At 38.7% G+C, this 72,089-nt stretch overlaps 1 protein-coding gene across 1 annotated transcript; it reads right to left on the bottom strand.

Moving 5' to 3' along the window:
* Positions 1 to 13,313: 13,313 nt before the first annotated feature.
* Positions 13,314 to 69,721, bottom strand: LOC136866619 (gastrula zinc finger protein XlCGF46.1). Its single transcript, XM_067143737.2, has 5 exons — positions 69,599 to 69,721; positions 58,704 to 58,833; positions 26,962 to 27,042; positions 25,680 to 25,750; positions 13,314 to 15,316 (listed from the first exon to the last, which is right to left on the bottom strand). The coding sequence occupies exons 2-5, from the start codon at positions 58,767 to 58,769 to the stop codon at positions 14,401 to 14,403; spliced, it is 1,134 nt and encodes a 377-aa protein (XP_066999838.2). The 5' UTR covers positions 58,770 to 58,833; positions 69,599 to 69,721; the 3' UTR covers positions 13,314 to 14,400.
* Positions 69,722 to 72,089: the final 2,368 nt, after the last annotated feature.

Genomic DNA, 72,089 nt, shown 5'->3' with positions numbered 1-72,089 from the left:
AATGGTAGAACATACCCTCAGTGTAAAAGGATGTTTCCGTTCGACCACCCCCAGGTAGCGCTATCGGCAGCATAAATCGTAGTTACCCGGCGCGTAATTATCGGCCACTTCGAGGGCCCGATAAGACTTTACCTGGAAATCCTGCCGGCAAGTTTTGAGAGCTGAACATTATTAGCTGTATTTCCGGTGACATACAAATTAAATTAGCTTAGTATACTGTAACAATGGCCGACACTGTATTGCAGGATCTTTAACATTAATGCTTCCCTTGAATTGCAACGGACACACCAGCCTCTCGCATCGGTAGCTTAGGGAACACATTTTATACGTGAAGTTTTGGTAAAGAAACTTTAAAAGGATATAAAATAAAAATATATTTGGAAATCATTTCAAATGGGCTTTAATTTTCTACTTTATCAGTTTTCAGACACGGGATATAAGTTAATGTATGTGTGCAGTTCTCTGCACATGGTTATGAGGGTGTTTAGGGGTTGTAGTAAGGATGTAAAGGAGAGGGCATATAAGTATCTGGTAAGACCCCAACTAGAGTATGGTTCCAGTGTATGGGACCCTCACCAAGATTACCTGATTCGAAAACTGGAAAAAATCCAAAGAAAAGCAGCTCGATTTGTTCTGGGTGATTTCCGACAAAAGAGTAGCGTTACAAAAATGTTGCAATGTTTGGGTTGGGAAGAATTGAGAGAAAGAAGAAGAGCTGCTCGACTAAGTGGTATGTTCCGAGCTGGCAGCGGAGAGATAGCGTGGAATGACATTAGTAGACGAATAAGTTTGAATGGCGTTTATAAAAGTAGGAAAGATCACAATATGAAGATAAGGTTGGAATTCAAGAGGACAAACTGGGGCAAATATTCATTTAGAGGAAGGAGAGTTAGGGATTGGAACAACTTACCAAGGGAGACGTCCAATAAATATCCAATTTCTTTGAAATCATTTAGGAAAAGGCTAGGAAAGCAACAGATAGGGAATCTGCCACCTGGGTGACTGCCCTAAATGCAGATCAGTATTGATTGATTGAAGTACATCAAGCTTTCTCGTAGCGTAATAGGAGGTATGTAGGATCGAGTCTTTATTACGAAGATTCTTTTTTATTTCCATTATTAGCGTTGTGTTAATCTGTATGCCACTTTTCATACGTTCTTTTGTTAATAATATATTTCATCATCATCATCATCATCATCTGTTTACCCTCCAGGTTCGGTTTTTCCCTCGGACTTAGCAAGGAATTCCACCTCTACCGCCTCAAGGGCAGTGTCCTTCAGACTCTTGGTCGGGGGATACAACTGGGGAGTATGACCAGTACCTCGCCCAGGCGGCCTACGAGAATACTTTTCAAAAACGCTGCCTTAGATGACAGGTTATAACTAGCGTAAGAAAATGTAATCTTGAGATTTTAATCCCAATTAGGTCTTGATATTAAAGATCATAGATTAAAACCACGAAAGCTTGACATAAATCGATGTCCATAACTCTTTAGACTCCCTTTATTAGGCTTTTTGGTGATAATCAGCAGACGCAAGCACAGGGAAATAAGACAATCGAAATGAGTTTCATGCATCTGACGATAGATAGCGCCACACTCGAAAGCGAGAAGTCGCTGAAAATCAATCTAGCCAACTTTGTATATCGGTGTCGAGCTCCGGGTAGCTACCTAGCGCGTGGTTGGATGCAAGCCAAAGTACCTGCCGATTTACATCTCCAGGTAGTTTACCTCGTGGGCAGTTGCCAGCCACTTTAGCAGCAGATGGTAGACCTGGCCCTAAGACAAAATTCCCAACTCTTAAACAAGATCAACAGCACTTTTCCTATCTACTGTATCATACATTTACGTAATGCAACATGACCTGTCTTGGGCGAGAAAGGAAAGGATAATTAGGGACAAGGTCACTAGCTAATATGGAAGAAGAGCATGTCTTATTTTCACACTCGTCTGGCGATTAGAGAAGACCCGCTTCAGCTATTTTCGTCAGCCTCTTCGGTGATCTTCAAGTTAAACAAGAAAAGTAAAACACGTACCGTTTAGGCTTATTATGCAACACTCTTCTTCACAGTCCATTGTTATCGATCTGTCGTGGACTGCTTTCCATACACATTCACGGTGCTAAATCTCAAGCCCGTCCAAAGTGATGTGGGACAGCCTTTCAATTCTACTGCTACTTGTGCTTCCTGTTGTTGATAATATGTATAGTCCTGGTTATTTTAAATAGGTCCTTTCTACGCATGTCAGTATTTAATTTTCTGCCTGATGTCTAAAGAGCAGCCATTGTTTTGAACTTTTCTCATTCTATTATTAAATTAATAGAAGAACGCTAGAAATTCTGACAAATATTGCATTGGTTAATTTAATTGACATTATTTCATAAACAAAAATGTTAAAAATCCGTATTCGTCCGTTGTATATTGTTATCTCATTGATGGTTTTATTTTGAAAGGGTAAAATTAAGTAAACTATTACCTCATGTATTTTTATGAAAGTACCATACATGTATATTACAAAATTTATTGTCTCAGATATCGAGTATAATTTCAAGATACATGGTAGATCATTAACAATTAATCACGTACAATTCCACGACCTCCTGGCTTTCACGATTCATTTATTTCACTAGCTTGTCTTGAATTGTACGAGGGCGAATCGAAAAGTAAGTTACACTTCCAAGTTATGGCCATTTATGAAACTACCTGCGCATAGGCAACACGGCTATGAGAACATACAATGTACGTTCACTTTTCCACACAGACTGTAAACATTTCTCGGAATGATCAACCAACATTTTCATATCGAATGCGTAGAAATCACTTCCTGCTGATTCACCTTTTCTTCGTTTGGGTATCGTCGTTCACCGCGATCCCCTCTCAGCTTTCCAAACACATGATAATCGCATGGCGCTAAGTTTGGACTGCATAAAGGACTTTGCCGTACTGTACCGTTCCCGTTTAAAATGCAGTCTTCCGGCGCCGTCGGAGAGCTGCGTGTTCGGTTCGTAAAAAGATGATCGGGGCTAAAATAAAACAAATATGTCAGGATAAATTATACCATGGGTATGTGAACGGGAAACAGTAATATAATTACTAAATAAAATTCAAATAGGGGAAAAGATAGATTTATTATCTAAGAAACATTATTGAAATCCGCAAAATAAACAAATTAATATGTTAAATAAAAAATGGTTCAAAAAAGTGCCGAAAATTCCAATATGTGCCGTGCACATAGTTATAAAAACATTAATGCATGTTACAAAGGACGGGCAATATTCCGTGTTAATATATAAATATTTACAAAATACACCCGAGGGAAGAAGTACACACTTCGCGTCGAGTCAACGCAGTTAAATTTATCTTATCGATTCCTGACGGATATCACTCAAATAACGTTTATAGCACATACCACGACAGAATAAAATTATGCTAAATCCGATCCATAAAAAATATGTACAACACTTATCAATAAATCAATGTTCCAGGGTCCCTAACTTATATCTACACTAAGTTTACTAACGGACCGTTCTGTTACAATTTGGATAGCTCGAAAGCCTACTTCCCAGTAAAGTGAGCTACGGACTCATATTTAAGAACAAGTCTTTATCAACGATGACAATGACATAAAAATACATATACAAATACATATACCACAAATCAAAATAAACAAAACACTTCAAAGAAACCTGTAAAATCCATGCAAATAAAATAAAACATCTGTGTCTCCGTTATCTGAAATACAAATAATAAGATGCTAAACTCCTTCATATAAACAAACTAGAAACTCCTGGCTCAGCTACCCATGTGTTGATCGTTCACCTAACACGCCATATCATAAATCAACTGATACTTCTAATACTCCATCTATGAGACGTCCTGTCGCGCAAGAGAAGACACTAACTAATTGGATTTGTAAATCCTGCCGGAGAGATTGTAATATATCGGGGAACACATATTAACGCTGGAAATCACTTCCCAGTTCATTAAACTAACAATAGGCCTCGAACTCAACTTTTCTCAATACACATTCATATGGCCTTAAATACACATCTCTATTTAACACGGCTACTACATATGACACAGCACATCTGGCGTAACACCTCGGAGTCCAAGAGTTCGACTCTCATAGTATTAATGAACACTCAAGGCAAATCAAGCCTCTCTCTCTCTCTCAGCACGCAGTTAACACAATTATATTTTCCCCTTTATTCATTACCAGGCACCTTTGTCCTGTATTAACACACATTGTATAATCTCAATATCAGGCTAGTCTTGCCTTTTTCTCATAATTTCACAACACAATACCAATTAGTTAGTTCTCCTTGCCGATCTGAAAGACACTAGTTCAACGGTGTACTTTCACGCTGGTTACATCTGCCGTGCACCCCTGTAAACATGCTACATGCTTTAGAAAAACGTTTCCCTGCTGAAATGTATTCCCAAACAAGCTTTAGGTTGTGCAGCCTTCTTAATGAACGAATCTACATCTTGTTACAAAAACTGGAATACACAATCACCTGATGATATACACATATCCTCATCTACACCTGGCATTTCCCTTTCCTATCTAATAAAATGGAAATAATAAACAAACATCAGGGTTCAAACATGCATCTTCCCTGAAACATATTTCTCTATAAAAAGAAAACATAGCTCAGCCACAAAAGGACTGACATTTACATTTACACTAAAATAGGACCGAATTAGCCTAATTCTTCTATCTAAACATGCCTATAACTTTTAAGATAAACTTAACTGGTGTCGGCTCAGCATTCTTCACGGTCCCAGGCCGCTACGTCTGCGTAAATTACGCCATTATTGCAACAAACTGCAGGGCGTTACAAAATACACTGCCGGTCTTTTCTTCTTTCATCGTCTTTGAGATATGGTGCTCCGCACACACTATTCAGTTGTACCGAAACGATAAACGACGATCCGCACACGTTCTTCGCGATACAGGACGCGTACCGATCACAGTATCTCCAATTCGGATGCAAATTACATACACGGGTTAGGAGATATCGATAATAAATATCGTCTTACTTACTGACAATCCCGAGCCCAAACCTCACTCTTGCATACTGCAACATCATACGTAATCTTATAAATAGCACAGGTAATTGCTTTGTTAACTGTACAATACATTAAATCACTTGCATTTAGGTAATGCCTATTCTCAGCTTTCACACTAAGTATGTCTCCTTGGTTGATAATATCGTCACTACCATATAACACTGGCTTAATATAAGACACACCTAGCCGCGCGGTTTGCAACGTTAAAGCAGAATAAGCGTCCAGTCTCCTGAAGCTACTGCGTTCACCAAGCTTCCGGTTCAGTAATACCATCGGGGATTTCACTGACGTGATGACGCCATGGCTCAACCGTTTGCTCGGTAAAAACGCTGACTCAATAGAAATATATTTATTACTTAATTAGTTCAGAATTAAGTACTGTAACTGTCTACATGTAGTTTTTAATATATAACTTCTATTTCTTATAAAAACGTGGAGTATGGCTTTATAACAGATAATCAAGAATAGTACAGCACTGTAAATCTCGAAGTTGGTAGGTCTGACTTAATTTTTCTGTATAGTCCTATCATTCCGCAATTTCGCTTCCAGGGCTGTGATTAGTCTCTTTTGATTCAGCCGCTCTCAAACACTCTCGTAAATTCCCCGATCAACTCATAAAATACCCGAGCTGATCGCTGTTACTATGGAAGATAACAAGTTTTTTCTGATGCCACGCACTGCCGAGATCTTTCATTACGCAACTTCCTTATTGCACCATGGACTCCTTTCATGTATTAAATGCAAAATATTACACCATATTACCTACATTATTTCTTTGGGGCATATATGATATGGCACAATACCTTCCACTTGAATCGCTGCAGTGGTTGGGATGTTTGGCGATCCGTGTGAGGCGTTGCGTTATCGTGCAACAAAATAACTTCTGCGCTCTATTTACCCCACATTTCCTTAATTGCCGTAGGGAACCGGTACAACGCGTGGGAGTATGGAGCCGAGTCGATGGTCGTGCCTTTCGCATGCAACACACACTCCATGTCAGAAAATACTGTCACCATTATCTTTCCTGCTGAATGTTGGACCTTGGCCTTGCAACTATTCCATCGATATTCTCTTTGATTCGGTGGATTCACCCCCTGTGATAATTCGCCGCAGAAGCTCATAGCCCTCCACACAACACCGGTGCAAAAATGCCAGTGACAATTGGAAACGCTGTCCCTTGTGAACATCTGTGAACAGACGTGGGATCCATTTTTGACACAGTTTACGAAATCAGTCGTGCTGGTAAACAAAGGAGAAAACACTGTCATACGAAATGTTCAGCCTGCTGGCTATTTCCTGCAGTATTATGCGCCGATTCTCTCTAATGATCCCATCCACACGGTAAAAATTTCCAACGTTTCTGTACGTTGCGTGCCTGCCTTCGCTATATTTGTCCGTGAGATCCGAGCGTCCGGCGTCAAATTGCTTACAACGCTTTACAATACCTGGGCCAGAAATTGCACGCTCACCATATGCAGCAGTGGTCACGAAGAATGTCCGTGAAATTGAGCCGTTTAGCCAACAGAAATCTGATCGTTGCACGCACCTCCAATCTGGAATGAACATACAGGTGACGCGCCAATTAGCCTAGCGCGCTCTGCACATACAACACGAGGGGATTCCACACTAACCTATGGGACGTGTCAGCAGTGACTGTAGCCTGCACCGTATTGGCCAAAGTTACGGCACACCGCGTGCGAGCTAGTGAACTTACGTTTGGATTTGCCTTCGTATTTATCTCCATTGCTTCTGAGTTGGTCGATTGCCAGGCAGTTCCAGCATTCAGCTAATAATACCGAAGGTATCTTGACCTTGATTTATGGAAGGGTACTGTACCCTTTGGTCTTTCTATTGTCTGCATAAGCTGGCGGCAACTGAAGTTCTGGTTTCTGCCCCATAGCGATGAATATTTACCGCTCACGTCTCTTAACTGTCTTCTCAGCGTACATAAGAGAACCTAATCTATGGGCTATGCTACTCGAAATAATACCAATCATAGTGGTTTAAATAAGTAATATATTAACAAAGACGAAATATAATGTAACTGAATCGGACCAAAATATCAAAAAACGGAATAATCGAATCAAAGAATTGAAATTACAATGAAGATAACTTAGGTACAAAATGTTACAACACTACAAATTAGTGTAATAAAGAAATCAAAGTATAATTTTATATGACATGTAGTAGTGCCTCCCGACCGGCTAGTACGCTGTTATAAATTCAAGTTAATAATATTTACACATTCACATTTAAATAAACAAGCAAACGCGTTTTCACAATGAAATGTCTTGCTGTTCACAGAATTCATGCAGTTTGAAACACACCCTCTTTTCTCTCTCTCTCTCTCTCATAGTCCAACCCTTCGTAAGGGTGTAGTGGCATCACGCAACAATCGTTTTTGTGATCTTGCTCCAGGAGTCTCTGCTTTGGGCATGGTTAGTTGCTTGCTGTAAGCCCATTCTGGTCAAGTTCTTGATCTGGTCCATCCATAGTAACGGTGCACGTCCTCCAGGGCTTCGGCCTTCGACTTTTCTCTCTATGATAATTATTTCCATTGCCTCCTGTCTTCTGGCAATGTGACCAAAATATCTGAGTTGTTTTTGATTGATAAGGGTGGACAGTCTTGTTCTGATGTCGAGATGTTGCAGGACCGATTCATTAGTACGGTGTGCTGTCCATGGTTTTCGCAGTAATATTCTATAGCACTACATTCCTAGAACATCAATCCTGCGACGATCCGCCGTCTTCATCGTCCAAGTTTCAGCTGCATAGGTTGCGATAGGGAAGATCAGAGTTCGCACGAGGGTGAGTTTTGTCTTGGAAGTGATGGAGGTTTCCTTCCAGATGCGAGTAAGTTTTGCTGTTGAATTTCTCGCAAACGCAATGCGCTTGCGGATCTCAGGGACAAAGTCTCCAGTATTTTCGACAATAGATCCTAGATACTCGAAGCTACTGACAACCTCATAATCCGTAGTTCTTGTTATGGCAGGTCTGTTGTTATTACAACGGTCTACAATCATCACTTTGGTCGCCTTATTGTTGATTTCAAGACCTTATTCTCTGCTTCGCTCGTCTAACCTCCGCGTGATGGCTTCTAGTTCATGATCATCTAGAGCAATAATCACAGTGTCATCTGCATATCTGAGATTGTTAATTTTCCTGCCACCAACTGTGGTGCCGTCACTCTAGTCCTCGAGAATCTCGCTCATAATATACTCACTGTATACATTACACAAGAGGGGGGAAAGAATGCAACCTTGTCGCACTCCAGCACAAGTAGAAAAGAATGAGAAGTCACAATTAACTCTCACTGTCGTAGTGTTCGAAGAGTACAACTGTACCCCTTATAACCTATATCACGCAACTTATTGTATTAGCTTATTTAGACAATCGTGCTGTCTGTTAAGAAGTAAATCTTGCTTTATCAAAAAAAAAAAATTATTACTCATGGTAGAGGTGCGTGCTGGAACAGGGCCAAAATTACTATTTGCAAACCAAAAATGCCTGAACACTATGGTTATTTTGTCTATTCTGACATCACGATTAGAGTAAAACTCACGTGGACAGCGAGACTATCAAGCCTCCTTTATTCATGCAGCCATTTATTCAAATATATAAATAACTTATATTGCATCAATTACTCTCAAAAACGAAAACTTTAACAGCTACTACCAACGGAATCAAAACTAGATTTGATACCCTCGCACACAAAGAACAGCTCACATTTGGAATTGCCTTCTAGACAGCAAATAATTACGTACAGTACTTATTGTCTACATAAGAACTTGTCACACCAAAACTGCAAAATGACTGTATGAAACATGCAGTGGCAGCTCTGCATTCTAACAACCAGGAGGAAAAAAGCGAGTGTTCTTTTTATTCACTCCAACGAAACCTCTCGTTCCTTCCTTCAACATCAGACTACACTTTCAGTAGCTGTCAGCTTGCTTGTTAAATACGACACTGAAGATTAGCACCAACTCCTAAATGAGAAACATTATGAAGCCTACGTTCTGCCGGATAATCAAATATGCTCGCACAATTTTGCAGGAGTAAACTTTATATTTCTGATTAGTCTCCAGCTGTGAGGATTTCACCGTGAGTTTGCAAGTGTGTTTTTTCGGCTCCGGGGTCAACTACCATTTAACCGGGTAGAATATTTAATAATACTGTTATTGACTTCACGTAGCCGGCCTAGAGGACATGATCGTTAAGGCGTTAGAGCCTAAATGGTCTGACACCGTGGTTAGCTGATCCGAGTCTCGTTGGTCAAAAAATTTCACCACCAGAGTTTTGACGTGCAGGGCGGGGAAGGTTGAGGTATAGAATTTCTGATCACTACAGTGCGTGCTAAAAGCCTTGGTTAAATTCGAAAAGTGTCCACAGAGCTCAGATGGAGTGAGGGCATATGACGTTGTAGATGGTGATTCGTCCATCGGATGAAGACGTCAATCCATTAGCAGACCCTGTAGTGTTATTCGACAAAAGTAATCTACGTGCCAGCACGGGATTTCACACTCTCTCTTCCTACTATCATTTAGCTCGTCATACATTTCACCTCTTTCAATCCTCTGATGAAGCTGTTATCGGGAATGGCATCCAGTCGCAAAAACACGCCTCGACATATTCACCTCGCCTATAACCGACTCCGTACTAGAACGGGACAAGGGTTGGACAAACAAAGCAAAGTTAGACTTTACGTCCCACTAACTACGTTAATGGTTTCCGGAGATGCCAATGTGCCACAAAGTAGCCCCACAGAAGTTATTTTACGTACCAGTGCCTACCGACACCAGGCTGACGTGTATAAGTGATAGATTTGTAATCATCAACCTAATGCTATGCCATTCAAAGTAGTATAGCTTAATGCATAGAAGGTATATATCATGTCACTTATGCCAACAAATTTGCCAAAATTCCTATTTAAGTAAAACACAGCTGATTGTGTATATCATATCCAATGTTCAACACCAGATTAAGAGCACCAGAATGAACAATGCAGGCTCATCTGCATCGGTGAGGAATGAGCCTAAACACTGTATCCTCTAATTTGAATATTATTCGTGTGGCTACACATAAGTTTGTAATGACTAGGCAGTGAAAATTAATACCTTCACTGCAAAATATCAGAGATGCAATAACCCGTATTCTGTTGACCGCATGCCTTACCATTCCAGATTAACTGTGGCTTGGGAATTCCGTGGTAGGTTTAGTGAACTTTGGACTGCCCTACAGAAGAATTGCTAGTACAAGAAATGGCTCGATAAAGTACACTTACATTTCATTCTTACAGATCTTGTTCATATGATCCTCGAATTCATATCGGTGTCACTGCAATCTTCTCCAAAATAGTGTGGAATTGCGATGTATAACTACGGACGTAGGTACATTATTGGAGAAAAACTGCTGTGTTATCTGCAAGACTAGATTCATACCACGATTAACTTTAGGAAAAAGAAAGATCCAACACTCTTACATGGTTGTTATAATCTGGAAAAGAGTTATAACTCATAATACAAGCCTTACAAATTAAGAAAAGCGACGAATGTCAGAACAATGAAAACTGTTTGTCTCTTCCTTGACCACATTGCACAACACTTCAAAAATTAGGCACCTGCAGGGTAGGGATATATTTTCAATACTTTCCCAATTAATTTGATTGGAAAATCAGAAGTTTCCAGTCAATTTATACCTTGTAGGAGAATTTCTCTAATCCATCTTTGTCATACAAATTATCGGCATCAGCGATTATACCATTGTAAAGGCAGCCGAATCTTCGGAATTTAATGAACAAATGCCTTGCATGATTTCACTGTAAAGTTCTGTGTAATTCAAGTCAGCATTAGCTCATATGCCTCATCTAGTATGTGCAGGCTGAGCTGGGTGAGGAACATGCCGTGTGATTTTCTTACAAATAAATAATTGTATTTGTTTTTCCATGCCATCTCTAATTTTCTCCATCATATTTACACAAGAACAAGTATTACTGATACGCCTAGAATTGATCTCTGGGATTATAGGATTTCAGTAGCAGCTGAATCTTCAGCATTTAAAGAATGAATAACTTGTGAGATTACGCTGTATTATTCTGTTTATTACAAGTCAGCTTTAAGCCAAGTGTCTCATCTTGAGGTGGTAACTTTCATCATTGTATCAGCGCCCAACGCCACACGGATAATTCAATGCGGATGTCCTTAATATAGTAATAAACTGGAATATCAAAAGTGTATGCAAGAAAAAGAAGCAACTGTCGTCATTCATCAGAGGAGAATAACGACGGATCTATAGATGTTTAACACCAGGAGGGATCAGAAACTTTCAGTTCGACGGCTGTAGTCCTGAATTCTGATTTAAATCGGGCAAAATCGCCGTGAGCACTGAGGTACTCGTCCCATCGACGCACCACTTTCAAGATCCCCATGTGGTAAACACCGTGTTCTGCTGCGTGAAGGTCATAACCACCTCCTGCACAAACACGTCCAATGGAAAGCACTCAAATTCAGGGCCTTCTTGAGAGTACCGAAGACGCGATAGTCGATTGATTAATAGTAATACCAGTGATATTATTGGCTTTACGTCCCAATATCTAATACTATGTTTTCTGAGTTATAAAGGTGCCAAAATTTAATCCCGCAGGACTTATTTTAGGTACGACTAAATCTGCCGACACAAGGCTTACAAATCTGAATACCTTCAAAAACACTTGACTGAGTCAGGACCGAACCAGACACGTTGGGGTAAGGAAGCCTGCACATCAACCGTTTGAGCCATTCAGCCTGGATCTTGTGTATAAAAAGAACATGTAAGAAAAACATGGCACTGCATGCATCAGAAAAGTGTGGCCTTTCACGTGAGTTAGAGGACTAGTAACACCAACGATTGCACTACTGAGAAAATTCAATATTGTACACATCACAATGGATTGGCCTTAGTGCACAATGAGTTAACAACCGTCAAAGAAGCTGAGACTACGGACCTTAACATATTTGAACGTTGAATACAAGGGGTAACCATTTTAATAAAATTCATTTTAAGATTAGGAATTCCTGAAAGTAACGTTGAAACATACACTGAAGAAAATGGAAATTGCAACACCAGGAAGGAGTGGTTCTACATTGCTGTAATTGAACATGCAGGACGAGTGTTCGGTTGTGATTCGATGATTACACTTTCAGGTCCCTCTGAGAGCATGTTTGGACAATCAACACAGGATGTGCCCACCACGAGCTCCAATACATTGATGAATTCGTCGAGGCATGGAGTTAATAAGGCCCTGGATCGCTTCCTAAGGAATTGTGGCCCATGCTTGCTGCATTGCACGGGTCAGTTGTTCCAGAGTTGTGGGTGGCTGAGGACGGTTGGCCAGTTGTCGACCTATCATGACCCACACATGCTCAATAGGATTGAGGTCCGGGGATCTGGTGGGCCATTCTAAGGTTGTGATGTCGTGGAGAGCTTCTCTGGAGATGCGTGCAGTGTGAACCCGGGTATTGTTCTGCTGAAACAACCTATTAGCAATGTTTGACATCATAGGGACAACCACTGGATTGAGTACCCTATCAACGTACTGCCAAGCAGTCATAGTGCCCTCACCAAGCACTAATTGCAATTTCACATTAAACCCAATAGCTCCCCAAAATATAATGCTTGGTGTTGGCCCTGTGTGCCTCTCTAAAAAAAGATCTGGGCGGCCCCTTTCCCGGCACGTCGGCACACACTATTCCGACGATCACTGCGGGCAAGACAGAAGCGCGATTCATCACTAAAGACGACCCTATGCCATACGTCAACCCACGTCGATCTTTCTCGACACCAGGCCAGCCCTACACGTCGCTGTTGTAGGGTCAATGGAACACATTCTGCAGAGACACGGGCTCGTAAGTCAGCTGCATACAGGCGATTACCAACTGTTTGTTGTGTAACATGGGGTGCCACAGCTGCTCGAATTTGCGCTACTGTTGCATGCGGTTCCATCCGGGCCATCTGAATGATGCGGCGATCCTTTCTCAAAGTTGTCTGTCGTGCTGGGCCTGTTCCAAGTCTGCGTGTGTGGGTACCTTCATTTGACCACTGCTGCCATACACATCATACCCCAGATGCCTGTCGGCCAACACGTGCAGACAGTCCTTAGCGGTAATCCAGCCTCACACAACCCAATAATCCGAGCCCTCTCAAACGGCGACAGTTGTTGATAGCGTGCTCTTCTCTGACGCCGAGGCATGTTTGACGGGGAACACTTCCTGCGCAGACTAAAAGTCAACTACACTATACCAGAGTCCGCATGCTGGAGTTGCTTCGTCCGCGACCAATCACGTGGGGAGACTTGTAGCAACAATACAGTGGGTCTCGAACTTTGATCGTTTATATACCTACATAGCATCGTTCCATATCTTGAAAATCAACACAAACGACCAATGTCTTCATGGTGTTGCTATTTCCATTTTCTTAAGTGTACCACGGGCGTTATCGGTAATGTCTAAACATGTGTTCCTTGGGAGCGTACTTCCAAAAGGAAGTAGCGACCAATAAATGATACATTATATCCGACTAGCTATTCACTAGTCAAATACCAGGTCTGCTGGAAGATGACACTTGCGAGATACAGATTGAACTCATGTAATATTATGGTGCGTTGTTTCTGCAGTGTTACGGACTACGGTCTTCCTAAGACTTTTAAGAAAACATACTACCCCACTCCTTATACATAAGTAGTTATATACGAGATTGAGGGAGCAGATACTAAATAAAATTATCCTTTACAAAAAACCTTCTACCATATTTGGTACAACAGTGTGAGAGACGGGTGTATGAGCTTTTTTTAATATTTTGTTTACAAAAATGTGCGGGAATCATTACAAAATATGGAACGAGAGTGTGAGAAAGTTTTACCAAATCCGCCGGTAGAATGTCCCCATTCTACAGTACGGGCCAGCATTTGTAATTTTAACAGTTGCTTCAGCAAATTGATCTTCATAGGTATACCAACAGTTTAGGCGTAGCATGGAATGACAGAAAAGATATACCTAAGACCAGCGTTTTTACTAAAGCTCATATCTTATTCGTACCAACAGTGAGTGCATTCTGGTATATATGAGCAGGTGCGTTCAAAAATTACTTATCTGCTGAAAAGTTACAACCACATTCTTGTACAATTGTGTGCCCTCCAGTATGTTTAAACAGTTTGTTATTAATCGAGAACGAATCACGAAATATTGTAACACAATAAAGTCAGCTCACTCCAAGTCTTCCAAGATAACACTTATTCGAAAATACATTCCACATTCATCATACCAGTTGGGACGCAATCAAGTACCTGTACACAGACGTTTAATAAGCCTGTTCTTCAATATGAGTGAGCAAATGCCTATTCAGCGCATTCGAATGACGAAACCTTTTACCGCATTCCTTACAACGATGTGGTCGTACTCCGCTATGAGTTAGCATGTGTGTCTGAAGAGTTGACTTTTGGCCAAAGGTTTTACCACAATTCTCACACTTGTATGGACGTTCCCCACTATGAGTTAGCATGTGAGTCTTAAGATTGATCTTTTGTCGACACCTTTTACCACAATCCTCACAACTGTATGGACGTTCTTCACTATGTGTTAGAATGTGAGTTTTGAGGGTAGTTTTGTCCAGGAATTTCTTACCGCATTGCCTGCACGCATACGGACGCACCTGTGTATGGCTTTTCAGGTGAGTGAGCATATGCCTCTTCATATTAGTACAATACCTAAAGCTTCTACCGCACACCTCACAGGTATATGGACGCTCTTCGGTATGTGTGAGAGAATGACTTCTCAAGTGACCCTTTTCACGAAACACCTTTCCACAATCGCTACAACAATGTGGACGCTCTCCACTATGGATTAGCATGTGATTCTTCAGTTTGCCCTTTTCAAAGAAACCTTTACCACATTCCTTACAACAGTGTGGACGCTCATCAGTATGGCGAAGGACGTGCCCCTTCAGATGCGCCTTAATACGAAATCTTTTACCACATGCGCTGCACATAAATGCGGGCTCTGCAGCAGGTGGGAGCAGGTTTTTTCGAAGATCACTTTTCTGCAAATAATTCTTTCCATATTCATTACATCCGTGTACGAACTCAGGAATAGGATGGACTGGCTTTTCCCCAGATCGGGAGAGGAGCAGCATGTCGGATATATTATGAGGTGGCATATCACCCATCAGATTACTTCCTTTTTCAAATATCATGCAGCTACCTGAATCCACTAAAATGCTAGAACAAAGAAAACTAAAAAGTCAAACATATTGTGAGAAGACAACAAGATCACGTACAGTATCCAAAAGCAAACTCAATGTAGACACCAAAATTATACTCTTCAAATTACAAGGCAACTCAGTCACAAAGGAAGACAAATGCACATATACATGAGATGGTCTTCAAAGCATACTTTCAGTAATTGTACAAAGCTGTGATATTTACCCACAGTAAGAAATGCTACCAAAGGCAAAGCCCTACGGGAAAACTGATACTTCATATGGTTACGAGTTGGCAGGGTGGTAGGAAAACAAATATTTGACTGGTAGCTACTATGATATATTATCTACTTGCTTAATCTATACAATAACACAGGCTTACGGAGTAGACACAACCATAGAACAGGACGCCTTTTCTTAAATGAATGCAAAAGTGGGCAGTCTACAACAAAGTAATGCAAAAAATAATTTTAACTTAAATTTGAGAGGTTGATAAGGTTTTGCTATCAAACCATATCACTACTGGAGCAAGTTTATAACAGTGATGAAAACTCCAGAATTGTCGATAAACAACAGAATGTTGATTGAGTAACCCAACTTCAAAACGCAAACAATCTTGATGATAGTCAGAGTTTCCGAACACCAGGTATCACTAAAAAATTGAATGCTAGGAACATCTCAACCCAAAAGATGAAACATAGGACAACACATTGTCAGTGATTTTTAATTAGATGACAGCATAGTCGAGAAAAGCAGATGTTTAAATTAACGGATAGGCCATAGCCCTGGTACAATTATAATGTTATTTGCTTTATGTCCCACTAACTACTTTTACGGTTTTCAGAGATTTATATTCAAAATTGTTAGATATGAGGATCTACATATTCAATACAGGAAATGGTGATAATAATAATGCAATCACATATTCCTTTTATTTGGGACCGGTTTCAGCAATGGGGTATGCCATCATTAGCCTAGGAAGTAAGACAAAGACACTGGACATAGAATACATTACATTTCTTAAAATTATTAACAATCCTTTTTCCAAATGTACATGCTTGAACTAAATTACTTCACATTACAAGGGTTTTAATCATTAAAATTAAATACAGAAAGGTGTACACCGAAATATTTGCACAATAAAAATTACAAAAGTAGTATATATGAACTTGAGTTTTGTACTTCAGTAATAACATTAGCAGTCATTATAGTAGGCTGATGGACTAGTTACAACAACTAGTTGTTTACTTAAAGTTCCTTGTAGATGTTCAATAATTATTCAACTTGGAATTAGCAATGTGTGAAGTTTAAATAAATGTCTCTAAGGGCCTGTACTACGACTGTCAGATAAACAGCCAGATACGTAGGCTGCAGTTTTGCAAACTAGAATTTAAATATTTTCTTGCGTACTACCAATGGATTTTAACGACGGTATTGTAATGCGGAACACGTAGTAACATTTTTACTGGGTTGATAATAAGGTTACTGAAAATATAGTGAAATTTAGCGTGGTGGTATACGTGTTCCCTGGTGTTTTCGTTTGTTTAGCTCTATTCCTTTTGAAATTGTATCACTAGAATCCAATATCAGACTCTTATTAAGCTATAATGTGGAATTTCAGGTCAAAAACAGAATTAGGACTGAAATAAACACATACGAAGAAATATTAAAATTAATTAACTGTATAACAAAACTGAAACTGTTATAGAAAATAAAAAGACTGAAAATGTAACCTGGACGCAAAAGTTAAGATTCAGGTTATGTATATTGTTGTCTAGTACTATTTACGAGATTGCGAGTTATGACTAAAGTAAGGTTTATATTCGTAATGCCACTGATGAAGCGTTGGATCATTAATTTTATTATTAATTCAATTTATTGTTTGCTCATTGAATAAGTAGTTAGTTTCTTTCTTTTCAATACAATGTAAGAATAGTAACTGGCAAGCATTTATCTCACTTTAGCGTAAATACTTTTGTAGCAAGTTGTTATGCAATAAAAGAAATATAACCTCCTTAACATCCTCATTTGACGGACGAATCGCCATGAACAACGTTGTATACCTTTACTCCATATGTGCGTCGCGGATAGATTTAGAATAGAACCCACGATTTTGACACGCATTTTAATGATTAGGAAATGTGTACTATCACCTCTAGTACCCTACCGACTACCATTTACAAGTAAAAAAATGGTAGACTATTGGGACTTGAACCCACGAAAAAATGCCCAACAGCAAACTTTCATGCCCTAACGACCATGGCTACCCATGAAGCTTGCGGTTGACTGCTTGTGTACTACTCATATACTCAGTAGCAACAACGTGCTAGCTTGGGAAATTTTTAAGAATTCTGTGATAGCTGGACAGGAAGCATGTCATACTTTATAAATATATACATAAATTACATTGTAACAACTTAATTTCGAACAGCATTATGCAGATGTAGATTCATCTTCATGAGTAGCGATCTTCACAGTAGCGTCCCCGATAAGAGCTAAGTCCAGATAAGAGCGTTAACAGCCACTCCAACTTCGGCATAGCTATACTCGAGAATATTTTCCCAGATTGCACATAAACGAAAGTCATAGTACGCGGTTTCAACCGAACTTCCAGATAAATGTCCAAACTGCCAAATAAATTTATACCGTACTTTTATCTGGCTGTCGTAGTACAGACCCTTATAAGGCTAAAATATAGTAAGGCTTCTGTGTCACAGGTTATTACATACACAAGGGTTCAGTAAACAAAAACAATAAGTCCCTTGTATAGCTCGATCTGCATGTCCGCTGGTGTTAACTACTTTCCAGTTTCTTGTGGTATATGTAAAATTTGCTTTATCTATTTGAACATCTTGATGTCAATTTTTAAGCATTTACAAACAATATAGATGTGCTGATGAGCTAATTGCTACAGCCTGTTATTCAACTGACAGAAATTCCCCATAAATATATCTACCAATTAAAATTTCTGAGGCATTCAACTTGGACATTACATTGTGTGGATTTTGTATAAAAATTTCTATATATATGATATATGCTAAAATCTGGTGATATGACACAGTATCACAGGTTATTATATCCCTAGAAGTTCATTAACTAAAATGGATAAGTTCATTGTATGGCTTGGTTTTTTCGTGACCCTAAATTGTGACTTAAAAATTGTAAGTTATTATAGAAGAGCAGACAAGGTTTTGAGAGAGTAGTATTATCAGGTGGACCTTGTAAAAACTCTGGAAGTATCGCGAACCAAAGACGGAAGCTAAAAGAAGGAACTGATTCGCGTATTAGAACGACGAATGAGACAAATTCCTTGAAATAATTATATGTAAACAGAAACTCACCTTGAGGGCCAAGTTAAACATTGAAAAGTAAAAGAGGAACTGATAAGCTAAGTGCCAGACAGCAGGCCTTCAGAGAGAAGAGGGGCAGGCAGAGCGTATTAGGTCAGGGAAGGGGAGGCGGCGGTAGAGGAGAGGCATAGATCGGGAGGGTGGGGACTACGGTGGGGGTAATAAGCAAGCGTGTTATGGATTATTTTGTTTATTGATTGATTTTTTGGTAATTTCAGGTTATTAATTATTTAGATTAGTGAGTCAAACAGAATTGTGGGCTTTTCAGATATGTCATTAAGACTAAGGTTTGGAGTATAGTACTGATCGAGAAGGATGAAACATTGTTCAGTTAGATCAAGTATTAGGCCCTTATTGTTTATTTCAATAATATCTATATCGTTATTGATACCTTGGAATTGATACTGATAGACATTTACGTGTTGCCCTACTGCAGAAAATCTTGTATATTTTATTACATTTACATGTTCGATGTATCTGATCTTAAAGGATCTACCTGTCTCTCCAATATAAGTGCTGGCACAGATGTTACGGTGGAATTTATATACACCTGACTTGTCAAAAGGGTTAGAAACATTAAATGAGTTAGAATTATGCAGTATGTCGAGATTTCTGGTATTGGTTCAGAAAGAAATGTTAGCGTTATGTTTCTTAAAAATGTTTGTGACCCTGTAAATGTTGGGATTAAAGGTGAAGAATGAGAAGGTTTTGGATTTATCTATTTCTTTCTTTAAAGTCGTTTGCAGCTGGTGCCTGAATTTATTTATTATACATTCTATGAAGTTATGGTTGTAGCAATTGTGGAGTGCAATATTGTATATAGTATTCAATCTTTGTTTAAGTCTGATTTGGAGATAGATATATTAAAAGCGCGGTGTTCTAGACTATTTTAGGTAGCACGCTTGTGATTGGTTAGGGTGTACGCAATCCTGTCTGATAGTTGTAGGCTTTCTCTAACTTTTGTATTTGAAAGAAAACAGGAATCTAATGATAGTTAGGTCTAAAAAGTTGTGGCATTATTAACGTCTGATGCTATTGTAAATTTAATATCTGTGTCAATGGTACTAAGATGTGCTAAAGTAGTCAATGCGTCAGTGGTGTGTTGATCCATGACAACGAATGTATCATCCACATATCTAGACCAAAAATGTATACTATAGTATTAACCATCTTGTTGTATTTTTGTATTTTCTAAGAAATCCAAATATATTTCAGCTAGGATTTCAGATGCTGGTGAGCCCATGTCTAGTCCGTCTTGTCTGCAGATTAACTTGTCGAATGTGAATTAATTATTACTAATTAAGAGCTTCAGGACGGATACGAAATAATCTATTTCTGATTGACTACGTTGGCTGTGCGTACGTGAGTTTTTAGGATGACAGGTAGAACTTTCTCTGGTTTAATACTTGTGTACATATTAGTAATGTGAAAAAAAAAATTCTGAATGGTATGGTAGAAGTTTAAACTTTTTTAATTTTGTTTAACTGAGCCTGAATAGAGCCTGCCAAGTTGGGGTTAGAAGGCTAGTATCTCAACTGTCTGAGTCACTCAGGAGACCCCAGGAAATTAAATTAAAGGGATTTACTTCAAGGCTTTGTGCCACCCACTGAAGTAGATGATTTGAACCAACTGAATCCCCAAAAAAAGTTGTGTCGTAGTACTCCTGCGCGACAGAGAAATGCGACGGTCACACAATCATGACGGAGCAAGATACCGCTTTGTATGTGCAGAGGAATATCACTGAGAACCTCTGGCATTGTTTCGATTATGAACTTCAAGTACTGCTGGCCTGTCAAATCCAGTGGGACTAAGAATGGCCAAAGATTCTGTCCCTGCTTTCTACCTATACATTCAATGAGAACCTATGCTGAACGTGGCTGTTAGGTAAATTTAATCCCTATAGTAGACTTTGTCTTGTAGTTTGGCAGCTGTATTAAAATGGGTACATTATTACAAATACAAGATGTCAGATAGCTTAGTTCACATTTATTTTATGGTCCTCGCAGCCCGGATAACTTGCCTCAAACTCCTACAACCCACCATCCTTTGTAAGGTAATTAACACAACCATTGGATTACAGTCACTTAAGTATAAAACATTATGATTCTGACCAAATTCAAATGAATATTAGATGCTTGACCAAGTTAACCTAGCACAACCCTTCGCCCAAAGTCACAACTTCTCACGGAACTCACAGCTAGGTTATGGTACAACTAGCGCTACCTTTTGCCCAAAATCATAACTCCTTGCAAGGTCCACAACCATCCACAGCAACAACTACCCTGGCTAGTACCATCTATTGACAAATTCACAAACTTTTTAAAATCTTGCAATTACTTCCCACTTACTCCTCCATTCATCCAGAAAGTTTCGTGTTTCCTCAGAATAATTATTATTGACTACACTGTAATAACTTGTCCAAATCTTACTCATTTCATCGCATCACGATATTCAATAAATATGGAAGAGTCCAACAAATGAACATTAACCAAAAGCAGAGCAACCTTGAAGGCTCGTGTAACTCGCATTCAACACTTCGTTGAGTCAGAAATAAATTCTACCAATGTCAACCTCATTCAGGTTAAATTAAACAGATTGCTCTCCACTAATGAAGAATTCAAGAAAATTCAAAGCCAATTAGAGTCGTATGATGAAGAAAATGAGGAATGTAACACCATCCACTGAGAAGAATTCAAAGCCACAATCGACTTGCTTGAGGCTAAATTAAGGAAGGCCACCAATCTACAAAACATGTCAGGAAATGTTGAAGTGTTCACTCAGTCATCATATGACATGCCTAGAAATATCAAATTCCCAAACATAAATCTCCCTACCTTTAGTGGGACTCTAATTACGTTGCTGCATTTCACAGACATGTTTCAAGGCCTGGTGGTCAACAATAATGACCTATTAAACAGAGATAAATTCCACTACTTGCTCTCTTCTCTGAAAGGCGAAGTCGAGGACAGCGTAAGAAATATCAGCATCTCTGATGCCAAGATTCAAGTAGCCTACAATATTCTGGTCAATCGTTATCATTCACCCAAACTAATTGCAGCTGAACACATTAGGCAAATTATGGAAACTTCACATATAATCTGTTTTTTGACATGCTCTATTGGTGGAAAAATATCTAATTCCCTCCTTGGGAACTTAGAATTTCCATTCGGAATTGCTAGGCGGGCAATAATTCCATTGTGGAGTTTTATCTCCCGCATGCAGTTATCAGACTAAGCCTCTTATATAGGGCTTCTGATAAGTTCACCTGCATACACCCCAGCGTCAGTGGGTAGGGTCTGACACATCCCACTCTGATGAGTCTAGTCTCAGACCTAAGATGAAAGGCTGGTTAATAGAGCAAATGCCTGAAAAGCCTTATATCTGATCTGTTTTTTGACATTCTCTATTGGTGGAAAAATATCTAATTCCCTCCTTGGGAACTTAGAATTTCCATTCAGCTTCAGTCCTCTGCCATGATTTTTGTGTGGATGATTGCATCTCAGGAACAGAGACTTTGGTTGAAGCTTTAAGGCTGAGAATCGAACTTCAAGACCTTCTTCAGTTTGGAGGATTTCCGTTGAGAAAGTGGTGCACAAATAGCCCAGAACTCCTTGAATCAATCCCAGAGAACTTACGAGAATATAAGCACTCATTGACTGACAGTGAGAGCAGCATAGTAAAAGCGTTGGGTTTAACTAGGCACCCTTAAACGGACCAATTTCAAATCAACTGTAGCCTGACGCCACATCAATCGAGCTCAAGGAAATCCAAGTTCTCAAAACGTATGGTGCTGTCCATAATATCATCAATATTCGACCCACTAGGGCTGACAACTCCCGTAGTTCTTCAAAGTCTTCATGCAACGCCTGAGGCAAGGAGGTTCAGGATGGGATGATCAACTACTCAGGAATCTGCTTGATACCTGGATTGACCTATATCAACAAATATCACTACGTAATAACTTCAAAATTCCAAGACTGGTCCTCAGTGAAGGGATAGAAAAGAATATCAAGATACATGGCTTCTGCGATGCTTCATACACTGCTTACGGGGCTGCCGTGTACATAAGATCTGTCAACCACAAAGCCGAGGTTCTCACGAGACTTCTTTGTGCAAAATCAAGGGTTGCACCTCTAAAACAGATTTCAATCTCCCGTCTCAAATTATGTGGTGCCTTAATTTTGGCTTGCCTCATCAAGAAATCGCTTGAAACTCTACGCCCTACCCCCAATTGTGTACAACTTTGGACTGATTCAGCAATCGTATTAGCTTGGTTACACGCATGTCCTACAAAATGGAAAACATTTGTGGCAAACAGGGTGACAGAAATTCAAGAGACTGTACCAGCCTCCCATTGGTGTCATGTTGGATCACTGGACAATCCTGCAGATCTTGCATCACGAGGAGTACAGCCACTGCTTCTTCAAGACAGTGCACTATGGTGGGAAGGCCCCAGCTGACTGCGTCTAGACCCTACATCACGGCCATCACAATCAGGATGCGACACCTCGAAGATCCCTGACCAAAGAATTATAACATCACTTATTGTGATAAAACATGATGATATAATCCTGAATAGATTCTCATCCTTAAACAGATTACTCAGAGAAGTTGGTCAGTGTCTCAGATTCTTTTCCAATTGCAAGAAAACTTGCAGTGAGCACGAAACATCACCACTGAAACCACAAGAGGTAAATAATGCCTTCAGGGTCTGTATCAAAATAGTACAATCAGTCTCTTATCAAACAGATATACTCTGCCTCAAACACGGTAAAGCTGTTGATGCAAATAGTACACTGAAGAGTCCGAGCCCAGTTTTGGACCAAAATAGTTTTCTTCGAGTCGGAGGAAGAGTACAAAATTCATTAATTCCATACGAAGCCAAGCATCAACTTATATTTCCTCCTGAACATCACTTCACCAAACATGTCTGCCTGAGTGAACATATAAGATTACTACACGCAGGACCTCAATTACTCATTTCATCACTGCGACAGAGACATTGGATATTGGATACGTTCATACATGCATTCATTTGAGCTACACATGCTTCAGACTGAGAAAATCAGCAGGTCAACAGAAAATGGCAAACCTTCCATGATTTAGGGTTACTCCTACTAGAGCCTTTATGAACGTTGGAGTAGACTACACTGGCCCATTCCTAATACGCATAGGCACACGACGAAGTAAGACAACAGGAAAGGCTTATGCTGGAATATTCACATGTCTTTTGATCAGAGCTGTGCACATCGAAATCATCTCTGATCTTACAACAAGTGCATTCATGGCAGCACTATGTCGTTTCTCCTCACATCGAGGTTGTCCTGCCAATATCTACAGCAACAATGACACCAATTTCATTTGTGCATCAAGCGAATTTAAGGAACTTCAGAAGTTCTTACAAGATCCAATGCATGAGAGGGAAATTGTGAAGATCACAGAAGGACTGGGCATTACCTGGCACTTCATCCCTCCATTTGCACCACATTTTGTGGGTGCTTGGAAATCCATGGTAAAAGCATTTAAAATTCATCTTCGAAGAACAATGGGAACAACACCACTCACGTTTGAAGAATTAACTACCCTATCTTCACAGATCAAAGCTTGACCGAACAGTCGCCCTCTATCCAGATTTAGCGATGTTCCAACAGAATCATCCTATCTCACTTCATCACACTTCCTTATCGGTGAGCAACTCACGGCACTTTCCGACTGCGATCTCAAACCGTGTCCCATCAATAGTCTCTCTAAATGGAGACACATACAAAGAATGACTCAAGACTTCTGGAATACACGGTACAAGGATTACCTCAACACACTTCAGCAATGTTACAAATGGACACAAGAGCATCCTAACCTACATGCTGGTGATCTTGTGTTCATCAAGGATGACAACCTGCCTCCTCTTTAATGGAGAAGAGGATTGGTGGAAAAGGTCCATCTTGGAGATGACAGTCTTACCAGAGTAGCTACTGTCAATACCACTTCTGGTGCCATGATGCGTCCTATCAACAAGTTGTGTGTATTACCAGAAACGAACTGGGAACGATCATCAAACTAAAATTCGCTTGAACATTATCAACATATTGTTATAAAAATTGTGTTTGCCCTATTTTTGATTAGTGCATTTTTGTGTGCATCTGTTTCATGTTATTATTTTTGCGCAAAAGGCCAATGCCTTTTGGTGGGGCGGTATATTAGGTAAATATAATCCCTATAGTAGACTTTGTCTTGTAGGTTGGCAGCTGTATAAAATGGGTACATTATTAAAAATACAAAATGTCAGAAAGCTTAGTTCACATTTATTTTAGTGACTGGATAACATTAAGAGGATTTTCATCACTCCATATATCAGCTTTAAGAAAATCATGAATTTGAGAATGTATGAAACATGATTCATAAGCATGAATAATTCTTGGGAGAAAATCCAGTTGTCTTTCCAAGAACTATTGACAAAATCAATTGATAGCACTGACAGAAGACATCTGCGAAGTGTCACTAATAAAAGAAGTGGTTCGATACAAGAAAGCAAAGATGTACAGAGATATGAAACGAGACAAAATCACGTGTCTAAATCACAGCAGGTCGATTCACTGGACTGGCCATGTTGCAAGAATGGCCAAAAGCAAGTCATGCTCAACCAGGTATTTCCCACCAAAAACACATATTACAATATGGAGAACAGAACAGTGTTGGTAATTTTAATAATCTTTTCACAGACTCACCTACCAAGTGGTGACATCTAGGCGACCTACTAATCAATACATACTATGGGTAGAGTTACTTTAATTCTTTGGTATTTTCTATCATGCCACGATCGAACCATCAAGTTAGGACCGTGACTGAAGTACCGGTGACAGAATTCAAGAATGATGTGGATGGACCTGTGCTGCCTTTTAACCCTCAATATTCGGTTCTCAAGGTTTCACTCACCCGCTTGTCCGACGATGGAGCTACTGAACACGTAAGTACAAAATTCTATACTGTCGAGGGTTAGGAGTGTAACATCGAATTAAGCTAAAGAGTACTTACTTATCTTCTTCTTTGAGACATGCAATTGTGGGTTCATCTATGCTTATTTCATCCTCAATATCAGTAGAAGGCTGTAAGGAACAAATATACAAAGCAAAGTAAGAAATGTAAACACGTAACTAAAATAAAAGGTTGTAAAAAAACATGACCTAGCTGACAATATAAATTTCACAGTTGCACAATAAAAGTATCAATATATTCTCCCAATGTAAAAATTAAATGAACAACATGTGGCATGTCATAAGTATATAAAGAACAAGAGCAAGAAAGGGAACTCATAACAGGATAAAGAGGGCACCTCTGGAAGAGGAAGTAATAGAAGATGACAAAGTAGTTGGACAAGCATAATCCCCAAATCACTTTCTCTCCCTTCCCAGAACATCCTGTCATCACGTCCATCCAATTAAGTCTTCTTAAATGACTTGTCACTTGTTTGTGCCATGTGCTCCCACAGATTGTCAAAGAGACATACAATAGATCCCAACCTCTTGCCTACCATGTCCAAGTTCGGTTAACAATCGTCAGTTGTTGGACTAAATACTGTTAGGTCCTATCTATTTCATTTTCCAGAGAAAAATATTTCATTATCGAGAGTAAAGAGAATCTGAACTTTCAAGATGTGAATACAACAGTACGTGTTATGAATCTTGTGTTTTTTGCATAAGTTTCATTACATTGCACCAAAAAAGATAGGTCTTAGGGAGATGGTGGGATAGGAAAGGACTAGAAGTGGAATGAAACAGGCGTGGGCTTAATTAAGATACAGCCCCGGAATTTCACTGTTTTAAAAACGGAAAACCGCAGAAAGCCATCTTCATGGCTGCCGACCACTGATATTGTGGTTGCAGCATAATAAAAAACAGAGAATTACTCCACACAAAGGACAGTCGACCTGAGCTCATTAAGACAAATAAAATGAGGCTGGAATATATGGGTCACATTATGAGAACCCGTGAAACAAACAGTCTAACAGAAGTAATATTTTGAGGAAAATGTTCAGCCAAAAGAGGACCTGGCAGATGATGTACATCTTGGATTGATATTTCAAAAAAACAGGATTGCGCTCTTCGACACATGACAACAGGAATATAGCCATGCTTGTCGCTTAAATCCAGTTAGGATAAGGAAGCAGTAGCAGTGATTAAACCAGCTGCCAGATACCATGAGGTGCAGGGGTGTAAAACAAAATTATTGCTATACATAACCTAGCATTAAGTTTTGAACTACATGAAGAAAACCAAAGGAGTTCATCAAAATATTAGATTACTTAAAATTTGTTCACCTGTGTTTGTCCTGGCTCTGCCAACTCTGATTTGGTTTCTTGTTTCAAAAACTTCTCATCTGATGTATGTTCATAAATGTCCTGTGGAAAAGTTAATATATTAGACAAATTCATCAGACACACCTGGCAATTTATTATCATACTAGCAAATGTACCCGTGCTTCGTTATGGTATTCTACAATGTATACGGATTTCTCCATAAATTACTGTAAATGCAGTAAGTAAGACTATATTAAATTGCACATACAAACGGACTTCACCATCAGACGACTCGTTCAATGTTCTACATGGTTGGTCCCATGACGTCTTCTCATATCTCCTATATGTATTATATGTATGGTTTGATAGAGTTAGAGTCGTTGATTGGGCTGAAATTTTGTACAGTTTTCACATACTACTTTATATTTTTGATACTCATGTGACAGATAGAATCATAAAATTTGGCTATCACATGGCCACTGGTCATTTTAATGTGTGAGCCGAATGTCATGATTCTATCTTTCCTATAAGTGTGCCAAATGATAACATATACGTGTAAAAGTACAAAATTAACATGAAATCGAGAAATACAGCTCTATTTAACGTATAAGGGGTAACAATACGACAAAAAGTCATAGGAGCAAAGTTGTAGATCTCTCCGAAATGAGAGGCGATTGTGCTTTCTGATTTGTGATATGACTTACCGATTAGCCACCAATTATCCCAAAATGAAGGTCTGCACCGTGTTAAAATTGCATCCATATTTCAATATTGTCCGGGACCAAAAGTTATACATTTGCATAGCTTGGAATATTTCCTCAAAAAAGAGTGTGAAGCTTTCGTGATTAGCACTTGCATACATATGGAGTAATTAAGGAAGCAAAATAATGCATCTAAGAAAGCTGACATTAATAGAAAATGGATTATAACTGAGGATAGCCGGATGACGACAAATATGTCAATACAAAGTGAATGTATTGGAAAATCAAATGCCCCTCAATAAATTATGCTGGTGTGAGTAATGGATATAAGAAAGTGGTAACAGAGGAGAAATTTCGGCGCAGGAATTCTTAGGTAAACAGATAAGAAGGTGAGTAATGGTTTTATTACTTGAGCTATTCGAGGACATTTATAACCTCCAACGATATTCCGCCAACATCCCGCAGAATGGCCGATTGATGCCTCTCTTGCCTTATACCCAAGAAACAACCACGAATTTAAAGACATGATTAGGAAAATGGCAATACGTTACTTCCCTGCTGGCATGCAGTCAGAGACGTTGTCGTGGAAACCTGTAGGTTCATTTTCGGTCTGTCGGTCACTCAATGCAGAGCATGATACCTGCAGAAAATAGTAAATTTCTCTGTCATTTGAAGAGTAAGGTAAATTATGAACATAAAGAAAGTTGTTTATAATGAAGATGCTTTCCACATAAGATCCACGGAGATTACAGAAAATCAATAGTATAAGTGTCCAGCCTACTCAAAGATTTTAATATGATATGCATATCGAAACCTTCCTCGGGATGAATATAACGTAAATATGAAGTTTGGCTGAGATCTATCCAGCCATTTCACCGTGATGGTGGAACAAACAGACACGAAAAATAAAAACCACCGATTCGGTCTTGAGTTGACCTAAACCGGATAAATATCTGAAAAATTGGAAAAACAAATGAAATAACAGACAGCGGACCCCCTACAACTTTATTTATATAGATTTTTTTTGCTAGTTGCTTTACGTCGCACCGATGCAGATAAGTCTTATGGCGATGATGGGATAGGAGAGGCCTAGGAGTTGAAAGGAAGTGGCCGTAGCCTTCATTAAGGCACAGCCCCAGCATTTGCCTGGTGTTTATATAGATTTATGAGTGGGCTTAACATTTCATTATTTCCTAGTAAATGAGTCAGCTTCAAACGTTCGTTATTGTTTTTCAGAAAAAATCCATCTTGAGGATCATTAAAATCTTTATAACAAAGAGTCCTTCAAGAGTAAAAAGTGTCCCATTTGAAAGCTTGGGGATATTTTTTATGTGAGGAGCAAATAAAACATAAAAACTTCTAAAATAACACCGAATGATCAGGAAAATGTAGGCATATTGAAAAATATTCTGCTCAACATAAAGAATCAAATTCTTAAATATTCAGAACTTAAAATTTGTCACTGTTATCTTTCACATCCTTTAGTGGAAAATACAGCCAGCACAAAATATGTATCTTCCATATCTCCTGCTGTCTGTGAAGTGCATTGCTTGAAGTCAGGGAGGATTCTCAACAGCTCTACCATCAGCTGTCACAGAGAGCTAGGTGTCACTGAGGAGGCGAACTAAGGAAATTAAAGAGTGAGGTAGTTTTCCATTGCCTTCCTCTCCTAGCCAGGCAGTACTGATACTTACCAGTCTCTTAAGTTCAATGAAATATACATACAGACAAACCATATGAATGTCAATTCCACACCCTTTCTTACTGGATCTGGCTTCATTAGGAAAACTAGCACTGCTCATATCTGTCACTACTATATTCTCAGTGTCAAGGATAAGACTGAGACACAAAATACAAGTGACCAACTTGTTCTGGGCCAATCCAGAAGACATCAGGTATTGGGCACACAGTATCTCATCAGGGATGGATTAGGGCAGGCCACCTCATATGAAATTTGGGTAGGATGTTATCAAGGACATAATCTCTAAACATAATGGACAATACAACAATTATTCCTATGGGTTATCTGAACCACGCCGAGCTACAATAACATAGAGGGGCTGTATGCCTGACATCAGCGCTCCTTATGGAGGCATGAGACTATAATCATGATCAGGTGACAGGGAGATTGTGCTTGGTGACTGGACATCATATGTTGCCTTCAAGAATGCCAGTGCTATGTTCAGCATATAGCTGCACTAATCAGTTTAACTAACACAAGGGTACATTTTTTAAAGTAAGTCTCACTGGATTATAAAGGAGGTTCTTTTGTTAAATTTCTGTTTGTAAATAAATCCACTTAATGTTCACAGAGATGAAGTACTGGGAGTCATGGTAATTATTTATTTCATTTAGTTTCTGATTTCCTAAAAAAAAAACAAGGAATTATCTCAACAATGGGTTGTGAGAATGAAAAGAGACAAATGGAATCTCAAACAGACTCTCCCTTTTAACAACATGCACAAGTTAACTGGCAAAAGGAACACAGTCTCATGTTACTTCACGATCTAAGGTAGTCTTTAACAATGTTTTTGAAACAGGAATAATGGAGTTGGATAAAGCCTGAATTTGCCCGAGGTCGTACAGCATGACAGTGTCATGAAGGTCTTCAAGAGGCTTGTGGGGAATCTGCATTGTCTTACATGACATAAGCATGGTGGTAAAAGCCTTCAACGTGTAATGCCAAAATGTGGCATGCGTCAGCTAGTGCCAGTGCCAGTGAAGAAGAAGCTATACGATTTGTCAGCTAGCCTGAGACTGTGCTTCACATTAGAAGGGACACCTGGGCATGTGTAGAAGTGAACCACGATGGGTTCAGCATGATATGACAGAAATGCAAAAACGGTTAAAATAAAACACAGTTTGTAACTACTTGGAGAGCTATAAGAGTGAAGGGGAGACTTCTGTATGTCATACCATTATACTGGATGAGACATGGGGTAAATTGTATGACCCACAACTGACACGCCAATCAAATGAATGGTATCATTATGGGCAACCACAAAGGTTGAATTTTTGCCAGAACTCCAGCCATGTAAAAGTTATGGTTATTCTCGGGTACAACTATGGTGGTGTTATCCTAACACATTATGTTCCTCCAAGCAGACCATCAATGTGCAGTATTACCGTTCATTTTAGGAACACAACCTGCAACCTGTTTTGAGAAAGAAGTGGTGATACTTTCTGCTGGATCCATGCATCATTTTGTATGAAAAAGCTCACAGTAAGAACAGTGTAAACTGTGGCTGATTTGTTCAGAGAATGTGGCTGGGAATAGCTGTACCATCCTCCATAATACAAGGATTTAAGCCCTTGTGACACTCACATGATTCCTAAGATGAAATAACCACATCAGGGCCTTCGCTTCAGGACTGTCCCAGAGATTCGTCAGCAGTAGACCACTATGAACACAAAAGGTGCTGCTATTGGTACCCTATGACCCCGATATCATTGGCAATGTGTAGTACACAATGCTGGTGACAGGCATGAGGGACAGTAAATCTTGGTATAACGTGTGTCTTTTTTGTATGAGTCATGATTAAATAGTTGCAATTCATAAAGTTCCAAAGTTGCTTTACAGTTGCTTTACCGACAAAGGTAGATATTATGCTGATGATGGGATAAAAGAGGGCTAGGATTGGGAAGCAGCCTTGGCCATAATCAAGGTACAGGTCCAGCATTTGCCAAGTGTAAAACCTTCTTCAGGGCAGTTGACATTTGGGTAAAATCCCATTCATTTTCTGGATGGAGCATAATAAAATTAGGAAAGTACTCAACACAAAGAACTGTCGAATTGAGTTCATCAAGGCAATTCAAATGAGGTGGCTGGAATATGTGGGTCACATTTCCTAGCATTCAATTTGAAGATGTCTATTGTTTAAGGGGGCCTAACAGCTAGACCAACGGTCCCTAATGGTACAAGGTGAACAAAATAAAAATTGTAACTTCAAAATATATCCACTAACTAGAATATAAAACAAATAATGATGAAAAATGATAGTGAAACAATAACAAGCCATGGATCCAATACACAATGCCTTAATTACTGGGATGATACTTTTCTAAAGGAATCCAAATACATATCACTGGCCCCTTATAATGTTACTAATCACTGGTAAAGCAAAATCATGCTGATCATCCTATACCGTGCTAATCATATGTAAATTAGACTCATGGTTTTTCTCGCATGACGTTACCAATCACAGGTAATGAAAACCCATGGTATGTCACATGCAGTGGCACAACTTATGGGCAACACAAACCCATGGTGTTTCACACATAAGCATGCAAACCCATGGCATTCCTCACATAGTGCGATTAAATACAGGCGCCGGCCAAACTTGTGATGTTTTTCACATTGTGGTAATAATCACAAGCAATATAGACCGTGGGGTATCACCCATTACGGTAATGTCCACATGCAACAAAAATTCAAGGTGTTCCTCACATAATGCTATTGCTCTCAGATAATGCAGACCCATTTTTTTTCTCACACAATGGTACTAATCACAGACAACGTAGACCCATGGTGTTTGTCACAAAGTGGTACTACTTACAGGTAACACTGTGGAAACCACCGGTTGAATGTACATGATTACACTTATCACAAACAATGCCCAGAATTGTAGTGTTCCTCAAATAAATTTACTGTTTCTATGTACTGCAGACCCATGGTTTTCCTATCCAAGTGGTACCAGTCACAAAGAATGCTGACCCATGGTTTTTCGCAGGTAATGGTACTAATCAAAAGTAGTCTAATGGTTCTAATTTCATCATCCCTTCATTGCCCCCTTTTAATCACCTCTTATGGGGGACACGGAAAGAGTCTCCCCGAAGAGTGTATGATTTACATTCGGGCGTTCCCTGGGCAACAGTGAGGTGTTAACACCGGCTGATCTTTCCAATCCAGAAGTAACATCAACTGTTATATAATGACATTCATAAGTCGGGAAAGGTTCTTTTCAGAACCGAAAATGACCATCATATCTATAAACATATAAGGTATGTCAACTTGTAAATAACAGCTCTTACAAGAACTTTGCCAAACAACAAACTGTGATGTAATATGTGTACAAGAAACTCACAGGGATGTACACCAACCACGTCCTAGAATACCAGGTATGAAATTGGCAGCAGAGAGACCGCATGGACGATATGGTAGTGCAGTCTTCGTCAAGCCAGATCTCCAGATACTCTCCACATCAATTACAGAAGAAAATTATATAGAATTGATCGCAGTGCAATTGAGCAATTCGGTTATAGTTTCCATCTATAAACCTCCTAATGTAACATTCTCATTCATGCTACCTAACAATCTTGATGATTGGAAGGTATCTTTCTTCATTGGTGACTTCAACAGCCACAGCAGTATTTGGGGTTACGAACAAGACGAGAATGGTGAGAATGTTTTAGAATGGGCTGAGGAACACCATCTGTCTCTTATCCATGATAGCAAGCTCCCTTCTTCTTTTAACAGTGGTAGATGGAAGCGGGGTTATAATCCAGACTTAATATTTGTGAGCAAAAAAATAGCACATCAGTGTGTTAAATCTGTATGTGCTCCTATTCCAAATACACAGCATCGCCCAATAATGTGTCAACTGGTAGTTGCCATTAGACCTCAAGAGGTCTACTTTAACAGGAGATATAATTTTAAGAAAGCTAACTGGGAAAGATTCACCAACTTACTGGATGAGAAGATCAAACCACTCAATCCAATTCCAGAAGCATATGAACAGTTTAATAATATCATCAGGGAGTGTTCTAGAGCTACAATCCCTAGAGGATGTAGAACAAACTACATACAAGGTCTAACTCAACAAACCTCTGCCCTCTTAACAGAGTATCATAAACTCTTCGAAGAAAACCCTTTCAGCAATGACACCATCACAATGGGACAACAAGTAATCTCCTCTATTTCTGAAGTAAAACGGGCACAGTGGTTAAGGTTGATAGAAGAGATTGACATGGGTAGAAGTAGTCAAAAAGCTTGGCGATTACTTAGATGACTCAGTAGTGATCCTAATAAAACTTCAACACATTCCAGTGTCACAGCAAACCAAATAGCACATCAGCTTCTATGAAATGGACAACCATCAAATCCATGTCGGCTTCAGAATAAAGGAATTGAGAGGGATTATGAGCAGGAGACAGATACACTCACTAAACCTTTTACTTTATCTGAGCTGAACAGAGCAATAAATCAGTGTAAGAATGGTAAGGCTGCCGGCCTAGATGAAATATGTGTTGAGCAAATTAAGCAATTTGGACCTGTTGCTAAACAATGGTTACTAGAACTGTACAACAATTGTATAAACACCTGCAAATTACCACGTGTGTGGAGGAAAGCCAGAGTAATCGCAATTCTCAAACCAGGAAAAGACCCAAATGATCCGAAAAATTACAGACCTATCTCACTCTTGTGTCATCTGTACAAGAGTTTAGAATGGATGATTCTGGAAAGACTTACTGTGATCATTGAACCACGTCTTATTCCAGAGCAAGCAGGATTCCGCAAAGGAAAAAGTTGTACTTCACAGGTCCTCCATCTGACACAGTATATCGAAGATGGATATGAAAATCACAAAATCACAGAGGTGGATTTTATCGACTTATCTGTTGCATATGATACAGTTAATCATTGTATACTGTTGCAAAAATTATACAACATGACAAAAGATTACATGATGACACAAGTAATTTGCAATCTTCTCCAAAATCGTAGGCTCTTCGTTGAATTTCAGGATCAGAAAAGTCGATGAAGGAAACAAAAGAATGGTTTGCCACAAGGCAGTGTTCTCGCCCCTATGCTCTTTAATATCTATACGAATGACCAACCTCTTCCAGTTGGCACCAGAAGTTTCATATATGCGGATGATCGAGCTATTGCTACTCAAGCAAACTGCTTTGAGGTTGTAGAAGAAAAGTTATCAGAGGCTCTTTCTGAACTATCCTACTACTACAGAGGAAACCAATTGAAGCCTAACCCATCTAAAACTCAGGTATGTGCATTCCATTTAAAGAACAGACAGGCGTCAAGGAAATTGCAGGTATTATGGGAAGATACTCAACTAGATCACTGCCCAACACCTAAATATCTAGGTGTAACATTGGATCGTGCTCTCACCTACAAACAACACTGCATGAACATCAAGCAGAAAGCGTCGGCTAGAAATAACATCCTTCGCAAGTTGTCTGGAACCAATTGGGTTACACGTCCAAAGACGTTGAGAACTACAGCCCTGGCTCTGTGTTACTCCGCTGCAGTGTACGCTTGCCCTGTTTGGTACAGATCAAGTCATGCTAAACAAGTTGACATTTCTCTAAATGAAACGTGTTGACTCATTACTGGCTGCTTGAGACCAACTCCACGAGATAGAATCTACTGTTTGGCTGGAATCACCCCACCAGATATAAGAAGAGAAGTTTCATCCATGAATGAGAGAACTAAAGCACTTGTCTCATGTGCACACCCATTGAATGGATATGAACCTCCCCACCAAAGACTGAGGTCTAGGAAGAGTTTCCTGAATACAACTAAAGATTTAAACAAATCTGCTCAATCCACAAGGTTGAGATTATGGAGAACTAGAAATCCTCAACTTGCTGGTTGGATGCTACCAATTGAACATCTCCCCCAAGACACGAGGAACATTGGTCTACGTGGAAATCATTGAATAGGCTTCACACTGGGGTTGGTAGATCAAGAATCAATATGGTAAAGTGGGGCTTTCCTGGCACATCCAGACAATGTGAATGTGGTGAAGACCAAACCACAGCCCATTTCATGAACTGTAGTAAATGTCCTTTAAGTTGCACAATAGAGGACTTGATGGCTGCGACACCTAATGCCCGTGATTTGGCAAAATACTGGGCAGACACTATTTGATATGTATGCCATTAAGTACCATTATACTATGTAAAATGTATGCTTCTGATACGAATAAATAAATAAATAAATCACCTCTTATGACAGGCGGGTAATGTGGGTGTAGTCTTCGCTTGTGTCCCCAACCACACAGGGTAGAAGAGAGAGAAGAATGAGAAAAGAAGGGATCCAGCACTAAGAAAAATGAAGTACCGGACAAAGAAGGACAAGGGTCATAAAGGGTGTGAACATAAAAGACTTCTTAGGCATCGAATTCTCTAATACCGTTCCACTAGAAAACAACAAGAGATGACCAAGGGAGGTTGGACTTGATAGGTGAGAGGCTGACCCAAGTAAGTTGAAGCAATGCAAGGACTCAGCTAATGGCCCCATGGATGCCAAACCACGCTCTCGAAATGAAAGCTCCTGGGACCCCTTTTAGTCACCTCTTACCACAGTCAGGGGATACCATGTGTGAATTCTTCATCTGTGTCCCACACCCTCACAGAATAGCATAAAATGTTGAATACATGAAGATATATAAATATCATTTCAAAAGATTGGCAATCTCACTATAAATACCATATTTCAACATTAAAATGAGGAGTCGTTTATTGAAATCTATTCAGCAGATTACTCATAATTCACATAATCAGAAAAGAAGGTCAACAGAATACAGTCAAAACTGGTCAAGGCATTCCTCTCTAGTGTGTTTCCCTGGTTATTATACAATTATTCCTAAGTCCCGGGACGTGTTGTATTAAATACATGCTAAAGAAACCTGGATAGCACATTTATGTCCCTCTTTAGTTCGTTCATAACTCTGACAATAAACAATTTAAATTAGCATTCCGGGCCACGTTGTGCACATGACAGGCCAGTACAACTGGCCTGGGCAAGGATTTGGTAGAATATTTAATTTCATGGCCGCGGAGCATGGTTCCTTGTTGGACTACTTCCGTGTTGGACTACAGCTGCAGGGGGCGTCAGTCATAAGCCAGTCTTATTCTTTTAGCATCTGACATGTTGGTGCTTAATTTATTTTCGTAAGGCTTCTTTCAGATGTCGCAGGTTCGACCTGCGTCCGCACTTACCTGCTGGCCCACCAAGGCCTAAACTAAGAATTGATAGTTCAAATAGAATCTTTCATATGATGCGGAGGTGGAGAGTAACACTGCGTGGGAGAAATGTTTGAGCGGGCAGTCCGTGGTGAGTCACAGTCTCAAGCCCACAGTCACTTATTAATGGACATTAGTTTTTATGCATGTTGTTATACACAACAGATCAACCGCGCTCGTGACATCAGTACAAAAGTCAAATAAATATTAAAGTTTATTTATTCCACCTGTTCAATACATTAAAAAAAAGATTATGAATTAAATAAAATTACAGAGACATGTTTCGCCCTTTAATTATGGGCATCTTCAGCCTTAATCTCAAACTGAAAGTTGATTAATCAGGTACATGATTGTAATTAAATTACATATGAATGTGAAGGAAAAGTTGGAAATGTGCGAAATGGTTGACAATAGTTATGAAATTCTTAATATCAGGCCTTAATAAAGTCTAAAATACAGATATTCATCAAATTATACACATTCTTGAATGTAGTTAAGAAATTCTTGAAATGGGGCCTTAATGAAGCAATGGAAGGGAAGTAAGAGAAGTTTGGATTGAAGTCTCTTTATTAGCGTCAACCAATTTCAATGTTAATAAATAGGCTTCAATCCAAACTTCCCTTACGACTCTACATAAGAGACTACAGCCGTTCCTTCCTGCTAACATTTAACACAGCAACTTACCTTCACGTCAACCAATTTCAACGTTAATAAAGAGACTTCAATCCAAACTTCCCTTACGACTCTAAACAAGAGACTACAGCCATTCCTTCCTGCTAACGTTTAACACAGCAACTTACCTTCACGTCAACCAATTTCAACTTTAATAAAGAGACTTCAATCCAAACTTCCCTTACGACTCTACACAAGAGACTACAGCCGTTCCTTCCTGCTAACATTTAACACAGCAACTTACCTTCACGTCAACCAATTTCAACATTAATAAAGAGACTTCAATCCAAACTTCCCTTACGACTCTACACAAGAGACTACAGCCGTTCCTTCCTGCTAACATTTAACACAGCAACTTACCTTCACGTCAACCAATTTCAACGTTAATAAAGAGACTTCAATCCAAACTTCCCTTACGACTCTACACAAGAGATTACAGCCGTTCCTTCCTGCTAACATTTAACAGAGCAACTTACCTTCAAGCACCCTTCTCCTCTCGTGCTCCTAGAAAACTACAGTTTTATCACTTCACATTTATGATAAACCCCACTTGATGTGATTATTATAGTGACATGCAATCTGTTTAAGATCCAAAAAAAATTTCCTCTAGTGTATAAACTCACAACTATTTGTATTTTAAACTTCATTAAGGCCTCATTTCAAGAATTTCTTAACTACGTTCAAGAAAGTGTATAATTTTATGAATATTTGTATTTTAGAGTTTATTAAGGCCTGATATTAAGAATTTCATTACTATTGTCAACCATTTTGCACATTTCCAACTTTTCCTTCACATTCATATATAATTTAATTACAATCAGGTACCTGATTAATCAACTTTCAGTTTGAGATTAAAGCTGAAGATGCCCATAATTAAAGGGCGAAACATGTCCCGATAATTTTATTTAATTCATTATCTTTCTTTTTTTATGTATTGAACAGGTGGAATAAATAAACTTTAATATTTATTTGACTTCATTGTACATTTCAATACAGACTCAAATATGAGAATTATAACATGTAATCAGTACAGAACCGGATAGTGTACCTATAAGAAAGTAAAAATGGATTTAGCTGACAAAGAAGAGTAGGCCCGTTCTCACCCAATTGACATACAGTGCTTATTTCTCATTTTCAATTTAAAAGTCATTTGTATGCCTTTTTTCTTTTCTTGTGGGATGTACAGCGGTCGTTATGGAACCCGAATTGGGCATCGAGAACTTAATAACATTAAATGACGGAAATACACTACCAGTGGTCTCGTGTTTGGAAAGTGTTATATCATTTAGACCCGTTATTGAGAGTATCCTCAAAATTGTACCCATCTTCTTCTCTAACGAAATGTGAAGGACATGGCATGGTGAACTCTTTTTGTATTTTCATAAGTGTAAACAAAGACTATTATGGTCCATTTTTATTACCACTCTGAAAAGAGTGAAGAAATAATGATCTGCTGGAAGGAGTGGGTAGTTTTGCACCATATGACCTATTTTGTGTGTAAAAGTCAGCGGAATCGGATGCACCCGCTCATATATATGGGTGTGTTTTACTCCTGCACCGTCTGAAAGTGGCCTGAGTGACTTATGTACATAAATTGGGCCTACTGTACTTACATATACAGCTGACAGGTTGGTACTTACTTTTATGTTCGTAAATGAATTGTGTAACAATGTACATAAATTAGACCTACTGTACTTAGCATACCGTAGTGGTTTGCAAGACATTAAGTTACGGAGAAGAAGAAAGCTAGACAGTTTACAGATGATGATAAATTAAAGTTTACTGAGAAAGTGGATGCTAAACCACACATAAGGCATGTGCAAATTGCCCAGGTAAGGGACTTTCCAGTGACAACTTTAAACATAGGTAATTGTAAGCGCTGTGTAAAGTTCGCGTTTCTAAGAACATTTTTCCTTGAAGTTTTCTTATGTTGGTGATCTTAAAATGTATTATTTATTTATTTACTTCATTAATTATAATTGTAAACACATTTCTTTGCTTTTATTGTAAATATTTTTATGTTCAAACCTACCCTTAAATTTAACAGCAAAACTGCTTTTCATTTTTTTAGCACGTTCCCTCTTTATGATGTTCTTTTCTTTCTGTCCCCGCAAAAACATCCCAACCAGTTTTGGATGTATTATATTACCTGAAATGTGTTCAGCTGTGTTTGTCCTGGCTCTGACAACTCTGGTTTAGTTTCTTCTTTCAAATGCATCTAGTCTGATGTAAGTGGAAGAGTTATTATATTAGGCACATTCTCAATACACATCGGGAAACTTAATTACATATGAGTGCTTAACAATTCATAATTTCCTGGTAATTGAGTCATTTTCAGTTTCAATTCTCCTTTATCGTTTTTTAGAAAGTTTCCATGTTGAGGATCCTTAAAAGCATGACAGCAAAAAGACCTCCAGGAATGGAAAAACGTCCTGTTTGAAAGCTCATGGATATTTTTTTAGTGTGGAGCAATTACATAATATGAAACTTCTTAAATAATACCGCAATATCTGGAAAATGTACAGACATACTGAAAAATATTCTGCTCATCATAATGAAATCAATTCCAAAATATACAAAATAAAATTTATTACTGTCACTTTTCACCTTTTGTACCAACAAATACAGCACAGCACAAACTATGTACCATCCATATCTCCTGTTGTCTGTGAAGAGCTCATCCTGAAGGAAGCGAGGATCCTCAACAGCTCTACCATCAGCTGCCATAGAGAGATGGGTGTCACTGAGGAGGCAAACTAAGGAAATGAAGAGTGTGGTAGTTTTCCATTGCTTTCCTTTCTTAGCCAGACAGTGCTGTTCACTGAAATGTACACATGGACCAAGCATATGAACATCAATTTCACTCCCTTTCCTATGAAAAGGAAGTCATCAAGAACATATGCCCTAAACCACATCAATGTAACTAGACTATGGATATACTTTGTTTTAAGCAAATATGACTGAATTATTATTTGGATTGCTTTTGTAATTCCTATTTCTAATGAAACACATTTTAATGTTTATGTCTAGCTATTTGCCTTACGTCGCACCAACACAGATAGGTCTTATGGCAATGATGGGACAGGAAAGGCCTAAGAATGGGAAGGAAGCCCTGTGTTCAGATAAGGCTCCACTAACCAGTTCAACAAGACCAAAGATACATTTTGTTTTAAGTAAACATTACTGAATTATTACTGAGATTGCTTTTGTCATTCCTGATTCTAATGAAACACATTTTAAGGCTTATTTCAGGTCAGGTCAGGAACATCCTGCTACCTGCAGCTGTCTGGCCGAGGGTTGTGCGACCATTACCAAACCTGACAAAGTAAGGGAGAACCAACGGCTATGGGCAGAGAAGTTCACACTTAAGGAGCTTGTCGAAGCCACTGTGTAGGAAATGACACATAAATTCAACTGGAAGCTGCTGCCTTGCAGATGTTGCAGGGGACTGCTGAAGGCTAAGGGACATAACCCTGACAGAAAATCTCTAACATTAGGTCTAGCAAGTAAATTGGAGAGTAACTGCAATCACTTTCCACACTTATACGACCCTCAGATGGAAACAAAGAACTCAGAGTACGATGGCTTACAGCCTGATGATAGGCCAGGCTTTGCGACTGTACAACAACCCTGAAGAAGACAACACACTGGAATAGGAATGTGACTGGGATATGTGAAGAGCTAGTGGAGATCATGGAGATTATCAATCCTAGGACAGAGTGAAAATAAATGGAAAGGTAAAGGCAAGAAAGAGTTGAGAAATGGAACGGTAACAACAGAAAGATGAGAAATGGAGTAAGCTTGATATTGTCAAAAGAGTTAGATGATATTACAGAGATCTCGTACATCAACGAGAGGATTATAAAGGTAACAGCTCACCTTGGGAAAGAGAAGGTGATACTCGTGAAAATATATGTCCCTCAGACGGGTTGCAGTCAGGATGAAAAGAACAAATTTCTTGAAGACCTAGAAGAGACCATCAATGAAGAGAGAGCAATCATCGTCGGGACCTAAACGCACATCTCGGGACAGACAGGAATGACTATGAGAAAGTGATGGGAGCACATGGCTATGGGATAAGTAATTCAAAAGGAGAACATTGTATAGACTTCTACACAAGAAACTGTTTGGTAGTAAAAGATTAGTTGATTCAACAAAAGAGTGAGTCACAAGTAGACATGCGACTGATGTCAAAATAACTGCAAATAAGAACCTCAATACTGAGGAGCTTGCTTTCATCTCCTAGCCAGACAGTGCTGATTCATTCCAGTCTCGCATGTTCACTGATATGTACATGCAGACCAACCAAATGAACGTCAACTTCACACACTTTCCGACAGGATGTGGCTGAATTAGGAATGGTGTTACTAGCACTGCTCGTATCTCAGTCACTTTCATATTGTCAAAGTCAAGGATAAGAATGAGACACAAACTACAGGTGACAATATTGTTCTGCCCCGATCCAGGAGACATCAGGCATTAAGCACACAGTATCTGACCAGAGATGGATTACGGCAGGCCACCTCATGTGAAATTTGGAAACTAAGTCATCAAGGACATAAGCACGAAACCACATGAACCATACAAACAATTATTCCTACAAGTTATCTGAACCACACTGAGCTACAGCAACATAGTGGAGCTGTATGCCTGACATCAGCACTCCCAATGGAGGCATGGTACATAATTATGATCATATGAAAGGGAGATTGCGCATGGTGACTGGACACCGTATGTTTTAACAAAGTGAAAAGTTTGTCACCTCTAAGAATGTCAGATCTATGTTCAGCATAAGGCTTTACTATTCAGTGTAACTAAACCAAACCAAACTAAACCCCATGGCGGAACAGCCCCGAAGGGTCAACGCCTACCAAGCGACAGTAGCTCAGCCCGAAGGCCAGCATATTACTAGGTGTCGGGTGGTCAGCATGACGGATCCTCTCGGCCGTTATTAATGGTTTCCTAGACCAGGAATCAGTGTAACTAGACCATAGATATACTTTGTTTTAAGTAAATATGACTGAATTATTATTTGGATTGCTTTTGTAATTCCTATTTCTAATGAAACACATTTTAATGTTTATGTCTAGCTATTTGCCTTATGTCGCACCAACACTTAAATGAGCCTCGGATGCAAACTAAGGAATCAGAGTAGACAACAGCATTTGCAAGCCTCTGCCAGGTATGACAGCTTACAGCCTGATGACAGGTCAGGCCTTGTGATTGTGCAACAACCCCGGAGAAGACAACACACTCTAATAGGAACAATCAACGTACTGAGTTTGACTGGAAAATGTGAAGAGTTAGTGGACATCATGGAGAGTAGGATATCATCAATCCTAGGACTGAGTTAAACTAAATGGAACGGTAAAGGCAAGAAAGAGTTAAGAAAATGCTATACCCTCTACTGAAATGGTAAAAGAGTTAGATGATATTAGAGAGATCCAGTAGATCAATGATAGGATTATAAAGGCTTGTGGAAGAGAAGCTGTTACTAGTACCAACCTATGTCCCTCCGATGGGTTGCAGTCAAGATGAAAAGAATCAATGTCTCAAAGACCTACAAGAGATCATCAGTGAAGAGAGAGCAATCATCATCAGGACCTCAACGCACAGCTCGGAAGAGACAGGAATGACTTTGTGAAGGTGATGAGACCACATGGTTATGGGAGAAGGAATTAAAAAAGGTAACATCATCTAGACTTCTGCATAAGGAACTGTTTGGCAGTAAAAAAAATTTGGTTTAACAAAAGAATCAGTCACAAGATTACCCGCTACAGCTGGGATGGAAAGAGCAAGACGGTCATTGACTATATCATTACAGATAAAGAAAGAAGTAGACATGTGACCGGTGTCAAAACGACTGCAAGGGACCACCAGTTATTAGTAGCAGATTTGAATGACATTAAGGTACCAAAGATAACAAATAGGAACTTACCTAAGATTAAGGTCTGAGACATACACAGATTGGAAAGAGGACCAAAATTCAGGACCGTATAAGACTACAGAATAAGTGGAGAGTGGTGAGGTAGAGTGGACAAGTTTTAAAAACACCTCGATAAAAGAAGCAATAGAGGTTTGTGGGAAGACAAGGGCGAGAATAAAGGAAAAAGGCATACCCTGGTGGAATGGAAGAGTAAGGTCCTCAATAAAGGAACATAGCACAAAAAGAACAAGATAGAAAGAAATCCAAGCCAGAACAGGTAAGGGAGAAGGGGAAGGCTGGAGATCTTGAACAAGTTTAACAGGACAAGAGATGGAGAGTTAAAAGAGTAGTAGAAGAGGAGATGAAAAAGTGCTGGGGGAAATCTACTCAAAAAACTCAAGGGAGACAGCAGAGGCAATACAAAATTAATGTTTAGAGTGATTAAAAAATCGGTTGAAATCATCCCAACAATTGAGGATCCTAATGGAAACCTGGCCAGGAAAGAAGAGGACATCAGAGAGGATCTGATGAATCATTTTGATCACCTATTGAACAGGACAGAAGCAGATCAGTGAACAAAAGTACCAGCTGTTGAGACCTGCACAGAAGAATCTCCCATTATATGGGAGAAAAACAGAAGGAGCACAGGAATCAATGAAGTCAGCACGGATATGATTAAAGCAGCAGGAGTCCAGAGTTTACAGTGGCTACACAGAGTCCTCTACCTACTGGCTGGAGCATGAGTGGTATCATACCCCTCTTTAAGAAAGAAAATCACCTCAAATACTCCAACTATTGGGAAATCGTTAGCGTGCTGTTCTGTGGTCACAGGGGTGCCACGTAAGATTCCTGGCAGGGTTGAATTTTAACCATAATTGGTTAATTTTGCTGGCACGGGGGCTGGGTGTATGTGACATCTTCATCGTCATATCATCCTCATTGTGACGCACAGGTCGCCTGTGGGAATCAAAACAAAAGATCTCCATTTGGCAAGCCAAAATTGTCCTTGGACACTCACGGCACTAAAAGCCATACGCCAATTTTGTTTACCTTTCACATGGGCTGAAGATTTTTGAGAAAATCTTAGAGAGCAGATTACGAGTCATCTTAGAGCCATATTTAGAAGAGGAACAGTATGGATTCAGGCCTAACAGGTCCACAACAGACCTAGTCTTCAGTGTCCATATGTTAAAGGACAAATATTGGGACAAAGGCAAAGATCTGTGTATGGACATCCTTGATATTGAGGTCGCATATGATGGCTTTGCAAGAGAGAAGATATGGGAATGCCTGAGAAAATGGAATGTGCCAGAGGTACTGGTAAGGAAAGTCCAGAAGCTGTATGAGAACTGTACCAGGTGTGAGCAACTGTGCGACGTACATTCATCCTTGTTCCAGACCAAAAGTGGAGTCCAGAAAGGCAGTGGACTATCCCCATTATTGTTCATCACCTTCATGGATGACATAATGAAGAACAACAAGAAAACCCCTAGTGAAATAAATGCGATGGCTTTCGGTGATGATGTTATGATCTGGGGAGAATACTGAGGAACAAGTACAGTTGAGAATCATTGAATGGAAGGTTAAGTTCCAGGAGTTCAATCCCAAGACAAGCAAACCCAATACAGTAAGTGATGGCAATAAACCGAGGGACAACCAGCGAACATCATGCTAGGAAACTATCCACTAGGAAGTGTGAAAAGAGCTACATACACTGGCAGTGTAATATCTCGAGATGTACTAGCAACAAAGAAGGTGGCAAATAGTATACAGAAGAGCTCTCACTTTTACCAGTGACTTTGAACAATCTTCTGGGATCATAAAGTTACAACAAAATTAAAGCTAGTGATGTTCAATCAGTTCTTCATATCAATCTTAACCTACGGTATTGAAACCTGCACCCTCACTAAGAAAGACTTGTCAAGGTTGCTGGCATCTGAGATGAAGTTCCTTAGGTCCACAATTTAAAAAAAAAATATCTAGACAAGTTAAGGAATAGTTTGGTAAAGAAGGAAGCTGGGATTGTTACATGACTGTTAGATCGGGTCAGCATGACCAGATTGAAGTGGTTTGGGCACCTAATGAGGATGGAGCCAACAACGACAGACGATTTTTACTTGGAGAGAGATGTGGCAGGAAAACGGATGGTGTGAAGACCAAGAACCCACTATATGAACATTACAGATCGGGGAAGGACACTGAAGGATGTTATTAACAACAGAATGTATCTCAATCAGACAGGATAAGAAAGGCTCGCCAACAATACCCAGGAAACTGGAACTATAAAATGATGATTATGATGATGATGAAGGTTTATACAGAGGAAGTACTGGGAATCGCAGTAATTATATATTTGATTATGTCTCTGATTTGCTTTGGAGACTAACAAATTAACTCCACAATATGTTGTGAGGGTGAAAAGAGACAAATAGTATCCCACCCAATATTTATGCTCTGTTCTCTTCCAAAGTAAGTGCACGTATCAAGTGACCAGGAGGAATTACTGCCAAATGCTGTTCCACCATATTTTATTTTCCCTCACATTTGCAAACAAAAATCTAAGTTCCCACTGCCAAGAAAACACACTGAAGAAAAACCACCATGATGAGTAACATACTGTTAAACAATTAAAGCATATAAATTAGGGACTATAAATAATTTCAAATTATTTATCCCTAATCACTCGCTACTCCTGTTTATTGTGCAATACAGAACTGTAGTGGTCTGGGCAACATTCTTTTCAATTTATATTACATTTTATCTTTTAAATTACCAAACCAATGGCCAAAACTAAAGCCTATGTTGCAGCACTAAGATATAAAACCAGCATTTGTTGCAAGCTATAAGGAAAATAAAACAGCTGAAGTCATGGTACAGCAATCAAAGAGGAACAGCAGGAAATTCTTAAATCAGCAAGAAATCACTAAAGGTCTTCACAAGAAGCTTAATAATTCAGGTCAGAAAGTTTGGGGTAGCTATTTCCAAGATACCTCATCAGTATCCCTACTGTTACCTCAGGAAGATTCTAACACCATTATATTCTCAAAATCTTTGTCACTGGGCAACATCTACTGATGACAGTCCAGGTTTTACAGACGGGAGTAATGAAAAGAAAAAATAGTTAGGAGAAATGCCCTGTTAAAGGAACACATACATACATTGTCATTACAAGCTTTTATTCCTTCCAGTGCTCAGTCAAGAAGCCTATGTGAATTTAGTAATCACCATCACAATACCCTATTTCTAATAGTTATGTGGCCATGTATACTTCTATATCTCTTACCTACAAATCATTAGAGACTGAGACTAACCGTCATCACCTAGTTCTGCCTATACTCCTCTTACCCTCCATAAGAGAGTCCATTATACTACCAGGTAACCTACCCTCATCCATTTGCCTCACATAACCCAATCACCAAAGCCAGTTCATTCTTACAGCACTATGCATCGAGTTCAGACCTAACATAGGCTTTATTTCTTAATTCTAAGCACCCTCCCGCCATTGTTCCCACCTGTTAATACCAGCAATAATTTTCACTAATTTCATGCCTGTTACCTATAACTTATGAATAGGATATAGTGAGTCCAGCCAGCTTTCACTCTCATAAAGCAAAGTTGGCCTGAAAACACACCAATGTGAAGATAATTTCGTCCTCGAGCTGAGTTCCTTCTTACAAAACACTGTGATAGCAACTGCAAGTTAATTGCATTAGCTTTATGACACCTTAGTTCAAGTTCACTTACTGTACTATACCAGCTTGGAAAAACACACATCCTAAGTATTTGAAATTATCAACCTGTTAAAAGTTTGCATGCCCAATCTGCTGACATTGAATTCTCCTGGATTTCTTAACTACTGACTTCAATTAAGTGTTAGAAAGGCAAATTTTCATAGCATACTCATTGAACCTACTTTCAAGTTCCATTACAAACTTTTATTCCTTACAGTGCTCTGTCTACAAGCCTATGTGAATTTAGTAATCACCATCACAATACCATATTTCTAACTAGTTATGTGGCTTTGTTTAGTTCTATATCTCTTACCTATAATACCTATAATGCCTTTGGCACAATCTGCCATTAAGGCAAAGTTGTCAGCAAAGCCAGACTGCTTACTACATTTCCACCTGACTGAATCCATCCCTGGTACTTTATACCATTCAGCAGATGAACCATGTAAACCATGAACAACAAAGGTAAAATATTACAGCCTTGTCTAACCCCAACAAGTACAGTGAACCAAGAACTCTTTCAACTATCAATTCTTACTGCAGGCCAACTGCCAACAGAAAGGCCTTTCTTAGATTTTAGTAATCTAACCCTTAAAACCTTTTATAGGTTTGTGGTTAATAATTTATCCTCATTGTATTAGGTGTCATATGTCTTCCATTTTCGTTCCATAATCAACCATACGTTAAAATGCTGCCTCTCAAAATGGTTTGTGTTTGAAAACATAGCCACACCTTGGTTTCTCTAATCTGCATGAGAGAGCAGCACCTTTTTGTTATTGTAGTCGATTAATAAAACCACAGAGCATTCTGGAAGATTGTTGGACGCATGGTTTACATTTTTGGCGGTAAGTGAATGTATTTCTCACATTTAATTGCTTTCTCAGTGAAATTTTTATGATGGTAATGTGTCTAAAGAAAAATTAAGTCTAACTTGGTTGATTAAGTATTATTCCTAATCATTCATCCATAACCTCACTTCTTGCAAAACACAATGTACTTTTACTTTATAAATAACTAACATGCAGGATGTATGTGATCTTTCACGAACCATACTTCTGTCAGTATAGGCTTTGCCTTTGCTGGCGAGCTGTAGTGTTTACAGTGCACTATGTCTTCTGGTATGGGCTATATCAAATTTGTTGCTTTCATTGACCTGTCTCAGTCTCATCCTGGGCTTTGACAATATGAAAGTGACCGAGGTATGGGTGATACTAGTAATACCATTGCTTATGCAGCCAGTCCCTGTTATCAATTGTGTGAAAATATTGCTCATAGGGTCAGTTGGTGGATGCATTTCAGTGGGCTTGGCAGACTGATATGTAATAGCAACGACTGGCTCAGTGAGGAAAGCAACGGGAAACTACCTCACTCCTCATTTCCCTAGTACGCCTCTTCAGTGATGCCTAGGCTATTTATGACAGCTGTTGGCGGAGATGCAGAGGATCAAACCAGCCTTCGGGCTGAATACTCTGTACCATTCCATTTATATCATACACACTATATATAGCTAAGATGTTATTAGATAAATTGTGTTGGTTTGCATATTTGTGAACTTGAGAGGAACACACTGAATACAGTACAAGAGTCAGGTTTTCATAGCATTAACTGTTTTATTACTATTTTGTCAGTATGTCATGGTAGCAGAGTGGATACCATCCTCGACTCCGGATACGAAGGTCCCTATTTTGATTCCAGGTTGAGTCAGGAAATTTATTTTGAATTATAACTTCTCTTGTGTCGGGGACTCTGTCACTGTGTGTGTTTGATTGTTCATTTCCATCTCGTCAGCTCTTCTACAGAGGTTATAGTAGGAAGGGCATCCGGCTGTAAAACAACTACCTAATCCAGAATTCACCTCCAATCCTCCAAAAATATGGAAACTGGGCCAGTAATAAACATTGCTGTTTATGTTAGCAAAACTGATACCTACTGATGTGGTGGCATTGTTTATTTTTGTTTATTTATAGAATCATGACAAAAAGGAGTTTGAATGCCCCTGAGATCAAGGAGATGCTGGTTGACATCAGATCAGATTCAAAATATGCAAGTGATTCAGATGCCGAGGACGTTCTTCCAGTGCCCCAACCCACAGAAGCATATGATTGGCAATCAGGAGTATTGACCAACAATCTAGGGACAGTTTCACACAGGACTTGATTATGGACTTTGGTTCAGATGACAGTGATGGAGATCCAGACTATGAAGATCATACATTTTCAGATTGGTCTAATTAAGGCTTACACAACAGTGCTGCTAGTAGTGAATCGGAGACAGGAACAGAATCTGATAACTAAACAACAGCTCCTAAACAATATGTATATTTAAAACAAGGGAAGAAACCAACTAAATTCAACAGCTCCACATATTCTGAGCCACACGGTTCCAATGTTCCTGTCAATTTGCTTTCTCCATGACGTGGCTGGATGAAGCATTTTTATTACTTCCTTCATGCCGCAATTGTAAACGTTTATATACTGTATAAAGAAACAAACAAAAATATGGCCACGGCAAAGAAGCCACTTCAATAGTAAATGACATTCCTTAAGTGAAACAAATCCGTTCTTCACAATAAAATCCAATTTATGTAATGTGGTCAAAATATCAACCACAAACAACTTATGTGTTTTCAGTTTGAATAAATGGATTGTGGTTGATTTCTTGTCACAGCAAATTGTAATAATTTTTATAATAAAATAATTTTCATGGAATCATACACTTATTTCTGTATATATACATAACATGGTCACTAATAAAAAAGCTTTCATTAAATTTCAATGCGAAAATAATCTTGCCCGATAAAGGGTTAATCTTACACTTGAACCACCTGCATACGCTGAAACTTATCAGGAAGGAGAGGAAGAATCACATAGTGCCCCAGTATAGGGAACATCTTTCCGCTTGGTAGTATGCTATATGGCTTCTCTAGCTCTATGAAGCATATGCATAACTGTCTATTCCTTCCGCGTATGTGTATGTTTAGTCCTCAGCCCAAAGGCTGGTTGGATCCTCAACAGCTCTGCCATCAGCTGTCATAAATGGCCTAGGCATCACTCAAGAGGCATACTAGGGAAATGAGGAATGAGGTAGTTTCCAGTTGCTTTCCTCACCAAGCCAGAAGTTGCTATTACATATCAGTCTGCCAAGCCCACTGAAATGCATGCACCAACTGACCCTATGAGCAACATTTTCACACCATTCATAGCAGGGACTGACTGAATAAGGAATGGCATTACTAGCATCACTCATACCTCAGTCACTTTCATCTTGTCAAAGCCAAGGATAAAGCTGAGACAGATCAATGAAAGTAACAATATTGCTCTAGCCCATACCAGAAGACATAGTGCACTGTAAACACTACGTCCCGCCAGCAAAGCTCGTAGCTTTATTTAATTACCAGCAGCATGCTGAAAATCAGATCCTCACAACACCTTTGTGGTCTGTAATCACACCGAGTTTCATTCAATTTCCTCTCAACCACTGATCTCAACCTCCTTTCTACGATGCCAGGGAACACTTTGCCTGGTACACTAATCAATGAGATACCTTGATAGTTGTTGCAATACTTCCCGTCCCTTGCTTACAGACATGTGCAATTACAGATTTTGTCCAATGTGAAGGTACATTACTAACACCCCATGACAATCTTGTTACAATAGAAGCCATTTCATCCATACCATCTCACTATACTTCACCATTTCAGATCTAATTTCATCTATTCTTATTGTTTTATGACAATAGACTTTATTTATCATCCTTTCTGCTTCCTTAAGAGTAATTTTACCAACATTCTCCTGCTCCCCGTGTGCTCAGTTGTTCGTGACATAAACAGGAAGACTACTCTTAATAACATTTTCAAAATATTCCTTCCACCTATCCAGTGATTCCCTGGGATCTATTATCAGTTCACAGTTGTTTGGAGCCATTTCTTATACCTTCTTTTATGTTTACTAACCGTCTTACTTTATCAAACCACCATGATGTTTGTTTTTTCCCATTAAACACAAAGTAGTTCCTAAGCATTCCCATGCTGTTCCTACTGCAGCATCCCTGTATGCTTCCCATTCTCTTACTGACCACTGAATGGAACTCTTTACTAATCATATCCATATATGCCCGTCCAATTTCACCATCCTGGAGATTTTATAGTTTTATTGTCAGCAGCTTCACTTTCTTTATTCTAAGTGTAGAGATACTTAGTTCACTACAGATCAGATAGAGGTCCACATCATCAAAAATCCCCGGAATACCCGCAAACTCCTAAGAGATAACCTGAATTCAAAGTCGGTTATGATTTAGTCCAGGGGTGCTCAACGTACGGCCAGACTCAGACTGCAAAGGCATTATATGTGGCCCTGGCCGAGTTTTTATAATTTTTTTTTAGATACTGGAAAAACTAGATAATAAAAACTTTATTGTAATTCACAGCATTAGAGGATGAAACCATAAGAAAAATCTCTGAATTATTTGTAGTTTTTTCTTGACATGATGTTTCCTTTACTGGGTTGTAGAATAATTCTAAGATGCACAATTATTCCCACCTTATACGCAGGTACAGTTTTCTTGAGACATCCACAGGAAATGGCCAGTTTGTACCCGGAAAATGCTTTGAGAGGTTCATTGTGGCTTATTACTTTACTGTGAACTAGCGTTCTTACAAACTGCTACTATTCAAAGTAGTTTTTAAAATTTGTTTGTGAACGAAAATGTCCTTTTCCAAACGTACAGAAGTGGATAGCGAGTGTGGTGTTTTTAAAGAAATATGGGCTGATGACTATTTTTGTATTGATAATAGTGAGAAAGTAATGTGTCTGATATGCAAGGAAAATATCTCAGTTTGTAAAGAATACATCAGATGGCATTACGATTTGAAGCAAAAATCTGTATATAATAAATACAATGGGGTATCACGGAAGGAAAAGATTTCAAATTTAATGAAAGATCTCACCACTCGGAAACAGGTAGTCATGAAACAGATTGAGGAAAATATAGCTGCAGTCTTTGCTAATTATAAAGTTGCACATTTATTAGCTGCAAAAGAGAAACCATTTTCTGATGGGGAGTTTGTAAAGAAATGTATACTTACTGTAATAGAAGTAATGTGTCCCGAAGAGAAACAACCGATAAATTCATCAACTTTGTGTGGAGCACAATGATGAGAAGAACAGAAGAACTTGGGACTAATTTTCGCTCACAGCTACGCGAAAAATCTGAATCATTCGAATGCTTTTCATTGGCTTTGGATGAAAGTAATGATGTCCATGATACAGGACAACCTTTAATTTTTATTCGTGGGACTGACAAAGAGTGTGAAATAACTGAGGAGCTGGCATCTTTAAGCAGTATCCACAGAACTACAACAGATGAGGATTTGTTTCTCCAAATCAGTGAAACATTGAAAGATCTCGATTTAGGATGGGATGGATTGGTAGCTATAACAACAGATGGAGCAAGTAATATGAGTTGTACTAAAACTGGATAGATTGGAAGAATAAGAAATGAATTCACTAACAGAAATACTGATGTGCCTCTTGAATTACACTGCATTATTCATCAAGTGCTATGTGGAAAAGTATTAAATTAACAACATGTGATGAACACAGGGACATCTACAATTAATGTTATTCGAGCGCATGGACTCAAACATCGGCAGTTCCAGTCATTTCTGGCTGAAATTGGTTACGATTATGGCGATGTAACTTATCAGAGTGAGGTACGCTGGCTTAGTTGTGGTAATATATTGAAATGCTTCTTTTATTTCCATGAGTAAATAAGCACATTTATGAACATGAAACAGAAAGAAGTGACAGAATTTGGGGTCGAAATTTGGAAGTAGGATTTAGCAACATTCACAGATTTAACACATGCTTTTAAATGAAGTGTATAGTTACATGTTAGGGTAAGTTGATTGACCTACTGAAGAATGAGTTTTAAACAAGATTTAAGGACCTTTCTGTGAATGCGGAGAAAATTGACTTGTTCAAAACTCCATTTTTAGTTGCACCTGTGGAACTACAGGTCGAATTAATTGAACTTAAGTGTTGTTCCCAATCAAGGGACAAATTTGCAGAAGTAAATCTTATTAACTGTTACAGAGCGCTTAGTAATAAAAAATTTCCAGCTTTCATAAAATTTGCAAGAAAATTCTTGTGTGTGCTTGTGAATGCTTACATTTTTGAACAAACATTTTTTAAAATGAAGTTTATAAAATCAATTTTATGTTCCTGGATCGGTGATGAGCACCTATATTCCATTCTGAGGATGGCTGTGTCAAGTCTATCTCCACACATTTCAACACTGTCACTTCAAGCGAAGGACCAGGCCTCTCATTAATTGATGAGTGCAAAAAGGAACACATTCCAGAAAATAAAAAATTTAACTGAGATAGCCATTTTGTTCCTGATGGCAAGCCCTATCTATTGCGTTGAAAAAGGTTCACATTCCAATGCAGTGGGCAGTATTTTCATTGAGTGGAAGAAGGAACACATTCATGGAATAAGTCCCCTTTTCAACTCAACAATGCGCCAGGTGTCAGCGCAGGTCAGTCCTGTGGTATGAAGCAATAGTGCACTATTGATGACAATAATGTTAATAAACTGATAAGCATGTTATGAGCTGTACACATCATTTTGTATCTTCAAACTTAATCTGTTATAGTGAGTGCCTGATGAAGTCTCAGTCAGATGGTGAATATGCACCACCATGGCGGAAGAAGAGTAATTTTGTGTAATAATGTGTTACTGTATAACAGACTTTTGAAATTGCAATTTTATTATGCATTATCTGCCTCTGCAAATATCTTTCTCAAATTTGAGAGTAAAAGGGGACATATTCCTTGACATAAAAAATTATATAACTTGAAAACCGTACATAATATGACTTCCATACTTTGTAGTTGAATACATAGATATATGACGTATAAAAGGCCAATAGTAGCCTTTTTGATAAAATCTTTCTTTTAGCTACAAAGCAGTTTTTTTCTTACTCCTTAAAAGTAAGGATTTTAGAATATGTACCTTCTTCAACTCACCGATTCAACTGGTAAGTTTACCCCAAGTTACAGAGCACTGTTTACTTTTCTCAGTTTGTTTTTTATTGTGGTTCAGGTTATTGTTTATGTTGCTGAAGAGCCATGTGAGAGCTTGATTGGTGATTAAAGAAGGGGTACCTGAGTTTGTGGATATATGTGTGGTAGGGAAGGTCAGGGAGGGTGGAGAAAACGTGGCCGCAGGTACATTTAGGAATCTCACATTTGGCCTGCCCGCAAATTAAGTTGAGACCGGGCGAGTTGGCCGTGCGCGTAGATGCGCGCGGCTGTGAGCTTGCATCCGGGAGATAGTAGGTTCGAATTCCACTATCGGCAGCCCTGAAGATGGTTTTTGGTTGTTTCCCATTTTCACACCAGGCAAATGCTGGGGCTGTACCTTAATTAAGGCCACGGCCGCTTCCTTCCAACTCCTAGGCCTTTCTTATCCCATCGTCGCCATAAGACCTATCTGTGCCGGTGTGACGTAAAGCCCCTAGCAAAAAAATAAAAAATTAAGTTGAACACCCCTGATTTAGTCATTATGGATCTGGTGCCCCTACCTTCTCATTTGTAGTAATAAATAGCCTATTAACTTCCATATCTTCCCCACAATTACCAATGAGCCTATAATGTCCTTTAGTTTGATTTCCAACTCTCACATTGAAATCGCCCATTACAACTATCCTTTCCTTAATATCAATATAATGGTCCATTATTGGACATTATAAATTTTCCAGCTAACTCATTCTTGGTTGCCTGCATTTCGTCCTCATGTGCTAAGTTGGGCTCATCGGTTGGTCCTTAGCACACCTACCAAGACGCAAAGCTAGTGCATACCGTGGAGGCCACTGCATAGGCTACTTGAAGCCACCAGCAGTGCCAATCCACTATGACAGACTGTCTCACTTCCAAAAATTGATGCCTGCCTGGCTATCAGATTATATAGATGTTGATTCCCATAGGGAACATGAAATATTTGTCCTGAATGAGTAAATTTATAATACCAATATAATGGTCCATTATTGGACAACATCTATTACATCTGATGGCCAGGCAGCATCAATTTTTGGAAGTGAGACAGTCTCTCATAGTACATTGGCACTGCTGGTGGCTTCAAGTAGCCTATCCAGTGGTCTCCACAGTATGCACTAGCCTTGCGCCTTGGTAGGTGTGCTAAGGACCAACTGACGAGCCCAACTTAGCACATGAGGACGAAACACAGACAACCAAGAATGAGTTAGCTGGAAAATTTATAATGTCCAATAATGGACCATTATATTGGTATTATAAATTTACTCATTCGGACAAATATTTCATGTTCCCTATGGGAATCAACATCTATATCATCCTTTCCTTGCTACTGACCTTGTCTATGATGTTACTCAATGCTTCATAAAACTTGCCAACTTCATCCTCACATGCACCCTCATATTTTGAGTACATCGAGATAATTCTCATCATAATTCCTGCAATAGCAAGATCTACTCAAATCATTTGCTCATTTAAATGCCTAACAGAAACTATTGATGATGATGATGATGATGCTTGTTGTTTTAAGGGGCCTAACATCGAAGGTCATCGGCCCAACAGAAACTATTTTAAGTACACCTGTCAAGTACACTTTACAATCTTCTACCCCTTCCTCGTTATCTCCCATTACCCAAATATCATTAACTACTAACACATCCAGGGGCTGATGACCTTCGATGTTAGGCCCCTTAAAACAACAAGCAACAAGCATAACATATTCAGACGTATCCTCTTTGCTGACTTAGCCAGTTCTACTTACTTTCTTTCTTCCTTCCACAAGCCTCAATAATAAGGAGGGTGGCCCCAGTTAATACAGGGTGTGACCTTGAGCGCATGTGCCACACATGGGAGCATCTGTCTGGTTAGTGCAATTTGGAGAAATGCCACGTACAGTAATATCATACCAACGTTGTCCCATAACCTCCCGACATTCAGATATATGGCAAGGCTATATTGTTGGCCTTTCCAATATTCATTTTTCATTACCGAGGATTGTATAACATTGTAAAATGGAAGGCCTCAACACTAGTAAGCCCTCCATAGTAATGTGATAAAACTGCATCAGAATGGTCTCCCACCAGAAACAACTTCAAGAAAACTGCTCCAGAAGGGAGTTCGACCCTCCAGAACTTTGGACATCATTAAGAAGGTAAAAGCTGCTGTCCTGAAGGAAAATTCACCAACTCAACAAAACCTTACCAGCCACACCAGCACATCTACTGTATAATACAAGAAGATCTGAACCTATTAAGGGGCATAATGCACATGGACATGCTTTGAAAGCAAGGCATCTTAAAGAGCGGTTCCCTATCGCCAGAAAATTATATGAAAACTACCTAGCAGGGGATAAGTGGCAGTCGGTTGTCACCCTGGATGAAGCATAGGTTTATTTGTACGACACCAACAAGCCCCGAGCAATTTACTATCATCCAAAAGGCCAAAAGTGTCACTAAAACATCATCAAGGAAAACAAAGAAAAGTTTGCTATGGGGTTCATGGTAGCGGCAAGATATTGTGCCTGGGGTAAACTCAAAATACTCAGAGTGCCAAAAAACATGAAGATTAACACTACCTTCTTCCAGAACAAGGTCATGGACACAAATTTCAAAAATGATATCCCTTAGCTGTACAGTGAGGATTCTTCAAATGTCTGGATCCACATGGATAAAGCATCTAGTCATACTGACAGATCATCAGTCACTTACTAAGAGAGAAAAGCAGAGACAGGTGTCCATGTGACACCATTTAGTGACATCCCTGTCAAACCCACGGATGCCACACTGATGGATTTCTTTGCCTTTGGTCTCGTGAAAAAGAGGATGGATTTCTTTGCCTTTGGTCTCCTGAAAAAGAGGGCATTCTTTTAAATGTCTCACCTCTGTTGACGGCCTTTGGAAAGTGTGCAAGGAGGTATTGGACAGTATTCCTCTTCCTGCACTCCATCAAATTCTTCTACAGTGGAAACTGAGATACAGGGCACTAGTCCTTGCCTGTGGCTATCACATCGAGTATGACCGGGTCTGGATAAAAGGAATCGTATAGGACAAAAGGAATATCAAAATCGTCCAAACTTAACTGACGCAACCCTCCAGACAGATATCTCCCCATCAAATTCCACACATTTGCCAAGTTATTTCCAAGGAGCATGCTCATAACTTCAATGTTCCAACAAGTTGGGACTCCATCTTAGCAATGAATACAAGTTGTATTGCTACCTGGATGAGTAAGACTCAGAACGCTGGATTAGACTGAGTACTGAGGACGACCTAGTGGTTATTACATATCCTTCTAGGTTGCATAAATTCTTGTATTGTGGGGACATATTAAAGGCATTCTTTAAAAAACACTACTAGGTACTTACAATTGTAAGGACACTAATTTCAAAAACTGCTGCAACTGCTCCATCCAGCAGTGCTGTCAGCATTGCCAACAGGCTATGATCTTCCTGAGCAAACCATAGGCTGATCAATGGGAAGAGTAAAAATAATCAGCATCCCGCTCCCGTAGCTCTCTCTAAACTTTGTTTTTCAGTGACTCAAACAATTGCTGGACGTTCTGATTGTTTTTCATGAAAATAAATCACAAAAACTTAACGGAATTGTTCAGAAATAGCTAAACGTAGCTGTGACATTAGAGATGGCTGTACATCTTGCACCTGCCAGTACAAACTTTCTAATCATGAAGTAAACAAATTCATAAGTAAATTATTGATATTTTAGAAAGGAGAAAATAAATTGAGTGGAAGTGGAGGGAATACAACTTGAGGAATTGTACAAATACAACTAAAAACTTGAAAAACATAACAACAAATATTTCCCTCCATGATGACACAGGCCCATTATATAATGAACTGGAAAAACTGATTATACAAATTGACCGTCAACATCATAAAATCTAGTCATTCACAAAAAAAGTGAGGAAAAATCAATAATTAGAAAACTCCCCATACACACACACACCAAAATATCCTGCAGCCAGTAAGAAAAGTAGCAGTACATATGTTGGTGCATACAAGGTAATATAGAATGAGGGCCGATGACCTTCGTTGTTAGGCCCCTTAAAACAAAAAGCATCATCGATATAGAATGAACAATAATGCATAGTGGATTTATTCCTCTTGTCTCATGATTTTAGATGAAAATTTTGTAATGTCACTGTCAGTAGTTTTACCAAATGAAGAACATGAAGTCCATGGCACTGAATGCAAACCGAATCAGCACTTTGTTTCAGGTAATGATATCTCAAAGTTACTGAGAATCTTACCAGGGCCCTGTAGGTAAGATGAGGGCAATCATTCTCCAAAGCATAGGGCCTGCTCAGTTAATTTACACTGAAAATAATTAGTGTTAAGTAATCAATCTTTAAACTATCCATGGGGAAAAATCATAATTCCAAGATTCTAATGTCAAAAACTACCCACCATTTCCAATAACAATGAATGACATCCAGCATGCCATCACCACACATCTTATGACCATTTACATCCACAACATACATCATACCTACCAGACTACCACCTAGATGTGTCGTGCAATGAAACATCTGACAAAGTAACTTTTAAAACTTGGAGAGTTTATGTCTCTTGTTATGCACCAAACATCCTTCCATATGAAATATTACATAAATTATAGATCTGAAAATCTGAATACGAATTAAATTCTGATCACAATAAAGTAATCAGGAGGGATACTTACGAACGATGTACTTCCTGTGCCTTCAAACCAGACAGGTTCTGCCTTGACCTCTATTTTCTGATCCATTTCACACAGCAACAGATGTCTTTATATGAAAAAATGAGCCGAAAATTACTTGCACCGACTTTTACTGGAAAAAAGTACAAGAAATATATTATTAGGGCCATCATTTATAGACCAACCAAGTAAACATGCAGGCCTGTAATTCTTCATTATTGTCAACATCTTTATCATACCCACACAGCTCAGTCTTCTACGGAAACCAAATCACAGGGACAAGGCTTTTATTTCAAACATCCCACATGCACTGCCTGGGACTGAACCATGGGCACCTTGGGAAGAAGCCAGAGACAGTGCCACTTCACTATCAGTGGCTCCCCTAGGTCTGCAGACAAGTTTGATACAGATCTCCATGTCACCATATCCTGTACTACCCTGCAGGTCTGCAGACTAGTTTAATACACATCTACACTATGCACTATTCTGTGCTTGCCTACCCATTTCTACAGAACTATTACATCCTCCATCTATTCAGATCTGTACTATTTCCTGACTGATACCAGATTCCTGTTCTCAACATGCATTCCATTAATCTAAACCTAAGGTCAAATTTTACCAAAATTTTTCTTCTCTTATCAACCTTATTCAAAATCTCATTATTTGTGACCTGAAATATCCATCTGACTTAATATATTTGGGTAAAATCACAAACCAGAGTTTTCTATTCTTTTTTTTTTATGTGAGCTGTTATCAATTTTTCACTTTGCTAGTATGAATGCTTGAGTGTTTTCATAATATGAGTATACGAGTTGAAATATGAGTATACGAGTTGAGCACTGATTTTCTACAATTATAACAGTAAAACTCTTCGATGTGGGGAAGATATTGAAGCTAATAGGAATGGGAAACATTTGCTGGATATATGTGCTTGTTGGGATTAGCAGTTACAAATACATTCTTCAATGATAACGCTATTCATCAGTGCACATAGGAGGGTAGAGGCACCAAATCCATAATATAACGTATTTTAAAAAAATTAAGAATTCAGGAAATCCATTTGGAATGTGTGGGTTTATCACAAAATTTTTGATGATACAGACCACTGCCTGATTTTTGGTCATTTAAGTAACTCTAGGCCTAGGATGGAGAAAGTGAAATCTGCCTCCAGATGAATAAGGGTAGAAAATCTCCATGATAAGGAAATTGGACATAAGTACATAGATATGGTTAGCAAAAAGTTCCATACAATGTATAGTAAGCAGGTTAAGGATGTAGAAAGAGGATGGGTAGCAACAAGGATACTGTAGTAGACACAGGAAGGGAATGCCTAGGAAGAACTGAATGTAAAGGTGGGAAAAATCAAACATGGTAGTGGAGTGATGAATTGAGGGCAGCTTGTAAACTTAAAAAAGGGCATATCAGAAATGGTTCAAAACAAGGACTAATGCATCTCTACATAGAGTATGAAACAGAGTGATACAAATACAGTAGTTGCTGCGTCCAAGAAGAAGATGTGGGTAGATTTTGGTTGCCTGTTGACTCTACTGGGGACTATGTGATTAAGTGTACATTATTAAAAGCAACCAAAGGCATTTATGTTGACAGTTGAGAAGCAGTGAAATTTGATGGTCAAGTGAGTTCTTGGTTCAAGGTACTTACAGGGGTAAGACAAGGCTGTAATCATAAGCTATCAACTTCATGTTGGTCTGTATTGAATTGCAATAAAAGAAAATGAATATAATGGTCCGTGTATTCAGTATGTTCTTATTGCATTACATCCGTCTTGGTGGTGCTAGTTTTGGTCACGTGACCATCAACACCCGAGAGACAATAATTATAGATGTTGGTTCCCATAGGGAATCTGAAATATTTGTTCCGAATGAGTAAATTTATAATACCAATATAAATGGTCCGTTACTGAACATTATAAATATTCCAGCTAACTCATTCCTGGTTGCCAGACGATATCATCTGATGGCCAAGCAGGAATCAATTTTTGATAATGAGACAAAGTCTCTCATAGTGCTTTGGCACTGCCGGTGGCTACAATTAGCCTACGCAGTGGCCTCCACGGTATGCACTAGCCAGCGTCTTGGTAGGTGTGCTAGGTACCAACTGATGAGCCCAGCCTAGCACACGGGGGGCGAAACGCTGGCAACCAGGAATGAGTTAGCTGGAAAATTTATAATGTCCAATAACGGACCATTTATATTGGTATTAGACAATAATTAGACAAGACATATTAGAACTACTCAAATACAGTAATTGTATAGGCACAAGTTGACATTGTAAAAGTGCATCAGATCAACAGTGATAATATTGTACAAACACTGCAATGCTATGCGATACAAATTCATGCAGTGGTACTAAAACTGAAGTCTATTAAAACTTATAAGTTGAAGAAATTGTCCAAAAACATTTTCCATATAACAACATGCTAAAATCATCATATCATATAGCTTCCACGTATCAGGTTATATGGTGCTCAAATGAATCAACCAAAAGTCTTGGAAATAAAATACATTAGATTGTAAATATAGTCCTTGTGATGTTCCACTGTTTGAAACGGAGTTTCATGTGGTAAAATGAAATCAGAAGCAGCATCTTGACGGCTTGAGCATAAATTACATGTTATAATTTTCATATTTTGGTCCGTATTGAACTGTACAATGAAGTCAAAGAAATATTAATGTTTATTTATTCCACCTATACAATAACTTACATAAAAAGTTATTTTAATTAAGAATTAAAATCTGTGAATAAAATTATTGGGACATGTTTCGCCCTTTATTTAAGGGCATCTTCAGCCTTAATCTCAATATGAAAGATAAAAAATCAGGATCCTGATTGCTCTTAATTGTGGTTGATTTAAAAAAAAAATTACAAATGAATGCGAGGATGATGTAGGAAATATGCTTCAAAAAGTGAGCAAGATGGTTGACAGTAGTTAAGATATTCTTAAAAAATAACATCTTGTAAATCTTACAAACAAATAGTCATATTTTAAACACTTTCTTGAATGTCCTTCTTTAAAAATGTGGTAACAAGATGCATATTGGTAGTACTATAAGAATGCAAACTGCTACATTGAATCTTTTTCAAACGTCAGAATAATGATGAAGAATGTTGCTGATTACTCCAAGTGGAGTTTAAATATATTTTAAAGCTAGTAATGAGACGTTTTGCTGTTCACTCAAATTATGCTGTAGGGGCAGTTCTATAAGAACGCAAATTGTTATGCTGAATTTTGTAAAGCAGCGCCTTGTGTTGGTTGAGGGCGTTAGAGAAAAGTTTGGATCCCAAACAGTTCAAACATCAGAATAATGATGAAGAATGTTGCTCCAAGTGGAGTTTGAATACATTTTAAAGCTAGTAATGAGACGTTTCTGCCGCTCACTTAAATTATGCTGTAGGGGCAAGGAAAATGTTTGTAATAACATATAAAGTTGTTAGATTTTGTAAATCTAAAGTGAAGAGACAAATCTGTAGTCTTCTTAAAGCACGAGTGAAGAAGAGTGCTCAACGGTAAGCAGCTGTGTTAAATATTAGCTGGACAGAGCAACTGTAGCTTCTTCTATAGAGTCAAAAGGGAAATTTGGTTTGAAGTCTGTAACAATAGGAGATTTACATATTAAGGAATGAATGTGAAGGAAAGGAGAGTTCAAAGAAAAAATCAATGTGTGTAAATTCACTTACCTCTTTATTAATGTTGAATTGGTTAACGTAAAGTTGAATTGGAGAGAAAACGTGTGTAATTTTACAATTTTACAATCGAAAATTACACGCAACGTTTTCTCTCCAACTCAACCAACACAAGCCGCTGCTTTAAAAGATTCAACGTAACAATTTGCATTCTTATAGACTGCCCCTACAGCATAATTTGAGTGTACAGCAAAACGTCTCATTACTAGCTTTAAAATATGTTTAAACTCCACTTGGAGTAATCAGTAACATTCTTCATCATTATTCTGACGTTTGAACTGTTCAGGATCCAAACTTTTCTTTAACGCCCTCAGCCAACACAGGGCACCGCTTTACAAGATTCAACGTAGCAATTTGCATTCTTATAGTACTACCAATATGCATCTTGTTACCACATTTTTAAAGAAGGACATTCAAGAAAGTGTTTAAATTATGACTACTTGTTTGTAAGACTTTATCAAGATTTTATTTTTTAAGAATATCTTAACTACTATCAATCATCTCACTCACCTTTTGAAGCATATTTCCTACATCATCCTTACATTCATTTTTAATATTTTTAAAAAAATCAACCACAATTAAGAACAATCAGGATCCTGATTTTTTATATTTCAGATTGAGATTAAGGCTGAAGATGACCTTAAATAAAGGGCGAAACATGTCCCAATAATTTTATTCACAGATTTTAATTCTTAATTAAAATCACTCTTTTGTATTGAATAGATGGAATAAATAAACATTAATATTTCTTTGACTTTATTTTATGGAGCATAAATGTCACACACATGAAGCTTAAATCAGACCATCCCTATATGCTGGATGTGTCTATGATAAAATTTTCAGTTGACAACAGATTAAAAACAACGATTACGAGGCTCAGCTCTAGTTGAAAAGTGCCGCTGTAAAACTCACACTGGCAAGCCAGAGTAGAGCTGGACTATGAAAGCGGAGGAAGGGAAAATCTGAGGGGGTGAATGAAGAAAGGCAGAAGAGGGAAAAGGGGGTCTCACTGTCTTATTTTCTTTTCGTTCATTTTCTAATTTCGTCCATCATTTTCGAGATATACTATAGTGTACGACCCGTTCTGAATTGTTACCACTTTCCTTATCTTCATCTATGCTATCCGATCTCCTTAGGTCAACTCTTCTTCCGTTTGAGACTTCAAGAGTATTTTCATGCCCTTCTTGGTCGTTACTTTTGTTTAGCCGATGCATTAATTCTCGTGGTGGTAGTAGCAATTATTGTTGGAAGAGGAAATGCTACTAGGCAACCATCTTCTCTTAACTCTACTCAAAAGAAAGAGAAAAGAAAGAAATAAATAAAGAAAGGACAAGGTCCAATCCTTAGAAGAATGAAGAGACGGGACTGTAGGAACGTGAAAATGAAGGACTAGGAAAAGTAATATTGTTGGGGTGAGAAGGAAAGAGAGTTAACCAAAGGAGGTCAACTAGCAAAGTTGAACATGAAAAGAATGGCACAACTATGTAGAAGTAATCCCAGATTCAGCTAAGGACCTCATGGTAGCAACCCCATCTTCATAGCCCCTGGGTTCCCCTTTTTTTTTCAAAATGGCGCCCGATAATGACGACGTAGTGTTTTATTCTCAGAGTAAATTAACCGTAAAATGTGACGAAAAGTGCGGAAAATGTTGAAAATTAGTGAAAAATGGAATGTTGTGTGATTCATGTGATCGATGGCATTATAAGTGCGGAAATTGCCCTAGAGACGTAAAAACTAATGAAAATGTTGACTGGATTTGTGAGCAGTGTGTTCGGAATGTTGTTGTTGGGGACGGCGTTGACGAAGCACCGAAAACAGTCGATGAGGAATATAAAAGTGCATTAGAAATTATAAACATTCTAAAAAAGGACAATGAGACTCTTAAAGTTGAAAATCAAGAATTAAAAGAAAGACTGCGATCGCTAGAATTTGGGACTGACCATTCTTCGAGTGATATACCGGTACAAGTAACAAACTGGAGCACGTGGTGTCAAGTAGTTCGTGGATGGCCGGCTAAGAAGAAATCTACAACTGAATTTCCAGAAATAAACATCAGAAATAGGTTTTCTGCCCTAAATAATTTAATTCTGGAAGAAAGTGATCGCGCGTGTGAAACCAAATCATCACGATCCGTTGCCGTGCCGAGTTTAAAATTTAGGCCTAGAATTCAGATTCAAGACCCAGTTAGGCCTAAATCAGCGAAGGTAGCTGTGTTTGGTGATAGCCAAGGAAGGGGAATTGCGGGAGTGATTAACGACGAGAATATAGCAGCAACCGGAGAAATATATCCAGGAGCTTCTATCAGCAGTGTTGTGGAAAACGTAGAAGCAGCAACTAGGAACTTCGGGAGCGGCGATGCAGTGCTTATCATCGGTGGGACGAACGACGTAGCTCGCGACGACGCCAAGAATGTAAGATCACAACTTAAACATACACTAGGGAAGCTGACCCACACTAACGTTTTTGTAGTGAACGTGCCCCACAGGCATGATTTGAGTAGAGACTCGTGTGTGAACATTGAAGTGGACAAGGTCAATACAGATATTGTTAAAATTTGTAAACATTTTTGGAATACTCAGGTTATTGAATGCAGCAGTTTTGAGAGATACTGTTATACAAAACATGGCCTCCATCTAAACAATTCAGGTAAACGAAAGATAGCAAATATTGTTCTAGATTTTATTAATCTTAAGATATGTACTGTAAAACTGGCAACTCCCTTGAGTTATACTACTGACCAGGAAAACTAGTAGAAAGAGCCAGCTGTACTTCAAGCTGGCTCAGTCAACTAGAAAAAAGAAACTCAGGATAGTAAGGAATTTCAAGTTACCCAATTGAAACAGTCAAGTTTTAGGGAGGAAGGGGGTCTGAGATTGCTCTTGGTAAACTGTCAAAGTGTAGTAAATAAACAATTAAAATTCGGTACATTGATGGAATCTTATGAGACTGGTGTGGTGATAGGAGTGGAATCGTGGTTGAAAGAAGGGGTGGGTAATAGAGAAGTATTTCCAGAAGGGTACACAGTCTATCGTAGAGACCGAGGAGATAAAAAGGGAGGGGGGGTGTTTATTCTGGTGAAGGAAACTTACTGTTCACATGAATGGTTTACCGATGAAAGGGATGAAATAATAGGGATAAAATTAGTTTGTGATAATATGAAGGAGGTGGGAATTATAGGAACATACAGGCCTGGAAGAGGAGACATGGAAATCTTTGAAAAAATAATAGATTATACTCGTAAAAACAATAATAATGATATGGTAATAATTGGGGGAGATCTAAATTTGCCTGAAGTTGAATGGAAAGGAGCTGCAAGTGAAGCCCATGAACAGAAACTGGCAAATAAGTTAATTTGGGAGGGAGGATTTACACAAGTAGTACAAGAACCGACTCGTCTCAATAACTTACTAGATGTATTCTTGGTTAAACCATGGGAAATTGTTGATAAAACTGAGGTAATTGAAGGAATAGGAGACCATAAGGCTGTAATAATGGATGTAGGACTCGTTCCAAAAAGGCTTAATAAGACGGTTACAGAAGACAAGAAATTGTACAGAAAAACTAAAGTTGATGAATTTGGGACTTACCTTAAATCACAATTCAGTTGTTGGATAAGTGAAGGGAGTAACGTGGATACACTTTGGGCTAAATTTAAAGGAATTATTGGGGAAGGAGAGAAGAGATTTGTACCTGTTAAGAAGGGTAAAATGACCTCAGACCCTGTTTATTATACAAGGGAAATAAGAAAATTAAAAAGAAAATGTAGAATAGTAAACAGGAAAATCAAAGAGGGTAGGGAGAGTAGAGAAACTAGAAAACAGCTAATGAGGGAACTGAATAGAGTGAAAAAGGAAGCAAAAGAGAATTATATGAATGGCATACTTCAAGAGGGTAATGACCACAAAGGGAAATGGAAAAAGCTGTATTCATATATCAGGAATCAAAAAGGAAAAGGAATCCAAATTCCTACAATGGTGGGAGAAGGGGGTGAACACTATTTAACAGATACTGAGAAAGCAAACCTATTTAGTAGGGAATTTAGAGATTCAGTAGATGATTGTCAAGAGTTGGAAACCAAAACAGAAGATAGAGAGGGAGAGAGACAGAGGGAAACAAGAAGCTTCTCATTCACAAACAAAGATATTTTCAGAGAAATCCAACTGCTTCAGCAAGGAAAAGCAGCAGGAAGTGATCAAATTACTGGGGAGGTATTAAAGACAATGGGGTGGTATATAGTGCCTCATTTAAAATTTCTCTTTGACTATGTCATAAATAATAGTGTAATACCAAAGGAATGGAAGGAATCTATAATAATACCAATTTATAAAGGAAAGGGTGATAAAAGGAAACCAGAGAACTACAGACCAATCAGCCTGACCAGTATAGTTTGTAAAATTCTGGAGAGTTTAATATTGAGGTACATCAGAGGGATATGTGATGATAAAAATTGGTTCATGAGGAGCCAGTATGGATTTAGAAAGGAATTTTCTTGTGAGGCACAACTGGTGGGATTTCAGCAGGACATATCAGATCAGTTGGATTCAGGAGGTCAGTTAGATTGCATAGCCATAGATCTTTCCAAAGCCATTGATAGAGTGGAACATGGAATATTATTAAAGAAATTGGAGGGAATAGGATTGGACGTAAGGGTTACACGTTGGATAAAAGCATTTCTAAATTCAAGGGTTCAGAAAGTCAAAGTAGGAAATAATGTATCTCAGGAAGAGAAAGTTTGGAAGGGAATTGCACAGGGTAGTATAATCGGTCCGTTACTTTTCTTAATACACGCAAATGATTTAGGGAACAATATAACATCAAAAATAAGGTTGTATGCAGATGACATATTTGTTTATAGAGAAATAAACAACATCGAGGATTGTTCAGAATTACAAAGGGACCTTGAAAGTATCCAACAATGGGTTGAAGAAAATAATATGAAGGTTAATGGAGGCAAATCAACTGTTACAACTTTACAAACAGGAGCTTTAAAACTGAATTTGAGTATACTTTGGATGAAGTAGTTATCCCAAAAGATGGCAAGTGCAAATACTTAGGTGTGAGATTTGAAAGTAATTTGCACTGGAAGGGTCATATTGATGACATTGTTGGGAAAGCATACATATCATTACATGTCATAATGAGGCTACTTAAAGGATGCAACAAAGAATTAAAAGAAAAAAGTTACTTGAGTATGGTTCGTCCATTATTGGAATATGCAAACAGTGTTTGGGATCCTCACCAAGAATACCTAATAAAAGAAATAGATAGTGTGCAGAGGAAAGCAGCAAGATTTGTAACAGGGGATTTCAGGAGAAAGAGTAGTGTATCAGAAATGTTAAAGGAACTTGGGTGGGAAACTTTAAGAGAAGGGAGAAAACTAGACTTATAGGATTATATAGAGCCTATACAGGAGAAGAAGCATGGGGAGATATCCGTGAGAGGCTTCAGTTGGAAAATAATTGTATCGGCAGGACTGACCACAAATATAAAATTAGAAGGAATTTTAGCAGAAGCGATTGGGGTAAATTTTCATGCATTGGGAAGGGTGTGAAGGAGTGGAACAGTTTACCAGGGGTAGTGTTTGATCCTTTTCCAAAATCTGTACAGATATTCAAGAAGAGAATAAACAGCAACAGAGAAAATAAATGAAGTGTTAGAGGGCATTCGACCAGTGCAGGTTATTGTAAATTTTAAAAAATGTGTGTGAATAAATTAATTCCATCCCCTGGTCTAAGGAGTTTGGACAGCCAAAGTAGGGGACTGCCTGTAGGGGTGAAGTACAGTGGGGACTTCGAGGGCCCTGGGACCGCTACGGTAGCTGTGAAGGCCCTTCAGGAACTCTGAAAAGTGGTGGCAAAAGGGGCTCTGGTTAAGACACAGCAGGTCGTTATGCTACTTAGGATCCAGAACGGGTAAAAAAAAGAAAAAAATGTAAATAAATAAATAAATAAATGCAATGTAAATATTAATGTTATACCAGTTGTATAGTATCATTTGAAGTAATTCCACATACTGTATATCAGTTGACTATATTTGTAAGTAGTACAGGAGATAGTATAAGTAGAATTTTGTAAACAATATAAATTTATTAAGGATGAGCCGTGTGTTTAATAGAAAATATTGTTAGCGTAAATTGTATAATATTGTATTATAGGAAAAATTTTGTTCTCTTGTTAATTTAATATTTAGTGCTTGACAATAATGTATTTTAGTGTACCATTTGCCACCGAGGTAGACACCTCATTTGCAAATAAGAGATTTTGATTTGATTTGAAATACCTGTTACATCAGGCAGAAGATAATTAATGATGACATTGTTGCCATAAGACCTATCTGTGTCAGGGCGACGTAAAGCATATATCAAAAAAAATTAATGATGATAATAACTACCATTTGAAGATATTTTAATTTGAAGCCATGTAGGCTGCTCTGTGTCAATTTTGAAACTCCATTTTACTCTACCAGTTTCCTGCTTACAAAATGCAAACTAACCTCTGTCATGGTTTCAAGTCATGGCAGCACTGTGTTTTAGGGGTAACGAGTCAACCCCCCTATTTTTTTTTCACTGAAGATGGCTCAAACGAGCCGAAACATGTCTGAACTTGTTTACTCCGTCTAATGACGGATTATATGATGTATTGAATAGGAGGATACTTTCATTTTTCGCCATTGTACAGTGAAAACCGTCAATACGGAATGATTCTAATATCTTGTAATACTGATGGGAGTAAAACTGCGATACGCACCAAAAGATTCTATATTAAACAGCAAAGCTACCACTTCGAAACCGAACCGGATATTGGTAATTGTCTTATTTGGAAATTTATAACTATGACGGGTACGCTTGGGCCATACAGTATACACCCTCGATACTTATCGCTTGAAGTAGTAATAATAGCCAGTATGAAGTTGGGCTATGCTAAAGAATACAGGCATTTGAGTACTGAAATACAGCATCATTGGAGTATAAATCACATCACAAACAATGTGTAACGATCTGTTAACCAATGGAAATAAATATTGTACACAATGAAAAGAACAGATTGAAGGTAATGCATGCACTTGAGGTATTAAGATCTGTACCGTTAGTTTGGGGGAAAAGCGCTGAATTTTAAACGCCAATGAAGCCTCCTAACAGTGTTCGAACATTTATTGCACTATCATTACCGAACGTGTATTTATTTTCAGCTTACCGATCGACAAGTGAGAAGAAATACTACCAATGTATTTCAGGTTCCCGGAAGCTCTGATTAGCAACTGTTTATGTATTAATATACGGTCAAGGTGTACGGCGAAAGCATTCGCCAAGACCTAGGTTCACGGAGGAAGTACGTCATAACAAAGGCTCGGATGTTTAGAAAAAGTCATATTTTTTCTTTGTCTATTTTTTCTTATCTGATTGGGTTATGGTGCAAATCAGTGATTATGGTCACAATTAAGTGATTTTTAATTGTCACATAAATGAAAATGTTGGCTATTCAATATCAATCAATCAATCCTGATCTGCATTTAGGGCAGTCGCCCAGGTGGCAGATTCCCTATCTGTTGCTTTCCTAGCCTTTTCCTAAATGATTTAAAAGAAATTGGAAATTTATTGAACGTCTCCCTTGGTAAGTTATTCCAATCCCTAACTCCCCTTCCTATAAATGAATATTTGCCCCAGTTTGTCCTCTTGAATTCCAACTTTATCTTCATATTGTGATCTTTCCTACTTTTATAAACGCCATTCAAACTTATTCGTCTACTAATGTCACTCCACGCCAACTCTCCGCTGACAGCTCGGAAAATACCACTTAGTCGAGCAGCTCTTCTTCTTTCTCTCAAATCTTCCCAACCCAAACATTGCAACATTTTTGTAACACTACTCTTTTGTCGGAAAACACCCAAAACAAATCGAGCTGCTTTTCTTTGGATTTTTTCCAGTTCTTGAATCAGATAATCCTGGTGAGGGTCCCATACACTGGAACCATACTCTAGTTGGGGTCTTACCAGAGACTTATATGCCCCCTCCTTTACATCCTTACTACAACCCCTAAATACCCTCATAACCATGTGCAGAGATCTGTACCCTTTATTTACAACCCCATTTATGTGATTACCCCAATGAAGATCTTTCCTTATATTAACACCTAGATACTTACAATGATCCCCAAAAGGAACTTTCACCCCATCAACGCAGTAATTAAAACTGAGAGGACTTTTCCTATTTGTGAAACTCACAACCTGACTTCTAACCCCGTTTATCATCATGCCATTGCCTGCTGTCCATCTCACAACATTTTCGAGGTCACGCTGCAGTTGCTCACAATCTTGTAACTTATTTATCACTCTATAGAGAATAACATCATCCGCAAAAAGCCTTACCTCCGAATCCACTCCTTTACTCATATAATTTATATATATAAGAAAACATAAAGGTCCGATAATACTGCCTTGAGGAATTCCCCTCTTCATTATTACAGGGTCAGATAAAGCTTCACCTACCCTAATTCTCTGAGATCTATTTTCTAGAAATATAGCAACCCATTCAGTCACTCTTTTGTCTAGTCCAATTGCACTCATTTTTGCCAGTAGTCTCCCATGATCCACCCTATCAAATGCTTTAGGGAGGTCAATCGCGATACAGTCCATTTGACCTCCAGAATCCAAGATATCTGCTATATCTTGCTGGAATCCTACAAGTTGAGCTTCAGTGGAATTTTCCTAAAACCGAATTGCCTTCTCCCGAACCAGTTATTAATTTCGCAAACATGTCTAATATAATCAGAAAGAATGCCTTCCCAAAGATCACATACAATGCATGTCAAACTTACTGGCCTGTAATTTTCAGCTTTATGTCTATCACCCTTTCCTTTATCCACAGCACCTACTATAGCAACTCTCCATTCATCTGGTATAGCTCCTCCGACCAAACAATAATCAAATAAGTACTTCAGATATGGTACTATATCCCAACCCATTGTCTTTAGTATATCCCCAGAAATCTGATCAATTCCAGCCGCTTTTCTAGTTTTCAACTTTTGTATCTTATTGTAAATGTCGTTGTTATCGTACGTAAATTTTATTCCTTCTTTGGCCTTAGTCTCCTCCTCTATCTCAACATTTTCCTTGTAACCAACAATCTTTACCTACTGCTGACTGAATACTTCTGCCTTTTGAACATCCTCACATACACACTCCCCTTGTTCATTAATTATTCCTGGAATGTCCTTCTTGGAACCTGTTTCTGCCTTAAAATACCTATACATACCCTTCAATTTTTCACTAAAATTCGTATGACTGCCAATTATGCTTGCCATCATGTTATCCTTAGCTGCCTTCTTTGCTAGATTCAATTTTCTAGTAAGTTCCTTCAATTTCTCCTTACTTCCACAGCCATTTCTAACTCTATTTCCTTCCAGTTGCACCTCCTTCTTAGTCTCTTTATTTCTCTATTATAATAAGGTGGGTCCTTACCATTCCTTACCACCCTTAATAGTACAAACCTGTTTTCGCATTCCTCAACAATTTCTTTAAACCCATCCCAGAGTCCGTTTACATTTTTATTTACCGTTTTCCACGGATCATAATTACTTTTTAGAAACTGCCTCATGTCTGCTTTATCAGCCATATGGTACTGCCTAACAGTCCTACTTTGAAGACCTTATTTTCTATCACATTAATTTTTAACTACCACAAAAACAG

Source organism: Anabrus simplex, chromosome 3, assembly GCF_040414725.1.
Source record: "Anabrus simplex isolate iqAnaSimp1 chromosome 3, ASM4041472v1, whole genome shotgun sequence".
Taxonomy (NCBI): Eukaryota; Metazoa; Arthropoda; class Insecta; order Orthoptera; family Tettigoniidae; genus Anabrus; species Anabrus simplex.
This window is presented reverse-complemented; position numbering and strand designations above follow the sequence as displayed.

What these genes read in the sequence shown, in the direction of transcription:
- LOC136866619 (XM_067143737.2), bottom strand. Translation starts at nt 58,769, where the DNA reads ATGGATCAGAAAATAGAGGTCAAGGCAGAACCTGTCTGGTTTGAAGGC. An exon ending in GCACAGGAAGTACATCGTTC is followed by an intron (nt 27,043 to 58,703) that starts GTAAGTATCCCT and finishes ACTTTTCCACAG; the next exon opens with GACATTTATGAACATACATC. An exon ending in CAGAGCCAGGACAAACACAG is followed by an intron (nt 25,751 to 26,961) that starts GTGAACAAATTT and finishes TGTTCCTTACAG; the next exon opens with CCTTCTACTGATATTGAGGA.